We start from the raw sequence: 61,118 nt of genomic DNA on the forward strand, positions 1-61,118 counted from the left end.
TTGAAAGCAGTAAGATGCTTAGTTATTAATTCTTAGTCATATTTTATTATTTAACTTTATTCTTTCTATGACTGTTTAGCAAAGTAATAATAGTAGGTGATTCTCTAGTGACTGGGACCTGTCTAATTATAAGTTCTTATTCTGAAGATGGTTCGAGGGTAGGTTTTACTCTATGCAATACTATGTATATTCAGACAGTGAGTGAATGGTTACTCCCTTGATGTTCATTCCACTATTGAACTAGTGGGCACATCTTTCCAGAGGAGTAATTTTTATAGTTCACAATTTCGATATCTGGATACAATTATTATTCATTTTTCTCCCATACATAGCATGTTCTAGCACTACGAAAGTTAGTCAGTAAGGATGAAGCGATCACGTCACTACAAGCTTCATATCCCTATATTCTATGATTCAAATATATGTTGTCTTCAGCAAGAGCATCTTTCTGACAACCTTTGAAGAAAACCAACAGCACTGCCAATAGTTGCATTATTAAGGATCTATCAGAAATCACTGGTCAACAATTCCAAAGGACATAACCCACTCCTGACAAGGAGATTTTAATTAATTAGCCAGGATGGGCATCATTGTCCTGTTACATGCTAACTCTATTTATCTCTTATTTTAAATGTACGTGTGTGCAGAAGTTCTATATATATGTGAAACCTCAGATGATAATATTTCTCTTTTTAAAAGCTCTTTGTAAGTAAAAATAATTACAATTAATTCATAAAGTTTTATTAACATAATTTATAATATTTTTAATATTATAAAACAAAACATTTTAAACATATATATAAGAATTAGGAAATATTTTAGCATTATCATAGATTATGAGTTTGATTAGGAGCCCGTGCCTTAGTGAATATGGTTGATGACCCATCATGAAAGATTCCGAATATCAACATTGGCCCTCCACATGAAAACACAAATACCACTCACACACACACAGAGAGAGAGAGAGGGAGAGAGAGAGAGAGAGAGAGAGAGAGAGAGAGAGAGAGAGAGAGAGAGAGAGAGAGAGAGAGAGAGAATATGGAAGTCACAGCACTGAACTTACAGACAATGCATACTTATAAATCAAGACAATCTACTTGAAAAAGTATTTTCTTCACACCATGTACTTCAAGGAATCACCAATTTATTTTTGACCTCTACATAATTGCATTTTCAGGGAATTTTTTTATGTGGAATTATAAAAACGTGCTTTTTTGAGATGACTTCTTTAACCTTGTTTCTGCATACACAGAACCAGAATTTTGTTTTAAGCCTGATAGTGGACAATTTTCATTTGTGTTTCCTAGACATGTGTTAACACTGTAATTTTATTTCCATGTTCCTAGAAGATGCTTGGGACAAACCTGAAACAATTTGCTGATTTCAAAGTCATTATCAACATCTAGAATGAAATGAGATATTTGGCTTGTTGTATTATGTATAAAATATTTATATGATTGTAAAAAAAAATCTGTGTCATTAATTTTCCAGTTCCAGCTAATTATCCAAATTTCTTCCCTCTGGGTCATTATAAAAAGTATTGTCAGCCCAACACCAATACAATTTATAATCACATCTTTTACAGTTGCTCTTATTATAAATTATATTTTTTAATTCTCACCTAAGTAATTCAAAGAATTAATTCAGACCTAGTAATTACTACCCATCACACATGTGTGTGATGGCACAAACACATACACAAAGGGGGGGATAGAGAGAGAGAGAGAGAGAGAGAGAGAGAGAGAGGATGCAAACAGCAATTAGTGTGTTTATCTGTTTTGTCTTTATATCTTCCTAGAGTTGGAGCTCTTAGCAAAAACCCTGAACCATTAAATAATATGACACAAAAGCTGAAAAAAATGTATCATTTGTTACAGTTTTTGTTTCTCAGTATTAAATCCTTCATGCATTAAACAAATTTCCTATGTAAATGTTTTATTTGTCAGCCAGCCAGAATGAAGTTTGGTTATGGCACACTGTTTAGGAAGACCTATGTGTAATTCATGCACATGCACATAATTTATTCTATATATGCATCAAATGTCGAATCTATTCCTAGGAAACTTCTTTGACCATATAAAGTTAAGGCAAGCTGAAATGAAATATTGTATTCAAATGTTTGCTTTCTGACCCACTTTTCTCCACCATCTTAGTAGACTTTCCATGAGGCAGCAAGGACACAGCCTGCCTTGGTCTGCACCACATCCTATGCATACATATTCAGCTTTCAAGATACTGTTTTTAATGGGACTCCTGAGTGTAAATGAATGGGTATCTGATTCCTGCGCCTTCTCTGAGGCTCTTTTGCTTCTGTTGGTTTGCCTTTTCCAATTTCCTTGTGATGGTTTTGTTTTATCTCAGCATACCTTTTGTTTGTTTTGTTGTTATGTCCTAGAAAACCATTTTTTAATAGGAAATGGGAAGCGAGTGGGACCCCAGTGGAAGGGGAAGTAGGAATAACTGTAGAGGGATGGTAAATACACTTGTACACAGGATAGAAATGTCCCTATTAACATACATGTCTCCCCAGAAAAATAATGGTGTACTCTAAGTACAGGAACAGCTTAATTTTTATAGTTAACATTGTTTTCAAAAATAACTTATAAGCAATTAAATTTATCTACGTTGTTTAGTTCTGTACCCCATTTTTAATAGGATTATTTGACTCTCTTGGAATCTAACTTCTTGAGTTCTTTATTAGCCCACTGTCAGATATAAAATTGGTAAAGATCCTTTCCCAACCTGTTGGCTTCTGATTTGTATTTTCAACAGTGTCCTTTTTTCTACACTATCTTTGCAATTTCATGATGTCCCATTTCTGGATTTGAGCATAAGCAATTGTTTTCTTCAGGAAAATTTCCCCTGCGCCTATGTGTTCTAAGCTCTTCCCCACTTTCTCTTCTCATAGTTACAGTGTACCTGGTTTTTTATGGGGTCTTTGATCCACTTGAACTTGAGGTTTGTACAAGGGGATAGGAAAGGATCGATTTGCATTTTTCTGCATGCTGACTGCCAGTTGAACCAACACCACTTTTTGAAGAGGCTATATTTTTCCATTGAATGTTTTTAGCTCCTTTGTCAAAAATCAAGTGACCATAGGTGTGTAGATCTATTTTTGAGTTTTCAATTATGTTCCACTGATCGACCTGCCTATCTCTGTACCACTACTATGCAGGTTTTATCACAATTGATCTGTAATACATTCTAAGGATAGAGATGGTGATTCCCCCAGAAGTTCTTGTATTGTTGAGAATAGTTTTCGCTATCCTAGGTTTTGGCTATTCCAAATGAATTTGCAAATTGCTTTTTCTAACTCTAAGAAGAAAATGGAACATAATACTACCTGCAGACCCAGCTATTCCACTCCTAGGCATATACCCAAAAGGCGCACCAACATGTAACAAGGGCATGTGTTCCACCATGTTCACAGCAGCCTTATTTATAATACCCAGAAGTTAGAAAGAACCCAGATGTCCTTCAATAGAGGAATGGATACAGAAATTGTGGTACTTTTACACAATGGAGTACTACTCAGCTATTAGAAGCAATGACTTTATGAAATTTTTAGGTAAATGGATGGAACTAGAAACTATCATCCTGAGTGAGGTAACCCAGTCACAAAAGAACACACATGGTATGCTCTCACTGATAAGTGAATACTAGCCCCCAGAAGCTCTGAATAACAAAGAAACAATTTACAGAATGTATGAATCTCAAAGAGAAGGAAGGCCAGAATGTAGATGCCTCAGTCCTTCTTAGAAAGGAGAACAAAACACACACAGGAGGAAATACAAGGTCAAAGAGAGGAGCAGGGATTGAAGGAAAGATAATTTAAAGACTACCTCACCTGGGAATCCACCCCATATGCAGCCACCAATCTCAAGCAATATTGCTGTTGCCAAGAAGGGTTTACTGCAGGAACCAGATATGGATGATTCCTCAGAGGCTCTACCAGAGTTATACAGATACAATTGAGGATGCTTGCAGCTAACAATTGGATGAAACATAGGAAACCCAATAAAAGAGCTAGAGAAAAGACTGAAGGAGCTGAAAGGGTTTGCAACTCCAAGGGAAGAACAATATTATCAATCAACCAAACCCTCCAGAACTCCCAGGGACTAAAATACCAACCAATCAGCACATATGGAGAGACTAATGGCTACATTTGCATACGTAGCAGACCATAGCATTGTCTGGCATCAATGGGAGAAGATACCTTTGGTTCATTGAAGACTCATTTTCCCAGTGTAGGGGAATATCAAGGTACTGAGGTGGAGAGGGTGATTGGGAGAGGGAGCACCTTCATGGAAGCAAGTGGAAAGAGAGGAGAAAGTGAGTGGGGTAAAGGGGATAACATTTGAAATGTAAATACAGAGAATATCCAATAAAATAATTTTTAAGTTAGTAGCAATGATAATGATGACTCTTTTGAAGTGTGAGAAAGAAATGTGAACAAGTTACCAAATTATGAAATTATTTTATATTAGGACTAATTAATTAAGATGACATGCATATTAACATTTGAGCCTAAAGTAAGGCAAATATAATATGGCATGAAAAAAATTCACCTAGTTAAAATGTCTTAACAGTCAATTCTGACTTCTCTCTTCCCAAACAGCACAGGCCTCTGAACACCAACACAAATTTGTCTCTTTAGACATCTCAGTGAACTAATGTAATACCACTTCAGCATAGCCTTTGAAATTAGCATAGCATTGTCAAGATTCATCTATGATATAAGTAAAACATTGAAATAAGTTATCTTCAATTGCTATATAATATTATGTTTTAAGACAATACCAAGTTTCTTGTATCCTGAGATCATGGTAAAACAATTGTGTGTGCTAGAGAGGTGTCAGCACATGCCAGGGACACCACCATAGAAATGTCATAGAAGAAATGTAAGGATGCTCCCATATACAAAGCCACCCATCCAAGTGTCCACTATTAATCAGGTACATATCCTGTGCCTCATGAGGACCATCTGTCTCACAGGTAACAATTAACCCTAATGTGGTCCTAGGCCATCACTGTGTATAGGAAGCACTCAGTGACCAATTCCCTCTCAAGTTTGGGGTGACTCCTTGCTGGATGAGACCATACCAGCCACCAGAACTTCATGTAGGCTGCCCTCCCTCCTGCCTCCTCCACCTTCTTGTGCCTCCCAAAACTATCCCCAATCTGTCCTCCCCTCATTACCCCCCTCTACCAGCCTCCAACTCAGAAATTTTCTACTGCATCAGAGGTCATGCAGTCTACTAAAACTCAAGCTTCCATCATAGGAAGAGACCCCATGCTCTGCACTACAGAGGACCATGCTGGTCACCAGAAGTCCAGCCTCCAGTATGGGTAGAGTTCTCCCTTCTCAACAACAAGACACAAGGGCCAGAAGACCAGGAAGGAAATAGAAACTATGAAACAAAACACCCTTCTAAAAAGAGAAACCCAGAAATAAGCACCTACACAGACAATCACCCAAACCAGGATGGCTAAAGACCAGTATCAGAACATAGTCAACAAGAGCCAGGGTGATATACCATGTTGCCAAAAGAACTCAGCTATCCTACTGAAGCAATCCTTGAATATTCCATCGCAGCTGAAACATAAAAGAAGACCGTAAAGATAATAGAGGTCTATTTAAAGGAAGTGAATGGATCCCTTTAAGAAATCCAGGAAGAGACAAACAAAATATTGGAGGAAATGAATAAATCTCTTAACTAAAGCCAGAAAAATACAAACAGTTGAAGGAAATGAGCATTGTAAAAAGAAGAGGTGCAGCTCTGTAAGAGATAATACATCTCTGCCTCATTAGGAGGAGCATTAACTTGAAGGAAAACTGGTCAAATACCTCCAAGTTCCCCAGGAAGAAATACATGGGAGTGTGGAGGTTGGGGGAAGCCAGGATGGTGAGGAAGATGAGCAGGTTCCCCAGCAAGGCAAAGACATAGAAGACCAGGAACAGGACAAAGAGCATGCTCTCCAGTCCTTCACTGTTAGAAATTCCCAGAAGAATGAACTCGGTCACAGAGGTGTAGTTCTTCATGCTCACGGCACAGCCAGACCTGAAAAAGTGAAACAAAGGCATCTGTGAGTAACCGCTTCCCCATCAAGAGATTCCTATCAAACCAAACAATAGATGCAACAAAATAAAGCCAATGAGGAAAAAGGGACCAGGGATGAAACCATTCTTGACTTCAGATACTGCTTCGCATTCAACCTCAGTTTCCTCAAAGAATAAGCTAAATGAAAGAGTAGTTTGTAGTTAGTAAATATGTTACATTAACCACCCCTCTTAACAGATCTAACTCCTTTAAATCTGGAATATTGGTAATTATGATCACTACTTTATTTACATGATTGTTTTTAGTCAGGTGACAACTAAAGTTTAATATCAGATAAATAAGTTTGTTCATAGTTAAGCAACTACACAGAAGTAGGATTTGAACCTAATTAGAAATTATGTGCGTGTTAAATACCATTTTATTTATAGAAACATATTTAATTACTTTTCACAATATTCTCTTTATTCCTCAACATTTATATTTAATAAAAAAGTATTCAACTCATCAAGTTTTATTTATAATCCTCTCAAACAAGTATCAAAAGAGAGGTTCAGGAAGATGGCTGTTCACGGGGATAGCAGTGACTTAGAAACCACCAGACATTCTACCTCAGCCTTATTTAGAAGCTATAGAACTCTTTGATTGGGAATTGCAGTAACATTAATGTTACTCACCTGTGATAAGCAATATAAGTACTAAATAATCCTAAAGTCTAATCTGAATTATGATTACTTTTTGTTAAATTGTATTACTTTCATTTTTTTCATTCCAAATGTTTCTCCACTTCCTAGTTCCCATTCCAAGAATTTTTCACCCCTTCCCCTCTCCCCTTTGGCTCTGAGAGTGTGCTCTCCCAACCCCCATGATCACACTTCCCACACAAATCACCCTCCACTTGTCATCCACCCTACCCAACAACCCCTGCCTCACCGCCCCCCAAACATTCCCCTTTCTTGAGGCATCAAGTCTCTATGGAATTAGGCACAACCTCTCTCACTGAGACTAGACAAGGCAATCTTCTGCTACATATATGCCAAGGACCATGGACCAGCCCATGTATGCTCTTTGGTTGATGGCTTAGTCTCAGGGATCTCCCAGGGTTTCAGGTTAGTGGATACTGTTGGTCTTCCTAATGGGGTTGCCATCCCCTTCAGTTCCTTTACTCCTGATCCCCAGTTCCTTCTCAAGTTTTTGTCACATTTTTCCTGATCCTTGATGTGGTGCCACAATATGTAACTGACTTTTATTTTCTGTAATATAGTTAACTCCATGGAAAAAAAGATAAATCTATTCATGCTGAGTCACAAACCAGCCTCAACAGAGAATAAGATTGAAATACTTCCTTGCATCCTATCAGATCACCATGGACTAAGGCTGCTCTTAAAAAAAAAAAAAAAAAAAAAAAAAACAAGAAAGACAACAAAAAGCCCACATACATATGGAAGCTGAACAATGTGCTACTCAATAATAATATGGTCAAGGAAGAAATAAAAGAAATAAATTAAGGATTTTTTTAGAATTTAATGAAAAAGAAAGCACAACATATTCAAAATTATGGGATGCAATGAAAGCAGTACTAAGAGAAAAACTCATAGCTCCGAGTGCCTCCAAAATGAAACTGAAGAGAGCATCCACTAACAGCTTGACAGCACAGCTGAAAGCTCCAGAACAAAAAGAAGCAGATACATCCAAGAGGCATCGACAACAAGATATAATCAAACTAAGACCAGAAATCAACCAAGTAGAAACAAAAAGAACCATACAAACAATCAACAAAACCAGGAGCTGGTTCTTTGAGAAAATCAACCAGATCATTAAACCCTTAACCAGACTAACTAGAGAGAGTATCCAAATTATCAAAATTAAAAAAGAAAGAAAAGATATAACAACAGAAACTGAGGAATTAAAAAAAAAAATTATCAGATCTTACTACAAAAGCCTATACTCAGCAAAACTGGAAAATCTAGAAAAAAAAAATGACAAATTTCTAGACAGATACCAAAGATAAATGAGGATCAGAAAAACCATCTAAACAGTACCATAACACCTAAAGAAATAGAAGCAGTCATCAAAAGCCTCCCAAACAAAGGAAAAGTCCAGGACAAAATGGGTTAACTGCAGAATTTTATCAAACATTCACAGAAGAACTAATACCATCTGTCACCAGGAACAGCTGAGATCCGAGGACACAGGCCTGGTGAGACTGCACTGCAAGAAGCCAGGGCACAGAGAGGTCTGGGCCAAGCGCCCAGAAAGTATGCCCCTCCCCCGATTGGATCTGGGGAGCAGAAACTCTGCCTTAGGGACTTTGTTTCCAACCAGAGGGCCCATGCATGCAGAACAAATGTTCAGGCCATCTGCCACCAGGAACAGTGGAGATCCAGGGACACAGGCCAAAAATACGGGAGAGACAGGAAAAAAAATCACGGACAACAAGACCACTTATAATCACAGACAACAAGATGGCAAGAGGAAAGCTAAAGTACTTACCCCAGGGAAATCAAGACAACCTACCCATACCAGAATCCAGCACTTCCATCACAGCAAAAAGCAGAATGCCAAACATTCCAGAAAAAGGAGACTCAGACCCGAAATCATACCTGAAGATGATGATAGAGATCCTTGAACAAGAATGGGGGGAAAAGCATAAAGAAGTAGAAGCTTTTAAAGAGGAAACAGGAAAAAAAACTCAAAATCAAAGAACTAGAAGAAAACAGTAACAAAAAGATGAGGGAATTTAAAATGAAAATGGAAACAATAAAAAAAAATTAAAAGAGTCAACCCTAGATGTAGAAAACCAGAAAATGAAATCAGGAGTCAAAGATGCAAGTATCTCCAACAGACTACAAGAGATGAAAGAAACACCTAGGGGGACGAAGACAACATTGAAAACATAGACAAAACAGTCAGAGAAGATGCAAAAATCAAAGAGCTCCTAACCCAAAATGTCCAGGAGATCCAGGACACAATGAGAAGACCAAACCTAAGAATAATAGGAATAGAAGAGGGAGAAGAATATCAACTAAGAGGCACAGTAAATATCTTCAAAAAATGATAGAAGAAATGTTCCCTACCCTTAAAAATGAGATGACCATGAGCATAAAAGAAGCCTACAGAACTACAAATAAAGTGGACCAGAAACGAAATTTCTCCCAACACATAATAGTCAAAATGCCAAGTGACAAAAGCAAAGAAAGAATACTAAAAGCAGTAAGGGAAAAGGGTCATGTAACAAATAAAGGCAGACTAAGCAGAATCACACCCGATTTCTCAACAGAGACTATGAAAGCTAGAAGACCCTGGACAGACATCATGCAGACCCTAAGAGAACACAAGTGTCAGCTCAAACTGCTATACCCAGCAAAACTCTCAATCACTATAGATGGAGAGAGCAAAATATTCCAAGACAAAGCTAAATTTACACAATATCTGACCACAAACCCAGAACTACAACAAATTATAGGTGGAAAACCCAATAAAATAAGGGGAACCACATCATAGTAAAAACAAGAAAACTTCTAAGCAAAAAAAAAGCAAAAGAAGAAAGACACATAGGCACAATTTTACATCTAAAAGCAAAAATAGCAGGAAACAGCAACCACTATTCCTTAATATATGTTAACATAAATGGACTCAATTCCTTAATAAAAAGACATAGGCTATCAGACTGGATACATAAGCAGAATCCAGCATTTTGCTGCATACAGGAAACTTAAATCAGAGACAAAGACAGACACTATCTCAGTGTAAAAGGTTAGGAAAAAAAACCTTCCAAGAAAACGGCACCAAGAAGCAAGCTGGAGTGGCCATTCTAATATCAAATAAAGTAGATTTTCAACCAAAAGTTATCAAAAACGATAAAAAAGGAAACTTTTTATTCATTACAGGGAAAATTTGTCAGGAGCAACTCTCAATCCTTAACATATATGCTTCAAATACAAGAGCACCCATATTCATAAAAGAAACCCTACTAAAGCTCAAAAAATTGAATGCATCCAACACAATAATAGTGGGAGACCTCAACACCCCACTCTCATCAAAGGACAGATCATGGAAACAGAAATTGAAAAAGGACACAGTAAAACTAGCTGAGGTTAAGAACCAATTGGAATTAATAGACATCTACAGAACAAATCATCCTAAAACAAAAAAATATACCTTCTTCTCACCACCTTTCAGCACCTTCTCCAAAATTAACCATATAATCGGTCACAAAACAAGCCTCAATAGATATAAGAAGATTGAAATACTCCCATGCATCCTTTCAGATCACCATGGTCTAAGGCTAGTCTTTAATAACAACAAAGACAACCAAAAGCCCATATGTACATGGAAACTAAACAATGCTCTATTAAATGATAGCATGGTCAAAAAAATAACAAAAGAAATTAAGGATTTTCTAGAATTTAATGAAAATGAAAACACAATATATGCAAACCTGTGGGATGCAATGAAGGCAGTACTGAGAGGAAAACTCATACCACTTAGTGCTTCCAAAAAAAAAAAAAAAAAAAGAAAAAAGAAAAAAGAAAAAAAAGAAAGAAAGAAAAGAAAGAAACTGGAGAAAGCACACACTAGCAACTTGACAGCACAGTTGAAAGCTCTAGAACAAACAGAAGCAGATACACCCAAGAGGAGCAGACAGCAAGAAACAATCAAACTCAAAGCAGAAATTTACCAAATAGAAACAGAAATAACCATTGAAAGAATCAACAAAACTAAGAGCTGGTTCTTTGAGAAAATTAACAAGAAATAAACCCTTAGCCAGACTAACTAGAGGGCAAAGAGAGAGTATCCAAATTAAGAAAATCAGAAAGGATAATGGAGACATAACAACTGAAACAGAGGAAATTTAAGAAATCATCCGATCCTACTACAAAAGTCTATACTCAACAAAGCTGGAAAATCTGGAGGAAATGGATGAATTCCTAGACAGATACCAGATACTAAAGTTAAACCAGGTCCAAATAAACCATCTAAATAATCCAATAACAGCTAAAGAAATAAAGGCAGTCATCAAAATCCTCCCAACTAAAAACAGCCCTGGTCCAGATGGGTTCAGTGCAGAATTCTACCAGACATTTGTTGATTACCTAATACCAATACTTTCCAAACTATTCCACAAAATAGAGTCAGATGGAACACTACTTAACTCATTTTTCAAGGCCACATTAACACACTTTCCTAAACCACATAAAAACCCTACTAAAAAAAAAAAGAGAACTTGAGACCAATCTAACTTATGAACATTGATGTAAAAATACTCAACAAAATCCTTGCAAACCAAATCCAAGAACACATCAAAACAATCATTCACCATGACCAAGTAGGCTTCACCTGGGATGCAGAGATGGTTTAATATACTGAAATCCATCAACATAATCTGTCGCGCGCCCACACTTCCCGCCGGTAGGAACAGGCGTGCAACAAACAAACAGATTCTTCTTCGGACAATCTTTATTGTACAGCACTCTGAGCAGGGGACTTCTTGAGCAGGAAACTTCTCTCTGAGCCGGGGACTTCCTACCGGGGTCTACTGTATAGGCGACCTCTCACGTGCAGTCTCCCACGTGAGATCTCTCTGCCCAGTCTCTCTCCACATGGGATCTCCCGCAATCTCTCCTATCGGGTCTCTCTCCATGTGGTATCTCTCTGCCATCTCTCCACGTGGGGTCTCCCGCAATCTCACCACTATCTCTCTCAATCTCCTCACGTGGGGGAGAAATGCACTGCTTATAAATGCCTAAGAGACTTGTGTTGCTACCTGATTGGTGCATCCTCCAGTAGCTCAATAGCATGCCCCGAGAGCGGGCTGTGACATATATGGCGCATGCGCTCTAAGTCTCTTGGCTGGGCAACAGCTCTGTTTGCTGAGTTCTCGGCGGGAAGCCAGCGCCATGTTTGGGTGTGGCACAAACGGCTCCCTACATCTCCCCCTACTTTCTTAAATAAAAACATGGCCGATCAACCATCAGGCTCTTGTTGGACCTTTAAGCCAAACAGAGGGAGAGGTGCCCATTTCGAGTGCAGCAAGACTTGTGCTATGACCACTTTGTCACGTTATTGTTGAGTACGGAGTTTGCACACCATCCAGAGCAGAAACAGTCTCTCTGCACAAAAGGATGTCAAAAATTACTTGATAAAGCAAGAGTTCTATAATCCCCAAACCCTGCTATCTCCATGTTTAAGGGCAAGTACGATACATCAAAGGTTTTAATGGTGTCAAACAAACAAGAAAATAGTTTTTCATTAAGGTAAAAGGGCATCGGTTTTGGAAACACCGACAGAATCGCCCATCTCGCCTCTCCTCTGACTCTCTGGTTCCAAAGCATCAGGAGCAGGGCTGTCATCACCCCAAACTATAGCCCATCCCCTTATATAGGAATCTGTCCTCGCCTTGGACGTGGAGCCCCCTGATTGGTTGAAACTCATTAAGCCCTATGATGCCACGGGAGAGGCAGAGCTCAAGGAGTGGAAAGTTACCCAGCACGTGCGCACATGACTTGTTTACTGCTAACTCCAGCCAGATGTCAGCGCCATCTTGTAATGGAGAATGTGCAGGCAGCGCCCCACATCTCCCCCTATCTTTTATTCTTTAAGCAAAGTAGGACACCCATATTAGAAGGGCGGAGATAGAAGTCAAATCCTCATTAAGGTGTATAAAGACCATGTATAGGAGTAACCGCTAGATTTTTTGTAGCCCGTAGTACTCTTGACCTATCACTCTGCCGTTTTTCTGAGGGAGGGACACTGGGGCAGGCAACCCTCATGCAAAATGACATACCGCCCAGAGATACCCCACGACAAGGGGCTCTCAGTGCGATGCTTTGCTCGGCATCCCTCATGGGCTGCTCAAACCAGACACTCTAATCCTGTGCAATGAACCGAAGTTCTAGGAGTGCAAGAGCTGTCCGGCCGTCGACCTACTATAATCCACCATACAGACAAACTCAAAGGAAAATCCACATGGTCATCTCACTAGATGCTGAGAAAGCATTTGACAAAATTCAACACCCCTTCATGATAAAATTCTTGGAAAGAACAGGAAACCAAGGCCCATACCTAAACATAATAAAAGCAATATACATCAAACCAACAGCCAACATCAAACTTAACAGTGGAAAATTTGAAGCAATCCCACTAAAATCAGGGACTAGACAAGGCTGCCCACTCTCCCCCTACTTATTCAACATAGTAATGGAAGTCCAAGCTAAAGAAATTAGAGAGCAAATGGAAATCAAAGGGATATAAATTGGAAAGGAAGAAGTAAAAACAACACTGTTTTCAGATGACAGGATAGTTTACATAAGTCACCCCAAAAATTGCACCAGAGAACTTCTATAGCTGACAAACAAGTTCAGCAAAGTGCCTGGATATAAAATTAACTCAAACAAATCAGTAGCCTTCCTCTAATCAGGGGACAAACATGCAGAGAAAGAAATAGGGGAAAGTTACCCTTCACAATAGTCACAAACAATGTGAAATACCTTGGTGTAACTCTAACTAAGCAAGTGGAGGACCTGTATGACAAGAACTTCAGATCTCCAAAGGAGGAAATCGAGGAATATCTCAGAAAATGGAAAGATCTCCCGTGATCATGGATTAGAAGGGTCAACATTGTAAAAATGGCCATCTTACCAAAAGCAATCCACAGATTCAATGCAATCCCCATTAAAATTCCAGAACAATTCTTCATAGAGTTGGAAAGAGCAATGTGCAATTTCATCTGGAGTAACAAAAGTCTTAGAATAGCGAAATCCATCCTGAAAATCAAGAAAACATCTGCGGGAATCACTATCCCTAACCTTAAGGTATATTACAGAGCAATTGTGCTAAAAACTGCATGGTATTGTTACAGAAAAAGGCATGAGGATCAATGGAATAGAATAGAAGATCCAGAAATGAGCCCTCACATATATGGTCACTTGATTTTTGACAAAGGACCTGTATATATTCAATGGAAAAAGGACAGCCTCTTCAAAAAAAATGGTGTTGGTCCAACTGGCACTCAGCATGCAGAAGAATCAAAACAGACCCTTTCTTATCTCCTTGTACAAAGCTCACATGCAAGTTGATCAAATATCTCCACATTAAACCAGGTACACTGAAATTATTAGGAGAGAAAGTAGGGAAAACCTTAGAACACATAGGCACAGGAGAAAATTTCCTGACCTGAACACCAATGGCTCGTGCTTTAAGGTCAAATATCGACAAATGGGATTTAATAAGATTGCAAAGTTGCTGTAAGGCTAAGGACACTGCAAAGAAAACAAAAAGGCAGCCAACAGATTGGGAAAAGACTTTACCAACCCCATATCAGATACAGGCCTAATATCCAAGGTATACAAAGAACTCAAGAAGTTAGACACCATAGAATCAAACAACCCTACTAAAATGGGGTACAGAGCTAAGCAAAAAGTTCTCAATTGAGGAATATTGAATGGCTGAGAAGCATCTAAGGAAGTGCTTAACATCATTACCATCAGGGAAATGCAAATCAAAACAACCCTGAGATTTCCCCCTCACACCAGTCAGTATGGCTAAGATCAAAAATTCAGATGACAGCAGATGCTGGCAAGGATGCAGAGAAAGAGGAACACTCCTCCACTGTTGTTAGGGTTGTAAACTGGTAATCAGTCTGGCAATTCCTCAGTAAATTGGACATAATATTACCTGAAGACCCAGTTATTCCACTTCTGGGCATATACTCTAGAGAAGCTCCAACATACAACAAGGACACATGCACCACAATGTTCATCGCAGCCCTATTCATAATAGCCAGAAGCTGGAAGGAACCCAGATGTCCTTCAGTAGATGAATGGATACATAAATTGTGGTATATTTACACAATGGAGTACTACTCAGCTAGCGGAAACAATGAGTTTATGAAATTCATAAGAAAATGGATGCATCTAGAGAATATCATCCTGATTGAGGTAACCCAGTAACAAAAGAACCGACATAATATGAAGCCACTGCTAATTGGATACTAACCCCAGAAAGCACTGAACACCTCAGAAACAACTCACAGACTATATGAAGTTCAAAAAAAACATTATTCTTAATCTGGACACACCAAGATAACTTTTGATTGAAAATCTACTTTATTCAATATTAGAATGGCCACTCCAGCTTGCTTCTTGGCGCCGTTTGCTTGGAAGGTTTTTTTCCCAACCTTTTACTCTGAGATAGTGTCTGTCTTTGTCTCTAAGATGAGTTTCCTGTATGCAGCAAAATGCTGCTTTCTGCTTATGTAACCAGTCTGATAGCCTATGTCTTTTTTTTAGTAAATTGAGTCCATTTATGTTAACAGGTATTAAGGAATAGTGGTTGCTGTTTCCTGCTATTTTTGCTTTTAGAAGTAGAATTGTGCCTGTGTGTCTTTCTTCTTTTGGTTTTCTTGCTTAGGTATTTTTCTGTTGTTACTAGGATGTAGTTTCCCTCCTTGTATTGGGTTTTCCACCTATAATTTGTTGTAGTTCTGGGTTTGTGGTCAGGTATTGTGTAAATTTAGCTTTGTCTTGGAATATTTTGCTCTCTCCATTTATAGTGATTGAGAGTTTTGCTGGGTATAGCAGTTTGAGCTGACACTTGTGTTCTCTTAGGGTCTGCATGATGTCTGTCCAGGGTCTTCTAGCTTTCATAGTCTCTGTTGAGAAATCGGGTGTGATTCTGCTTAGTCTGCCTTTATTTGTTACATGACCCTTTTCCCTTACTGCTTTTAGTATTCTTTCTTTGCTTTTGTCACTTGGCATTTTGACTATTATGTGTTGGGAGAAATTTCGTTTCTGGTCCACTTTATTTGTAGTTCTGTAGGCTTCTTTTATGCTCATGGTCATCTCATTTTTAAGGGTAGGGAACATTTCTTCTATCATTTTTTGAAGATATTTACTGTGCCTCTTAGTTGATATTCTTCTCCCTCTTCTATTCCTATTATTCTTAGGTTTGGTCTTCTCATTGTGTCCTGGATCTCCTGGACATTTTGGGTTAGGAGCTCTTTGATTTTTGCATCTTCTCTGACTGTTTTGTCTATGTTTTCAATGTTGTCTTCGTCCCCCGAGATGTCTCTTGTAGTCTGTTGGAGATGCTTCCATCTGTTACTCCTGATTTCTTTTTTAGATTTTCTACCTCTAGGGTTGTCTCTTTTAGTGTTTTCTTTATTGTTTCCATTTCCATTTTAAATTCCTTCTTGCATTGTTCCATCTTTTTGTTTCTGTTTTCCTCTAGTTCTTTGAGTTCTTTGAGTGTTTTTCCTGTTTCCTCTTTAAAAGCTTCTATTTCTTTATGCTTTTCCTTTAGTTCTTGTTTAAGGATCTCTATCATCATCTTGAGATATGATTTTGGGTCTGAGTCTTCTTTTTCTGGAGTGTTTTGTATTTCACTGTTTGCTGTGATGGGAGAGCTAGGTTCTAGTATTTCCAGGATGTCTTGGTTTCCCTGGGGTGTCTTTTTTCACTTTCCTCTTGCCTTCTTGTTTTCTGGGATTATATGTGGTCTTGTTGTCAGTGATTGGTTCTTGTCGCTCCCTTAAACTGACCTGTGTCCCTGGATCTTCACTGTTCCTGGTGGCAGATGGCCTGAGCACCTGTTCTGCATGCATGGGACACTGTCTGGAATCAGACACCCTAAGGCAGGGTTCCTGCTCCCCTGAACCAATCCTGGTGGGCCCACTTTCTTTGTACTCGGCACAGACCTCTCTGCTCCCCAGCTACTCGGAGTACCATCTCATCAGGCCTGTGTCCCTGGATCTTTGCTGTTCCTGGTGGCAGATGTCCTGAGCTCCTGTTCTGCATGCAGGGGCCACCAGTTGGAAACAGACACCCTAAGACAGAGTTTTGCTCCCCTGAATCAATTGGGGGGCGCACTTTCTGCACGCTCAGCACAGACCTCTCTGCTCCCTGGCTACTCGGAGCACTGTCTCACCAGAAAACTGCACATTTTAATGACATAAAATAGTAATGCCTTTAAAAGGTAATCTTGCATTCCAGTCTCCATCTGTGCCCTGGAGTAAACCCTGTAGCACAGCTAAACATAGTAAAAGCAATATACTTTAAACCAGTAGCCAACATCAAACTTCAAGAGAAACGTAAAGTAACCCCACTACAATCAGGGTCTAGACAAGGCTTCCCGCTCTCCCTACAGTACTTGAAGTCTATCCAGAGCAATTAGACAACAAAAGGAGGTCAAAGGGATACAAAGGAAGAAGTCATAGTACTACCTGAAGACCCAGCTACTCCACTCCTGGACATATACCCCAAAAATGTTTTAATATATAATAAGGATACGTGCTCCACCATGTTCATAGCAGCCTTATTTATGATAGCCAGAAGATAGAAAGAACCCAGATGTCCTTCATTAGAGGAATGGATACAGAAATTGTGGTATATATACACAGTGAAGTACTACTCAGCTATTAGAAACAATGACTTTACAAAATTCCAAGGCAAATGGATGAAACTAGAGAATAATATCCTGAGTGAGGTAACCAAGTCACAAAAGAACACACATGATACACAATCACTTGTAATTGGATACTAGCCCTAGAAATCTCTGAATACCCAAGAAACACCTCTCAGATCATATAAAGCTCAAAAAGAAAGAAGGCCAAAATATGGAAGCCTCAGTTCTTAAAAAAGAAAGAAAAAGAAAAAGGAAAAATGTGTATTCATCATATATTACTATGTAACAAACTTTGTGATCTGCAATATTTTTATTAAAAAATTAATTAATAAAAAATTAATTAAATAAATACAAAACAAGGTAATTATTGAGGCATTTAATCTGATACATGCCTAGAGTTTAGATATTCATGAGTTTGAAAGTTCTGAATTAAGTCAAACATATCAGATATTAAAAAAGTTGTGTATCACCATATAAAAATATCACTATTTGCAGATGATATGATAGTATACTTATATGGTCCCAAAAATTCCAACAGAGAACTAAAACTAATAAACAACTTCAGCAAAGTGGTTAGATATAAAATTAGCTCAAATAAATCAGTAGCTTTGCTCTACTCATAGGACAAATAGGTTGCAAAAGAAATTATGGAAATAACACACTTTCCAATATTCACAAACAATATAAATTGCCTTACTGTGACTTTAAACAAAAAAGTGAAAAATCTGTATGACAAGAGCTTCAAGTCTCTGAGGAAAGAAATCAAATTGATCTCAGAAGATGGAATTCTTTTTCATGCTCATTGGTTGGCAGGATTAATATAGTAAAAATTGGTCATCTTTCTGAAAGCACTGTACAGGTACAATCCAATCCCTATAAAAATTCCAACTCAATTCTTCATAGAGTTAGAAAAAGCCATTTGAAAATTCATTTAGAACAACAAAAAAAAACCCCACAATAGTGAAAATGGTTCTCAACAGTAAAACAACTTCTAAGGTAATTACCATCTCTAGCCTCAGTGTATTACTGTGCAATAGTGACTGAAAACTGTATGATATTTCTATAAAGACAGGCATGCAGACCCAGAAAAGAAGCCACATACCTATGATCACTTAATCTTTGACAAAGGAGCTAAAGACATCCAGTGGAAAAAAGGACAGAATTTTCAACAAATGGTTCTGTTCAACTGGCAGACATCATGTAGAAGAATGCAAATTGACCCATTCCTATCTCCTTGTCCAAAGCTCAAGTCCAAGTAGATCAAGGTCCTCCACATAAAACCAAATACACTGAAACTAATAAATAAGAAAATACAGAAGAACCTCAAACACATGGGCATAGGAGAGAATTTCCTGAACATAACACCAATGAATTATGCTCTAAGATCAGCAATCAACAAATTGAACGTCATGAAATTGCAAAGCTTCTTTGAGGCAAAGGACACTGTCAAGAGGACAAAACAGCAAACAACAAATTGGGAAAAGATCTTTACCAATTCTACATCTGATAGAGTGCTAATATCCAATATATACAAAGAATTCAAGAAGTTTGACTGCAGAGAAACAAATAACCCTATTAAAAATGAGGTTCAGAGCTAAACAAAGAATTTTCAACTGAAGAATATCAAATAGTTGGGAAGCACCTAAAGAAATATTCAACATTCTTACTCATCAGAGAAATGCAAATCAAACGACCTTTAGATTCCACTTCATACCAGTCAGAATTTCTAATATAAACTCAGGTGACAGAAAATGCAGGTAAGTTTAGAGGAACTCTTTTTCACTGTTAGTATTATTGTAAACTGGTACAAGCACCTTGGAAGTCAGTCTGGCAGTTCTTCAGAAAATTGGACATATTAATACCTGAGGGACCAGCTATACAACTCCTGGGCATATACCCAAAAGATATTCCAACATATAACAAAGACTCATTGTATGTTGGTGTGTATGACATTGTGCACATGTCATTGTGCACTTGTGGAGGTCAGAAGACAATTTTTTGGTTAGTTATTTCCATCTTATGTAGGTCCAAATAGAATCCAAATTGGGCCATCATGGGTGTGCAGTAAGCACATTAACCTACTGGACATTTTGCCTCCCTGAGTGCAGATTTATTGATTCTCACCATATTAGAAAGAAGAGCCTAAAAACTGGATAATTCTTTTCTTATTATAAAAATATCAAAGTCATCCAATGTAATCTTTGAGGTCTCCTTGAGAGAAAACCTATACTTACCAGAATATACATTTATTATGAGTCCTGGATCCCAAAATTGTGCATTTCATAAACGACAATGAAATAAGTTAAGTAAAACCAAATTTACACTAATTATTAAAATAAACATTCTACAAAAGTGTAAAGTTTCACATGGATCAAATATGTCTTAAGTTGTACACCCAGTGTTAGAAAATTGAGTGTTTCAATGTGTTAATTGTCATAAATGTTAGTTTAAGGGACTTTCAGTTCTCAAATCAATTCCACAGAGAGGAATATTACCCATTTAACAATACTGACATTACTTTTAACAAAGTGTTGGCTTTGGCTTGTTTTATATTTTCATGAGGACTCTTTCCATAGTAGCTAAGAAGTGTATTAATTCCAGAAGAAAACGTCTTCTGAATGATTCCAAAAAAAACATTTTTGTTTCATTAATTCATGTAAAAATAAAAAGCAAAAGCACCTTCACCAAAAATGTAAACTTATTTTACATTTAAAGAAGGAATAAAGGCAAAAGTCTTAGAGAAATCTCAGTGCCAGAAAATGTGAGGTATCATTCATTCCTGGACAAAAGCTTACAAACCTGCAATGCCCTGGAGAGGAGGAGCTTAATTAAAAAGATGAGTCTCTAGGAGGGACTACAGTCAAATGTCCTTGGAGCACAGAAGGGTTAAAGAGTCATCAGAGGGACTGGGAGCCTCTATAGAGACTTTCCCCCAAGGGAATAAAAGCTCCCTTTTGAAACCAAAGAAGAAATCAAGGAGGGGTGTTGAACATTCAATGCAAAACTCTGGAAGCTAGATTTCGGTGGTTAATCATTACATTTTGGCAAAATAAAAAAGGTTAAACAAATGATAGTACATCAAAGCAGAACCAGCTTGCACACATGGATTTGTCTAGAATTCTTAATATTTGTGATGATGTTGAAATAGTCCTACTGATGAAGAATCTAAAGCCAAATTCTTATCTCCTGAGCTATCAACCCGAATCCTATGCTCTGGTTCAAAAGGTTCTTGTTTTATACTTTTTTCCTCTGTGTTTTAACCATGAGGGGGAAGAACTGTTACAGGTCAAGGATACAAAGGTTCTTTAAACATTAATGTCTTCCTTGAGATCCAAAGAAGACCTCCATAATTGGTAAGTAGGCAAAATTGTCTAAGCTCAGTACTTCATTCCTGGCTGGTAACATTGGAAATTCTACAATATATTCTGGTGGAACTCTTACATGCTTCAGTTTCTTTTTTTAAAGATGGTTTCCATTGTTTTAATTTTGACTTAGCTAACATTGTGTGTTTTAATAAAAGTCCATTATATAATGCATAAGTTAATTAAGTTCTTTCTCTGTACATCATAGCATTTCACTGCTGAGCATTCAACCTAACTCCAGCTGACTTACACACAGGAAAAGGCTGCTTCTGATAAAGAGGCAAGGAAAAAAAAGTGCAGAGGTGTCTTAAGCACTGGGTAAGTGATACTCCTTTTAATTGGCTTGGTTTAGATCTCTAGCCAGATTTTCGTTTAGCTTCTGATACTTTTTTATACTATTTATATTTAAGTATATTATTAATAGGAACCCAGTCTGCTCTTTGAAAAACACATTAATTCGTGTCTCATAAACATCTTTCCATCAACAAAAATAATTTCAGACTATATATAGAGAGAGTTTGAGGGTCTGGATTACAAAGCATTTTGTATTTTTCTATTTCACTCCAACCTGATACTCAAAAATGACTCAATGTTTTGTTTCTTCACAACTGAAACAATTTTTAAGAGCATATTAAAATGCAGGGAACATTTGGTGATGCTTCCATAAACACTAACTCAAAGTCCTAGATTAATAAAATAAATAAAATAAATGTGCTCACATCATCACTGTGCTGGTTTCCAATGCTTCATATGAGCAGATACTCAGAACACAAGGAAAAAGGGCAGGCACTTAACAACGCAATAACAGTGCAAACCCATGCTTTCCTCATATCCACTGCTGACCAGATAGCATCTACAATCCAGGAGAAAAGATGCTATAAAATCTTCATCTAGATGTGTTTATTTAATGATCAAAGAGAAAAAGAATAGATGATTGTGTGTGTGTGTGTGTGTGTGTGCGCGCGTGTGTGTGTGTGTGTGTGTGTGTGTGTGTGTGTGTGTTTGCAGGCAAATGATGAAAAAGAAAAGGCTATTTGAATGGAGGTTAGTGCTGGAAGAAGGTTATTAGCACTAGGTATTATTTGAACACATTTTCTCAAATTTTACAAAACAAAGAATACTTAAGTTACTCTTCTTGTTGAAAGTCAACCACTTCATATACATTTAGCATTCTTCTGTTATGGCTAACAGGGGTATGACTGGAATAAGGAAGCAACCATTCCTTTGGACTGGGGTTTCTATATAATATATAGAGAATAATTTCTATTTTGTGTGCTCCATCAGTGAAAATTCAATGGCCATAATCCATATGAAGAAATGTTAAATGGGAGCACAGTGACCACATTCTTCCTCTCAGGTCTGCCCCACCCACCAGCTCTGGACACCATGCTTTTTGGAATCTTCCTTGTGATTTATGTTCTCACTGTGTTGGGAAACCTTCTCATCCTCATGGTGATCAGGGTGGATTCCCGCCTCCACACACCCATGTACTACTTCCTCACCAACCTCTCCTTTATTGACATGTGGTTCTCCACAGACACGGTGCCCAAGATGCTGATGACTTTGTTGTCTCCAGGGGGCGGGGCTATCTCCTTCCACAGCTGTGTGGTACAGCTCTACTCCTTCCACTTCCTGGGCAGCACCGAGTGTTTCCTCTACACAGTCATGTCCTATGATCGCTACCTGGCCATCAGTTACCCGCTCAGGTACAGCAGCATGATGAGCGGGAGAGTCTGTGCCCTCTTGGCGGCAGGAACTTGGCTCACTGGTTCCCTGCACTCTGCTGTTCAGACCACACTGACCTTCCGTTTGCCCTACTGTGGACCCAACCGGATCCAGCATTATTTCTGTGATGCACCACCTATCCTCAAGCTGGCCTGTGCAGACACCTCAACCAATGAGATGGTCATCTTTGTGAACATTGGGGTGGTGGCTGCGGGCTGCTTTTTTCTAATTTCTCTGTCCTATGTGTCCATCGTCTGCTCCATCCTGAGGATCCGCACTTCAGAGGGCCGACACAGAGCTTTCCAGACATGTGCGTCACACTGCATCGTGGTCCTCTGTTTCTTTGGCCCTGGTCTCTTCATCTACCTGAGGCCAGGCTCCCGGGATGCTGTGGATGGAATTGTGGCTGTTTTCTACACTGTGCTGACACCCCTACTCAACCCTGTTGTGTACACCCTGAGGAACAAGGAGGTAAAGAAAGCACTGATGAAAATAAGATATGGCTCTGTGTCTACTCGGGATAAGTAATCAAGTAAGGATGAGTACACTTAACATCTGCAACATCTGTTTAAACTGTGCTTCTGATGTGACCATGAGACTTTCAAAGAGCCAATCAAATGCAGAGTCCTAATTTTTAATGAAGTGACTGATAAATTTTTTCCTCAGTAAATACTTATAAGAACCTGTCTCAGCAGAAAGACCACACTCCTGCCTTGCTTTTCTGTTCTGAGGAATATGTCAGAGAAACAACTGATTGTTACTACTTTTCAAACGTTTTCCAAAGTTTGCAATCCAATGTGATTTTCTTGCAATATTTTTTTCTCAATTGAAATAGGACCTTCAGGAATCTTCTTTTTTGTATGTTTAAACATTTATATATATATATATATAACCGTCACTAAATGACATAGTATATTTAGAAGAAACGAACATTTTAGAAAACTCAACAAAACAGTTTATTTTCCCAATCAGTCTTTGCTTCCTTTCATGAGCTAAAATTATATATGTCTTTACTTTTCTAATATTTTGAAAACCAAGGCTTTGAGAGTAAACATATGTCTGTAAATGGGACATATACATCGCATGCTTTCTCTTGGTTACTGATAATAGCGATCAGCTGTCTTTCTGTAAAAATTTCTTGACATTGTGTTCAAAGTGTCTATTTCAGAAATTTTTAATTTTACTCTGTATAAAAATAAAACAGGCATTACATGTAAAAATAAAACAAATATCCTTAGGCAAAAAAATCAAAGGTATTCATTGATTTTATTCTTCAACTTATAGAAATTTATAGATTCTCAATATAATTATGTTATTTTCACAATCCACATTTGTTTAGACTTAAAGTATACAGTGTACTTTGGATACTTTCTAGGAGGTAAAATTTGCACAATAAACCCCACAATTAGTTATAGATAGATAGATAGATAGATAGATAGATAGATAGATAGATAGATAGATAGATAGATAGGTAGGTAGATAGATAGGTAGGTAGATAGGTAGGTAGGTAGATAGATAGAGATGGTAGGTGAATTGTTTTTTTTTTTTCATGTTTCATCACATCCTCTTAATGCAATACATGCCCGTATGCCTAGCAGATGAAGAAGGTGGAACTGGAAAACTAATTTGGCATGTGCCTAGACTTCTAAATATTTGTTTCTACTACATCTCAGAGGTACTTGACAAAGAGCATCCTACTGTGCTAGCTTGTCATGGCTTCCTCAAGTAAGCTGTGACACTGTGCTGAGAAAAAATATTCTCCTAACTGTGGTAACATGGCACACATCAATCATAATAAAGTAATGTCCTATGCGCAAGGGTTGGCAGTAACAAGGGCCAGTTTGCAAAGTCTAAAGCAAATGTGCAGAAATACTTAAATCTTGACTGACATTGATTCTAATTCAAATGTCTACTATCACACTGGTATTTTATTTGTGATTGTTGTGTGTTCATTTCTTGTGAGATAACAGCTCATGACTCAGTTCTCCAGCCACAGTTTGTAAGTTACAGCTGTGAACAACAAGCGTGTGCCCAATAACTATGACTTAGTAGATAGCACTCTCTTTGAAAATGTCTCCCTGATTTACTAGGAAGAGGATAAGATATGTTTTTGTTTTATCAGTGTTTCCCACAGTGTGAAAAATGTTAAGTCACACTGTAAATTTCCTAGTTAACCTCTTATGGCAGCCCAGCTAGAACCTCCTTCTGGTCGACTTACAGACACAAGCAACAGTGGCTTTCTGACCAGTTGACACAGTTCCCCGTAGACTTACGTATCTCATCTAGACATTGAGATTATTAAGGAATAAAAAGAAATGTAGAATTTTCTCCCAGAAAGCACTGATTGTAGCCCTGGTCCATATTGGCATGTCAATTGTTGTTACCATTGCTAAAGCAACCATACTTCTGAGATTTATGGTGGCAGCTTCTCTGCCACATCTGACTCTAGCAACTGACTCTGTTCAGATCCACAGCCACATTAATTTTAATGGGAAAATTTGGGATTTTTTTTATTCTCTGAATATTAATCATCTATCAAATACAGCTGGCAATGATCCTCTCCAATCTTTGGCTTCATCTTCATTCAGTTGATTGCTTCCTTAACTATACTGGTGATGTTTAAATTTATAATGAACCACTTGTTGATTCTTATAAATGGAGCTCTATTCCAAAAGTCTTGTTGAGGGGTGGTTCTGATGTTTTGATCAGGAATCTGTGTGTGAACACTAAAGGTCCTATTCTTCAATTGGTTCTTAATCAATAAAGATGTTAGCAGCCAATGGAAGAGGAGAAACTCCAAGGTTCCCAGAGGAAGGCTAGTAGATGCAGGAGGAGAAAAGAGATTTGGCATTCTTCAGAGAGATAGAGAGCTACCATCCATGTGAGATCTATGGTAGGTGGCCATTGGCCACTTCCCAAACTGGACCCGATACAGTAGCAGGCCTGAGATCAGAAATGCAATTAAGGTAAGGGCAGATTTGGGGTGCTAAGCAAGAGGAAGGTGACCAGGCAACTAAGCTGAGGGAAGACTTAGAGATGTTGAGCTCGGAGTGAAGGTAAGGGCAAAGGGCATATCAGCTGTAGGAGGCTTAGAATTACATGGTCATTTAGCTAAAAATCATACTAAAAATAAGCTACTGTGTGTTTCTTTCATCCACAGATCCAAGGAAACCAGAAAAGGGTTTGTGATAGCACAGTCTGCCTAGTGATTAAAGCAGGGTAGTAGAAACTACATGCTACAGTCCTGTTTTTACACCTAAGCTTTATAAGGTACTGAATTTTGGCTTATACACACACACACACACACACACGTTAATTTTTAAGATTATAATATAATTGCATCAGCTAACCCTTCCCTTTCATCCATCCAACTTCTCCCCTCTATAACTAATTCTTCCTTTAAAAATCTATGACCTCTTTTGTTAACTGTTCTTCTATATAATATATATTATAAACAATATATGCTACACACACACACACACACACACACACACACACACACACACACACACACACATATATATATATATATATATATATATATATATATGCACAAATGTCTCACTCCATATGTTGTGTGATTCTGTTTTTATTTCTAGCTATTTTGTATTGGATGACCACTTGGTGTCCTCTTTCCTAAGAAGGAGAATTTTTCTTGCTCTCAGTATTACTTAGCTAACCATAATTCTTTGTATAGGGTTGAGGCCTTATGTGCATTTCCCCTTCCATATTAGTATATCTATTGCTGTCCATTATCAATCATATGTTATTGATGTTGGTATGGATTTACCATTAATGTCCTTTTATATGTTGAGCTACATTCTGTCTTTCTTTAAGAATTTTGTTGTAACATCCTGTGGACTTTGTCAAAAGATTTTTCTGCATTTATTGAAATGATTAAATAATTGTGTATTTTTTTATTTTAGTTCCATATATATGAAAAGTGTATATATATATATATGAAAGGTATATATATGAAAAGTATGTATATATATATATATAAGTATATATATATATATATGTATATATATATATATATATATATATATATGAAAGTATTTTACTGAGGATTTTTGAAATCTATGTTTATAAAGAATATTGGCCTATAAGTCTTTTCTTTTATTTTTAATGTGTTTTATCTGGTTTGGGTATTAGAGCAAAACTGGTTTTGCAGAAAGAGTTTTTTTGATTTTCTTTTCAATAATTTAAGAAGTGTTGGTTACAGATCTCTTTGAAGCCTGGTAGAAAACTACAGAGAGTCCATCCAAGTCTGGGCAGTTTTTAGTGCAGTATGTTTTATTACTGTTTTGAGCTCCTTGTTTGTTATGGGTCCTTTCAGGTTACTGATTACTTCTTCTTTTCATGTTAGAATGTTTCTAAAAGCAACAAAAATCCTTTTGTTGTTTCTTGTTTAACTTAATAAAGTACAGGTTAACAAAGTACTCATAATATTTTGAATTTCTTTGTTGTCTGTCAGAATGTTTCCCTGTTCATTTCCGATTCTGTTCACTTGAATCCAATCTTTCTCTCTTTTGATAAGCTGGGCCAAGGGTTTGTTATCTTTTTATTAAGGCAGCTTTTAGATTTGTTGATTCTGTGTGTTGTTTTCTGTGTTAATTAAGCTCTGCTCTTCTGTTATGTCTTCCTGCCTGCTAGATTTATGTCTGGTTTGTTTTTGTTTATCCAAATTCTTGAGTTGTATGATTTTCTTCATGCTCTCAGGTTTTTTTTCTCTTTTTAAAATTACTTCCATTTTTTTTCTGATTTCTCTCTGACGATACATATTATTTTCTCTCCTTCAAATCCTCCTAGATCTTTTCAGATTTTTCTTTAATGTAAGCATTTGGAGTTATGAATTTTTCTCACGGGCTCTTATAAGTTGCCCCCGTGTTGTTGTTGTGGTGGTGTGCTTTCGTTTTCATTTATTTTCGTGTTATTTATATAGTGTTGATACCTTATTATCCATTTATCATTTAGTAATGTGGTATTCACTCTCCAGAGGTTCGTGCAATTATTCGAGGGTTTTTTATTATTGATTATTGTGGACAGGTAGGATATATGGAGTAATTTTATTTACCAGCATGTGTTGATATTTCTTTTGTGATCCAGTATTATGAGCACTTTAAGAAACTCAGGAGTCTATGCCAGTGCATGATCTGCGTGACCTAAGCTAGGCCTGGGAATGTACAGATCTAGTTTCCTAATTTTTTAAAAGATATATGTTGATATCTCATAATTATATTTTTACATGTTTACTTTCTAAATAAAAGTACCACTGGCCCATCTTTGTAACTAGGGACATCTCTATACCAGGGTGGCTGTAGCTTTCTGTATTTCCAAAATTTGGAGTTAGTAACAGCTGAGGGTATATGAAAAGCATTCCAGCCTCCACTCTGTTGAGAGAGAAAACATAGATGTAGAGTGTGCAAGGCAAAGCTCTCGTTTTCTGCAATAGAGTGAACTAAATATTACCTGTGTCCTATAAACATGTCCTATGAGCATTCCTTGCTCATCATTACCTGCTCAGGTATAGCAAGCAGTTTGACAAGTGGGAGCACTTGGCTCAGAGGGTTCCTTAAGTTTTCTGTCCAGACAGCACTGATCGTATGCTGCTCAAAATATGAACCCAGACAGTTGTCCTTGTGACTTGCTGCCCATCCTCATGTTGACCTATATAGACACACAGACTCCTTGGCTTCCCTTATTAAGGTAATAAAAGTTCAATGTCTTTATAGTCTGGGATACAGAACTATAAAGGAGAACTGCATTAGCATTATCACCTACCGTTTCTACACCGAGGAAGTGGGGGACTTCACAAGAATGATGATAGCACAGTAAGAAACTGAATTGATGTTAGTATTTAAAATTAAGCATCTTGCGGAGAAAGAGGAACACTTCTCCACTGTTGGTGAGTTGTAAACTGATACAACCACTCTGGAAATCAGCCTGGAGGTTCCTCAGAAAATTGGACATAGTACTACCTGAAGATCCAGTTATTCTACTCCTGGGCATACACCCCAGAGAAGCTCCAACATATGACAAAGACACATGTACCACAATGTTCATTGAAGCCCTATTTATAATAGCCAGAAGCTGGAAAGAACCCAGATGTCCTTCAGTAGATGAATGGATACAAAAATTATGGTATATTTACACAATGGAGTACTACTCAGCAATCAGAAAAAATGACTTAACTAAATTCTTAAGAAAATTGATGCATCTAGAGAATATCAACCTGAGTGAGATAACCCAGTCACAAAAGAATAGACATAATATGCAGCCACTGATAATTGGATACTAGCCCCAGAAACCCCTGGACACCCCAGAAACAACTCACAGACTATATGAAGCCAAATTAAAAAAAAAAAAAAAAAAAAAAAAAACAAAAAAACAACAAAGGCCAAAAAAAAGAAAATGAAAAACCATTATGTTTAATCTTTACACACCAAAAAAACTTTGACTAATTCCAGGTTACATCTTGTTTTACATGTCCTTTGTGCTCATTGTAACTAGTAAGATTTTAATGCAAACTATAAAAACTTTAATAAAATCAAGTAATGACAAAAATGTATTCATATACTTTTATGCAAAAATGCTTAAAATCTATACATTTATCTTTGTTTTTTAAAATAAAGTTGTTCAATTAAAAACAAGTAAATAAATAAATAAAGCATCTTAGATATAATATCTGATACATCCTTTTAGACATTCATATAAATGTAAAGAGGTTTTGGATCATGTTCACACGTTTTCGCCCCATCTAACACTTGGGTATTTGTCATATGCATCCCTTTCTTATGTTTGTAATGTCTTATTTTCAGTTTTATTAATGAACCACTGAGTCTAATCAGCACTGTTCTACAGCTATCGACTGAAGCATAGTCAACTTATGAGACACAAAGTTGTTGAGGAGAACTGACTTCCCTTTCCCAAGGAGGCATCAATTCTCAACAGCATATTAGCTTTCGGAATTTTATTCTGTTCCTTCTTGCTTGCATGAACGTTTAGTAGGTGGATTTTGTGAACCTCTTGTGTGACTAGCCACACAGCTTTTATGAGTTCATGAGAGCAACCATCTTGTGATCTCCAAAGCAGACTGATTTATCCCAATCTCCCCCAACCTCTTGCTCTATCCTAAGTGTGTGCAACCTAGTCTCAGAATTAACATCCTTAAAAGATTAACTCTCCCAGTCCATTTTAATTCTTTCTGTGTTATCACATTCCACTAAATGTATACTGAGCTATAAACATCACTGGAGATCATTTACATCACTGATGGTCTTGTACTGAGACATACTATGTCTAACCAATGAGAAAGTGTTTCTCCTGAGAATGGAAAAGTATCTGCTATGTTATAAGGAGGGTAGGTGACTAGAATTTTATTTTTGATGATATTCATTATGATTCAATATATTTGTGTATTTAAAATATTTTGATGTTTAGGTGCTGAATCATAACAAATATAGAAAAATTATAACTCTAAAGTACATGTTATAAAGGGTTAGAGATCAATATGATCATTGCTCCATAATACTGCATTATATGAGCATATAAGAGTATAATTTTAATAGATGACATTTTACCTACTAGAAATGCAGCATTTCTAGAAGTTAAACTTTTATTAAAAGATTACATACATATATTCATACACAAGTGCATTTGAAGGTAGAATTAGACACAGGAAACTATATATTATATATTATAAACTTTGTTTTCGATGTTTTCATATATCTATATATATGAAAGAGTAGAGAACATATTTGAAGAACTGAACCAGAGAATACTATGACTTCTGCTAATTGCAATGAGACCATGACTACATACTCTTAAGTAGTATCAATATAAAAATAAAGCCAAAAGGAACATTCTAGCAGGTCAGCTGAAAGAAAATTTCAACCTCACAAAACAACAGAGACAACACCACCATGTTTTGTTGATAGTATTTTTAATATAAAACCAAATTATTTGCATAGATAAAACATCAAACAATAAACATATTAGTCACATTTCAGAGTTCTAACTCAAATTATGAAAATTTTCAGAAAATATTACAACTGAATATTCCTGAGAAGCTGGATTGAATGATTAAATTAAGCATATTGCTGATGTTGCAAAGCTGAAGCATCTATTTACCAGTGGTTACTGGCTCTGAGAAAGTGTTACTTTGTCTTTGAGTTTGACAAGTGCTTTCTTCACCTCCTTGTTCCTCAGGGTGTACACAACAGGGTTGAGTAGGGGTGTCAGCACAGTGTAGAAAACAGCCACAACTCCATCCACAGCATCCCGGGAGCCTGGCCTCAGGTAGATAAAAACACAGGGTACAAAGAAACAGAGGACCACGATGCAGTGTGAGGCACATGTCTGAAAAGCTCTGTGTCGGCCCTCTGAAGTGCGGATCCTCAGGATGGAGCAGACGATGGACACATAGGACAGAGAAATTAGAAAAAAGCAGCCCGCAGCCACCACCCCAATGTTCACAAAGATGACCATCTCATTGGCTGAGGTGTCTGCACAGGCCAGCTTGAGGATGGGAGGTGCATCACAGAAATAATGCTGGATCTGGTTGGGTCCACAGTAGGGCAAACGGAAGGTCAGTGTGGTCTGAACAGCAGAGTGCAGGGAACCAGTGAGCCAAGTTCCTGCTGCCAGGAGGGCACAGGCTCTCCCGCTCATCATGCTGCTGTACCTGAGCGGGTAACTGATGGCCAGGTAGCGATCATAGGACATGACTGTGTAGAGGAAACACTCGGTGCTGCCCAGGAAGTGGAAGGAGTAGAGCTGTGCCACACAGCTGTGGAAGGAGATAGCCCCGCCCCCTGGAGACAACAAAGTCATCAGCATCTTGGGTACTGTGACTGTGGAGAACCACATGTCAATAAAGGAGAGGTTGGTGAGGAAGTAGTACATAGGTGTGTGGAGGCGGGAATCCACCCTGATCACCATTAGAATAAGGGTGTTACCCAGCACAGTGAGAATATATATTACTAAGAAGGTTACAAAGAGCATGGTGTCCAGGGATGGTGCATGGGGAATACCTGAGAGAAAGAACGTGGTCACTAGAGACACATTTGACATTTCTTCTACCCTTGATCATTCTCCCTATAGAAAAATAAGGATCACTCAGATATTAACAAATAATTACCCATGTTCCATATTACTAGACTTGATGTTATACCCTCTGTCTTTGACTATGATAGTGAAATTATTAGATACATCTCTCTTACACACAGACCTAGAAATCCAAGCAGTGGCATATACAAATTCATATCAGAAGAAAAAGTTAAAAGAAAACGTCTTTGTTTTAGTTTGATTTAGAAGCACCATGAATTCTCACAGCTACATAAAACATACAAACATGTTATTCTCATTTTGTGGCTCAGACCTGCTATGAAAACATCTTTTCTTTTTTATCTTTTTTAGAAAACAAGGTGAAAACGAGATTGAATAATCTCACCTGAGGGTCAGAATATATTCTGTGCTATTACAGCATTGATGAGACTTAATTTATACAATTTTAGATCTGAGCTTCTCATGTGTTTAATGGTTCTTAGCAGACTCCATTGCCCTAGGCCTCTAGTAGACACCCTAGAACCTATCCAATCCTAGGCAGCTGGCCACCTTACTGCAAGGCAAGTGCTTTTCTGTCACCTGGAGATTCATTTTCCAATTGCTAAGAGAAAATGTGGTGCCAGACAGTCAGTGAAGTAATAGCTGAGTACATATTTGTATAAACGTGATTATTCAGGGAGTGTGTAGTCATTTGTAGCAATATTGGAGTCTGTTTAGAGTTCTGCCTACCAGAGTCATTTTATACTTTGGATCTCCAAAGAAACTTTGAGAATCAAAAACTTATTGCATTAATGAAGTCCAAGCCATATTTTAATCGCCTGCTATTATGTACGTTATTGGACAATGCTAATACTATCTCTACGACTGAAAAGATGTAAGCTAAGATTCACATGCAATCAGTGAATGACAATGGAGTATACAGCACTGGTCTTGCTGAAGAACTGCAGAACTGCTTCTGAATCTTAGAAAGGTAATATGCCCAGTCTCTTTAAGTTCCCTGGAACCTCCCAGCTGCCAAGGGCTTTGTTCCTCTCATTTAGTGGTGCCCCATGACTGCCTGCTTCTCAAACAGTCTGTCTAGAGGCTCCAAATCACATAAAAATATCAGCTACAAAGTAGGGTTGCCTACAATATCTCCTCCGTCCAGAAAACAGAAAGCTTCATACATATTAAACCCTGACTCCTCTATATCTCTCTCTCTCTAAAATATATATAAATGTATATATATATATATATATATATATATTAAATAAATATGTTTATTTAATCATATATACATTATTAAAAACATCAAAATTCATATGTGCTTTCTTAACCACAAAATGCTAAGGAATAGTTTTTCACTATGCATATTTTTATACTAGGATTAGGATTACTTTCTGACACTGGCTTTGTTAGGGTTATATATTATCAATACCCCCTTTTCTCATAACCCTCAAACAAAGACACTGCTCTCATAAAAGGTTATGATTCAGGCAAGTTTGTGTTGTTTATTCAGCATCTATGACTTAAAATTGGAACCAATGGAAAGAGTTGCCCCATGTCACCCAATCATAGGAAAAGTGTGTATTACTGAGACCAAAATGGTTATTTTTACTTGTTACAAAATATGTCTACATTAGCAATTGTTTTTATTTTTATTTGGTTTAACCTTACTGTAGTAAAAGTCATAGAAGATTCCAAATAAAATATAACTTCTCTGTAAGGAAGATAGCTTCAGCTACAGCAAAAAAAATGGTCTTTTTACAAATATGAAAAAAATAGAAAAAAACTACATTATCTAAGTTACCAGTATGACCTCAATCAGGGAAATAGAGCCATGAAACATTTACTGCAGCAACAGGACCCAGTCACACAAAAAAATATAGAGTTGATGACAATGAAAGTATCCATGATGAAAAGTCCAAGGTAGCCTGAGACTCCAGCAGGAATCTCAACCAAGAAATTCAATGCTTAACTTACATGGCTACTATAGCAACATTAATATTACTTGAAATCATTCAGGCACTTGTCTATCATTATGTTTTTATCCTACATACCTCTCCATCTAGTCAGGGAGACTGGGCAGCTAAAGTAGGATGAGCTCGAATGATTTCCACATATCATCATTGAATGTTAATATATACACTAAAATAAGGAACTGAATGGAAAATAAGTTATGTCCACTGAAGAATATCTATGGGTATAATTCATTTTACTAGCAAAACATACCTGAGGTTTTCCAAAATTGCTGTGGACAGTCACTAGTCTGTAGCTGATCATATAAAGAGACACTCTGAGATGAGAAAAGGATGCCCTTTTCTAATTAAAATTCAAGTTAATTAGTTCAGAGACTAGAAACCACCATGACTAAATATGTAGAAGTCTAACTTAGATTCATGTCTCAAGGGATAGAATTGCTCTTGGGTTTTCAGGTTCCCTTGACAAGGACAAAAACAACAAGACAGGAAGGAAAGTCTTATCATAAACATGCATGTCTCTTCTAGGGTTGTCCTATATCTCAGATCTATCCAGTGCCCATTCTCCACTTAAAATTTCTAAAAGTCCATATGGGCATCGATTGACTACTTTCTGCAGCTATATGCCACTGTATCTTAAACCATCTTTTATCATCAATGCAAACATCCATATTCATAACATCTGTGTAGTATTTTTCAATTTAATTTGATATTCTCTGCATTTACATTTCAAATGTTATATCCTCGACCCCTCATCCCCTCCCTCTTTCCCCTCAACTTGCTTTCATGAAGGTGCTCCCTCTCCCAATCACCCTCTCCACTTCAGTGCCTTGGCTGTTGATGGTGTTGTTCTTCCCATGAGGGTGCAAACCCTTTAACTTTTCAGGCCTTTCTCTAGCTCTTTCATTGGGAGTCCCTGTGTTCAGTCTGATGTTTAGCTGCAATAATCCTCAGCTGTATCTATATGACTCTGGTAGAACCTCTGAGAAGACATCCATGTCGGGTTCCTGCCAGCAAACACTTCTTGATGTTAACAATAGTGCTTGGTTTTTGGTGGCTGTATATGGGGTGGTTCTCCAGGTGAGGCAGTCTCTGTAGATCTTTTCATCAATCTCTGCTCCTCTATTTGACCTTGTATTTCATTTCCTGTTTTGCTCTCCCTTATAAGAAGGACTGAGGCATCCACATTCTGGTTTTCCTTCTTTTTGAGCTTCATAAGTTCTGTGCATGGTTTCTTGGGCTTTCTGAGCTTTTTTAGGGAGGGGATGCTAATATCTGCTTATAAGTGAATACATATCATGTGTGTTCTTTTGTGACTAGGTTACCTCACTCAGGATAGCTTCAAGTTCCATCCAGTTGCCTAGAAATTTCATGAACTTATTGTTTTTAATAGATGAGTAGTACTTCAGTATGTATATATACCATAATTTCTGCATCCATTCCTTTTCTGAGGGACATCTGGGTTCTTTCCAGCTTCTGCCTATTATAAATAAGGCTGCTAATTATTGAGTATGTTTCCTTGTTATATTTTGGAGCATATTTGGGGTATATGCTGAGAAGTGGTATAACTGGGTCATCAGGTAGCACTCTGTTCAATTTTCTGAGGAACCTCCAGACTAACTTCAAGAATGGTGGTAACAGTTTACAATCCCACCAACAGTAAGGAAATGTTCCTCTTTCTCCACACCCTTGCCAGCATCTGCTGTCACCTGAGTTTTTGATCTTAGCCATTCTGATTGGTGTGAGGTAGAATCTTACAGTGGTTTTCATCTGCATTTCTCTGATGACTACGGATGTTTAGCATTTCTTTAGGTGCTTCTCAGCCATTGATATTGTTCATTTGAGAAATCTCTGTGTAGCTCTGTATTCCATCTTTAATAGGATTATTTGATTCTCTAGAGTTTAACTTCTTGATTTCTTTGTGTATATTAGATACTAGCCCTCTATCAGATATAAGATTGATAAAGATCTTTTCCCAATCTGTTGATTGCCATTTTGTTTTTTTGACAGTGTTTTTTTGCCTTGCAGATGCTTTTCAATTTCATGAGATCAATTCTTGATCGTAGAGCATAAACCATTGGTGTTTTGTTCAGGAAAATTTCTCCTGTTCCTATGTGTTCTAAGATCTTCTCCACTTTATTTAATATTAGTTTCAGTGTTTTTATGTGGAGATCTTTGATCCGCTTGAACTTGAACTTGGTACAAAGAGATAAGAATGGATCAGTTACCATTCTTCTGCATACTGACTGCCTGTTGAACCAGCACCATTTATTGAAGAGGCTGTCGTTTTTCCATTGAATATTTTTAGCTTCTTTTTCAAAGATAAAGGGACCATAGGTGTGTGTGTTCATTTCTTGGTCATCAATTCTATTCCATTGGTCTACCTGCCTGTCTCTGTACCAATACCAGACAGTTTTTATCACAATTGATCTGTAATACAGCTTGAAGGTCAGGGATGGTGATTCACCCAGAAGTTTTTATTGTTGAGAATGGTTGTTTTGCTATCCTGAGTTTTTTATTATTCCAAATGAATTTGCAAATTGCTCTTTATAACTCTGTGAAGAATTGAGTTAGAATTTTGATGGGGATTGCATTGAATTTGTAGGTTGCCTTAGATAAGCTGGCCATTTTTACATTTTGATCCTTCCAATCCATGAGTGTGAAAGATCTTTCCATCTTCTGAGGTCTTCAATTTCTTTCTTTAGAGATTTGAAGTTCTTGTCATACAGATCGTTCACTTGCTTGGTTAGGATTATAACAGGGTATTTTATATTCTTTGTGGTTATTGCGAAGGATGTTGACTCTCTAATTTCTTTCTCAACCTGTTTGTTCTTTGAGTAGAGGAAGGCTACTGATTTTCTTGAATTAATTTTATAGTCAGTCACTTTATTGAAGCTGTTTATCAGCTGTAAAAGTTCCCTGGTAAAATTTTTGGGGTGACTTAAGTATACTATCATGTCATCTGCAAATAGTGATGTTTTGACTTCTTCCTTTCCAATTTGTAACCCTTTGGCCTCTTTTGGTTTTCTTATTTCTCTGGTTAGTACTTCAAGTACTATATTGAATAGGTACGGAGAGAGTAGACAGCGTTGTATAGTCCTGATTTTAGTGGGATGCTTCAAGTTTTTCTCCATTTAGTTTGATGTTGACTACTGGTTTACTGTATATTGCTTTTACTGTGTTTAAGTATGTGCCCTGAATACCTGACTTTTCCATGACTTTTAACATGAAGTGGTGTTAAATTTTTTCAAATGCTTTTTTAGCATCTAGAGAGATAATCATGTGGGCTTTTTTAGTTTGTCTATATAGTGGATTACATTGATTTCCATATACTGCACCATCCTTGCATCCCTGGGATGAAGCCTACTTGATCTGTGTAGTTTTAATGGCTTCAGGAAATTTTATCAACAAGAAAGACTTTCAGGAAAGGGAAAGTGAACACAAAGTCTCGCTCCTAACGTAGAAAATATTTGCAGTTGATAGCTACTGTGAAAAAGAATATTAGTTGTCTCTAGTGAAATGTCATTGTATATATCAGCCCCATACTACATCAGGCCCCATACACAGAAACAGACTGTCAGAACAAGTTGGACTACATAGGTTTTTTGTGTATGTTTTGTTGTGTACATTCCCTTTCAATACATTCTTTTCTGTCTTGTTGAAGGGTTTGTTTGTTTGTTTGTTTGTCTTATGTACACATTTTGTTTTTTTAAGAGAGATAACTATAGCTAGAGAGATTTGGTGGAAGAAAAACAGTATGATCAAAATATATTACATGCTTAAATTTTTTAAATGTTTAAATTAAATAAAATCTAATGAAGTTTAATGTTGTAAGTTATTCTCCCTTTTAGACCTTTGTTGCACCAAGAATGAGTAATTTCTCTACATAATTTAAAATTGCACCTATAATTGTTTCACTAATTAGAAATTTTAATCATATATACATATATTTGTCTATTAGATTTGTTGCATTCTGACTAGTAAAAATGAATCCAAAATTTTCAATATATACCATAATAAATTTAGTCTAATACACAGTTTTTCTGGTTAGACTCTTTTGATTGTTTCAAAATAACACTATCTAAACAAATGTCTTATAGATTACCAATATAAGCAATCAAACTAAACTATATGTTTTATGTCTACATTATGAGATGTAGTCAACTGCATCCTAATTTACACAATGAACTTCACAACTAATTTCAAAATAATTGGCAGAAGATGCTCATCTTTCTCTGTTGCAAAGCAGGTTTTCATTTCCATGTGAAAATTTACCTGTACCTTTACTTTTCAAACTTCCATAGCTTTTGTTAGACTTAATACAAATACACCTCCGAATTGTTAATAATTTTGGATGAGTGGGGATTCTTTTTTCAGTTTATGAGACGCTGTGAGTTGTCTTATTTCTTTTTTCTGCAAGGTTAATATGACAATATGGAGTCACTTAAATGCACAGTTGAGGACCACTGGTTGACGTCAATAGAAAATATATGGGACAAAATAGGAATTTGTTGAAAGGGTGAGTAAAAGCTAAATCTTTATTACTTTACAGGTCTCCTAAGTTTAAAATTGTTTCAAAATGCAATATTCTATTAAAAATACATATTTCTGCATTAGAATCATTTCTTCATGGGTTTAATGTTAAAGACAAGATATAGTGTTTAAACTACTCTAAATTATTCCACTAAAGAAAATGTAAACAGAGAGAGAGAGAATAGATATACTTTTCTAGTGCCTTTATAGTAAAATTTTAATCAAGTATAAAGACTAAATAAAGTAAAAAAAAAGAGAAAATATATTGTAGTTTTATAGTGAATCCCCATAATACATGAGCACAATAAAATCCTCGATTTTCATGTATATAACTGCTTTTCTTCAAATATGTATGTTTACTATATGCATACTTGATACTTGTGGAGACCAGAATAGGGTGTCAGAGCTCTGGAAATTGACATTTTAGACTGTTGTAATCTACCATGTGTGCTGGAAACATACACAGGCTTTCTACAAAAACATCAAGTACTCTTAACCAACAACCACCTCTAATACAAACTACTTGGGGATTTATTACATTGATTCTTAATAAACATAATCAAAATAATAATTCCCTGATGCATTTTGTAAATATTTCTAGACCATTATTGAATCATTGCTTTAAAGTATACATTATATGTATAGACAAATATATTATTTCAGCCAATTGTTATGTAGCTAAATAGTTTCTAATATTTGTCTACATTAGCATTTCAAGAAACATAACTTTGTTAAAAGATATAATAATTATGCATACAAACCATATATTATATATCATAAGCTTTTTTAATACATTACCATTACATGAGAAATATATTACTGTAAATACAAACAGAACCATAATAAAAAAATGTACATTTGAAAAGCAAAAGCAACAGGATAACATGACCTCAAATAACTGTGCCAGCTTCTGAACAGTAGCACAATGATTGCATATTCATAACCTAATTAGCATGACAAGTAAACCTTTTAGAAAACAATGTATGAGCTCAGCCAAAAGAAAAACAATCCAGCCTTCACATTGGCTCTTGACCACATCACAATGCTGTTTTTCTTAATTTTATTATTGAATATTTTATGAATTTACAATACAAATGTTATCCCTTTATCACCTCCCAACCTTTTTCCCCCTTCCCCTTGTTTCCATGAAGATGCTCTACTCCCAGTTACCCACTCCCACCTCACCACCCTGGCATTCCCCTACTCTGGGAAAATGAGCCTTCACATGACCAAAGGATTCTCCTCCTATTGATGCCACACAATGCCATCCTCTGCTACATATGCAGCTGGAGCCAAAATCATTTTAAAATGAATAAAATTTTAGGAGGGAGATTAAAAGGAAGAATATGAGCATATTGGCCATATAGGATAGATATAATTGTAACTTTTAAGATGATTAAAAAACTACAAATTATTTAATCCTGAGAAGTTGGTTTTAAGCAATGATTTATAACTAAGATATATATTGATGTTTTTAAAAAACTAATTGCCTCCTTTACAGTGTTCTTATTTTTGAGAAAATATTACTTGGTCTTTGACTTTAACCAGTGCTTTCTTCACCTCTTTGTTCCTCAGGGTGTACACGACAGGGTTGAGTAGGGGTGTCAACACAGTGTAGAAAACTGTCACCACTCCATCCACAGCATCCCTGGAGCCTGGCCTCAGGTAGATAAAAACACAGGGTACAAAGAAACAGAGGACCACGATGCAGTGTGAGGCACATGTCTGGAAAGCTCTGTGTCGGCCCTCTGAAGTGCGGATCCTCAGGATGGAGCAGACGATGGACACATAGGACAGAGAAATTAGAAAAAAGCAGCCCGAAGCCACCACCCCAATGTTCACAAAAATAACCATCTCAATGGCTGAGGTGTCTGCACAGGCCAGCTTGAGGATGGGTGGTCCATCACAGAAATAATGCTGGATCCGGTTGGGTCCACAGTAGGGCAAATGAAAAATCAATGTGGTCTGGACAGCAGAGTGCAGGGAACCAGTGAGCCAAGTTCCTGCCGCCAGGAGGGCACAGACTCTCCCACTCATCATGCTACTGTACCTGAGCGGATACCTGATGGCCAGGTAGCGATCATAGGACATGACTGTGTAGAGGAAACACTCAGTGCTGCCCAGGAAGTGGAAGGAGTAAAACTGTGCCACACAGCTGTGGAAGGAGATAGCCCCGCCCCCTGGAGACAACAAAGTCATCAGCAATTTGGGCACTGTGACTGTGGAGAACCACATGTCAATAAAGGAGAGGTTGGTGAGGAAGTAGTACATAGGTGTGTGGAGGCGGGAATCCACCCTGATCACCATTAGAATAAGGGCGTTACCCAGCACAGTGAGAATATATATTACCAAGAAGGTTACAAAGAGCATGGTGTCCAGAGCTGGTGGGTGGGGCAGACCTGAGAGGAAGAATGTGGTCACTGTGCTCCCATTTAACATTTCTTCTCATATTTTTTTTATTTCAATTAGCATGTAACTGAGAATAGAGAACTTCTCTATGTGGCTACTGTATCGACTGTGATATATAATTCTAGTTTTTGCTCAATTTTGCATATTTACAGCTTCTTTGGTAAAGATGATGAAATTAGTATCTATTCTTTCTCAAGCAAGGACATTTAGAAGGAGTCACAGAAATATGCGCATGCACAACCAAACAAATGACAGAGAAGAGAATGGCATTTTGTTACCTTTCTGCTGGTGCATATATTAGCTTTCCATTACTGTTATAAGTACCTGAAACAGTTTTTTTAAAAAAAAAAAAAAAAGGTTATTATATTTGGTATGCTGGCCCCATGTCTTTTATGTTTCATCAAGGTACTATAGCATAGTTGTAACATAGCAAAAGTATTCATCTTATGACTCATACATAAAATAAAGAAGATGAGGGCAGAAATTCAAATGTCCTCTTCTAAGTGTGTTTCTTTGTGATGAATCGGCCTTTTAGAACCCATGCCTTAAGAGTTTTCATTACCTTGTCAAGTCTTTACCATCTGAGACTTTGGGTGGCCACCTACCTAACATGGTCACAGCCATTGCTATAAGTTTCAAAAAGTAGTGAATAAAATGTAAATGTAGTATCCATAACCTTTCTTAGGAGTCAGGTCAGTTGGGTATCTACTCAAGGTATCAATCAAATTTAATCAAGGAATCATCTGGTGAATTAATCTCATCTCCGACCCTGGAGCTGCTTCCATCCTTACTAAGAATGATCATGTAACATTATTTTTTTTTTGCACCTTCCGGATTGAAGTTCTATGTTCTTGGTGGTTAGTGGTAGATGCCTTTACTCTAGGATACTTTCAGGAAGACCTGTGTGCCATAAAGCTAAAGCCATCTGAATTCCTACAGTGTGGCATTAGACTTTGAAAACTAGAAAAACAACCACTTACTCATGTGTGACAAAGTATCAGACAATGCATTATAGTCACTGTAAAGTGGTACCTCTGTCAAATAGGAGACATTCAGCCACACTTGAGAAATATGATTGTGTAAAAACTGTAGGCTACTTGGCAGCTTTCTGGGAATTCTACTTTTCACTCTGTATTTTCTCTCCAAAGTTGATGTAAAAACTTACTGATGCAAGAATTTTGTTGCCTTAATGTGTATTTCTTACATCCACAGCAACCTTAAGTCATGCACTGTTCCCCCCCCTGTTATCTGCCATTAGTAATATCATCTTCTTGAGAAGTCGTGAGCAGTAAATAAGATAGACAGTAGAACTTATTACAACAGTTTTTCATGTCATCACAGCTTAACAACCGACAGTCTGTCACACGTTTTACCTTATAACAATTTTTCATGTCATCACAGCTTAATAACCGATGGTCTGTCACATGTTTTACCCTGCAGAAGTATTCCAGACTTGCCCTTTTTGAACTTACAGAAAAAATAAGTATACTGTTATTGTGTTAGTAGACAATTCTGTTTCAAAAGAAGCTTTCCAGAAAGCCTTCATCTTTGCTAATGCTACTGATGTCCACAGTCCCGCCCCCCTTACTCTCACAGGGCTTCTCAACTTCATGCCTCACTTAAATCCTGTTCTTCCTCCATTGGTAATCTTCTGTGAGGATCTCAGAACATCAACATCTTATATTTGGTGTCAAAAAGGATCTGCTAAGAAGCGAACAGTTCAAGTAATTCACCCTTCTAACCTAGATTTCTGAATACTTTGTAAATTCAAATTTATTAATACCATGTTGAACCCTAATTCACCTTTATTTTGGTCAAGGCTTCAACAACCTGTGATCTGCCACAGTTTGTTGGCAAAAAAAAAAAAAAAAAAAAAAAAAAAAAAAAAAAAAAAAAAAAAAACCAAAGTCAAGGCAATTGAGGGAAATTGATGTCAAGAAAAATTGAGATCTCATACAGTTGAAATGAGGTATAATTGTTTTTACTTAATAGAAATGTGGTTATGGGTGTTGATATCTCTTCATTGATATTAAAATATTAATAGTTAATTGTTGTATGGATGGAGATATTAAGAGATGCCCACAATTCAAGAGAAATTAGGATCTGCTACTAAGAGACTTAACATATAGTAAAATTTATTTTAACCTCAGGCAATAAGTTTTTGAGAGACACATTTTTAAACTATGAGATAGTAGAGATAGGATTGTTACAATTATCAACTTCATTTCACAACTCATTAAATGGAAGAAATAAAAACCTAAAACTTCTACCACATTATCAGAATGAAATCACAAAAAATACTTCATATTTAAGTTTGATGAAAAGATATTTTATCAGGTTATATCCATGGTTTGAACTCCCATCAGAGAGGACAACATTGCTTTAATACTTTAACAATATGGTCACTATTTGTAACCACCCTGTATGTAAATACAGACCTTACATACCTGTTTATATATCTCACAGATATGGCTAGGTGTAATTCATCTAATATGTAAACTAGCTGACTAAAATTAAATGATGCCTAAATAACAGCTTTATATAAAATTAAAGTTAGGGAAAATGAGAGCAGGAGAAAATTTTATTAGTTTTTATAAAATTATTAATTTAACTCACCTTACATGATATGATTTATTGCAGGAGAAAAATTATCTGAGCTTTTCATCCAAAAGTTTCAACTCCTACATACTGTAGGTAGGTACTATCATTCCCAGAACCAATGCACCAACTTAACAAAAACTGGTCCATTTCTTATCAACAGCCAACTATGTGAAGTGTGAAGACTCAAAATCAACATGGCTAAATGAAATTGTATTTAACTTGCTTGACGTAGTTCCCTGTCTCAGAGGAATAAATTGGGTTTCCATATTCCCTCAGTGAGTACATAAACAAGAAGTCACCAAGGAAAATTATTAATAAGTAGGCACTTCTCCCTATGCATTTCTTTCTTGAATTCTCCAAGGACAGCCCATATTTCCAGGAATGAATATTTACACCTAAGAAGGGAAAAGCTGGACTGTTATCTTTTTCTTTCTTCCCATGATGAAATATTGCTCACCCTTGAACACCGTTCAGAGTCTTGATGGTCATGCCATACCCTTCTGTACTCCAGCTCAGCATTATTGTCTCTTTACCATATTTATACACAGAAAAAGCACCAAAATTTTCCATATTTTCTTGTTATTACTTAGCACTTTGGGCTCACTACTTCTAAAAGAATGCCTACCGATAATGATTTCCAATTATATGTCATAATCACATGTTATTTATTCTGTATCTTTTTCATTACAAACCTAAAATATACTTATGCGAGCTTCTTTGTAAATCCACTTATCAGGGACTTGCTTTATTTCTTTCTTTGGGGTACTAGTGTTTTTCTTATTGGTTTATGTGAACATGTTTTTTACAGATAGAAAACACCAATATTGTCATCATCTAGGTATCATTTACTTTTCTGTATTTTTAAAAAATATTCTAAGAAAATTTATTCAAAGATTTAAGTATAATTTCACAATTGCTATGTTATTTTACAAAAATTTACTCATCCAAAATGTTTATCAGTTTTCTGTTGTGTAGTGGTGTTTGAAATGATTATTCTGATTTTTGTATTTGTTTTAGAATGCATATGGTTTTATTTCCTGCATAATCTGGGATTAACACTGGGTTTAGCTAATTAGCTGATGTGCTCATTTAGAACTTTGACTTTCCAATTAAATGCTTTCCTCTATGCAAATCTCTTAATGTGCTTCATCTGCTACATTATGATTAAACTGCAGAAGCCTTTTCCCAGTTAAGTAGCTATAGTATGCTGTATAGTTTTGTGTTTAGCCTTTTTGTCAATTTCCTTGCATATGTTTACACAGAGACTGGTGTGTTTAAAGCTACCATTTATGTATAACTTATTTTCTCATACATACTTTGAGAACCAGGGTCAAAACTCGTCACACTTAAAGTTCCAGATAACCCTAAATAATCATTTGAAGAAGGCTGTCTTTCTCTACCCCATTTAGCATCAATCACAATGATGATGGAGGTCCTCGAGAAGCACACGAATAACTCCGTTTTTAAATCTATACACACCAAGAAAACTCTGACTGTTTCCATGTTACATTTTGTTTTGTATGTACTTTATGCTCATTGTAACCAATAAGATTTCAATGCATTCTATCAAACCTTTAAAAAAAATCAGGTACTGACAAAAATATATTCATATAGTTTTATGCCAAAATGCTTTTAAAAATCTGTACATGTATCTCTTTTTTTAAATAAGGTTGTAAGAAAAAAAAAGAATTACAGGAGAACACACATAAACAAGTAGAAGCCCATTAAAAGGAAACAAAAAATTCACTTAAAGAGCTGCAGGAAAACACAACCAAACAGGTTAAGGAATTGAAAATGGAAATAGAAACAATAAAGAAATAAAAAAAGACAACCCTGGAGAGAGAAAACCTAGGGAAAAAATTAGGATTCATGCATGCAAGCATCACCAACAGAACACAAGAGATGAAAAAGAGAATGTCATGGGCAGAAGGTAACAAAAAAAAATTGACACATCAGTCATAGAAAATGCAAAAATCAAAATGCTCCTAACCCAAAACATCCAGGATATCCAGAACACAATGAGAAAACCAAACCTAAGGATAATAGGTGTAGAAGAGTATTAAGACTCCCAACTAAAAGGCCCAAAAAAAATATCTTTTTCGTAAAAAAATCATAGACAAAAAATTCCCTAGCCTTAAGAAAGAGATGACCAAGCAGTTTCCAAAGGTTTAAAGACTGGTGAGAAAGGGATCTGACAGGCCAGGGAGCAGAGAGATCTCTGCGGAGTGTGCACGGAAAGCTTGCCCCTGCCCTGCCTGATCCAGGGACCAGGAACCAAGCATTAGGACCTCTGTTCCCACCTGGCGGCTTTGGGGCACAGAACAGGGCTCGAACAACTGCCACCTGGAACAGTGGAGATCCAGGGACACAGACCAGGTACAAGGGAAAGGCAAGAACATATCACTGACAACAAGATGGCAAGAGGAAAGCGAAAGAGCTTATCCCAAGGAAACCAAGACAACCTGGCAACACCAGTACCCAGATGTCCTATCACAGCAAACATTGGAATGCCAAACACTCCAGAAAAAGAAGATGCAGACCTAAAATCATACCTCAAGACTCTGACAGAGACCCTTAAAATAGAATGGGAGGAAAAGGAAAAAGAATCAGAAGCTTTTAAAGAGGAAACAAGAAAAACACTCAAAGAACTCAAAGAACTAGAGGAAAACAGAACCAAAGAGATGAAGGAATGGAAGAAGGAATTTAAAACAGAAATAGACACAATAAAAAAACTCTAAAAGAGATAACCCTAGAGGTAGAACACCTAAAAAAGAAATCAGGAGTTACAGAAGCAAGCATTTCCAATAGATTACAAGAGATGGAAGAGAGAATCTCTGGGGCCGAAGACAACATTGTAAACATAGACAAAACAGCCAGAGAAGATGCAAAAAACAAAAAGCTCCTAACCCAAAATGTCCAGGAGATCCAGGACACAATGAGAAGACCAAACCTAAGGATAATAGGAATAGAAGAGGGAGAAGAATATCAACTAAGAGGCACAGTAAATATCTTCAACAAAATTGTAGAAGAAAACTTCCCTACCCTTAAGAATGAGATGACCACGAGCATAAAAGAAGCCTTCAGAACTCCAAATAGGTTGGACCAGAAAAGAAATTCCTCCTGACACATAATAGTCAAAACACCAAGTGCCCAAAGTAAAGAAAGAATACTAAAAGCAGTAAGGGAAAAAGGTCAGGTGAAATATAAAGGCAGACCAATCAGAATCACACTCGATTTCTCAACAGACACTATGAAAGCTAGAAGAGCCTGAACAGACATCATGCAGACCCTAAGAGAGCACAAGTGCCAGCCCAACCTGCTATACTCCGCAAAACTATCAATGACCATGTTAAATAAATTCTCATAACTACAGACACCTAATGTTTGATAAAAACAACATAAATATATCTTGGAAATAAAAAGATTCATTAACCAATGTTGTTGGAAAAACTTGGTAAATACTAGTTTTCTAGGAGAAAAATTCTAAGCTGATGTCATAATCTTTGTATAAAAATTAATTCAAAGTGGTCTGAGACCCTAATATAAAACTGGAAATACTAAAACATCTAGAGAGAAGCATTTTAAGATAGAAGCAAAGGGAAGAACTTTCTGATATTCTCAATAAACAATCCTAAGAATTGATGAGATTCTAAAAAATATTGAATGAATAAAAAAAAAAGGTTTCATAGCAACAAAAAACATCACCAGCATAGAATTACTGCCCACAAAATGGTAAAACCAAAGCTTTTCTAACTAAATATTAGGCAAGAAATTTGTAACATATAATGAAATGCAAAAACCAAAATTCCATATTTTCAATCAACAAGTATTACAGTACACTGAGAATTCCAGATGATGATTAGTTTATTGGCACTTTTCATGAAAATATACAAAGGGCAAATAAATGTTTGAAAAAGTGATCATCAGTCACCAAGAAAACACAGGTTAAAACTGATTTTAGAGACTATTCCCCATCTTGTCTGAAGGGCTATTACTAAAAATGCAAATAGCAAATGCTGGCAAGGCTTTGGGGAGAGAGCAGCAGTTATGCACTTCTTGGGGGAGTGTGGACTGGTGTGGTTACTGTTCATATCATGGTGGTGCTTCCTAAGAGATCAAAAACTGTCATACAATGACTCAGCTGTATAACTCCTAGAGTATTTCATACAGTACAAAGAGCATGAACATCACTTTTTATTGCAGCCCTTCTTATAATAGCTAATAACCAGAACCAGCCTACATGCCCATCAAGAATTACAAAGCTTCAGTAAGGCAAAGAACACTGTCAAAAGGACAAAATGGCAACCAACAGATTGGGAAAATATCGTAACCAATCCTACATCTGCTAGAGGGCTAGTACCTAATATATACAAAGAACTCAAGAAATTAGACTCCAGAGAATCAAACAATACTATTTAAAAAGGGAGTATAGAACTAAACAAAGAATTCTCAACTGAGGAATACTGAATGGCTGAGAAGCACCTCAAGAAATGCTCAACATTTCTAGTATCCAGGGAAATGCAAATCAAAACAACCCTAAGATTTTACCTCACAGTCAGATGGCTAAAATTAAAAACTCAGGTGACAGCAGATGCTGGTGAAGATGTGGAGAAAGAGGATCACTCCTCCACTGTTGGTGTGATTGTAAACTGGTACAACCACTCTGGAAATCAGTCTGGCAGTTCTTCAAAAAATTGGACATAGTACTACCTGAGGACCCAGCAATACTACTCCTGGGCATATTCTAAAAAGAAGCTCCAACATCTAACAAAGACACATGCTCAACCATGTTCACAGCAGCCTTGTTTATAATAGCTAGAAGCTGGAAAGAACCCAGATGTCCTTTAACAGAGGAATGGGTACAGAAATTGTGGTACATATGCACATTGGAGAACTACTCAGCTATTAAAAAGAATGACATCATGAAATTCCTAGGTAAATGGATGGAAATTGAAGCTATCATTCTGAGTGAGGTATCGAAGTCACAAAAGAACACTCATGGTATGTAATCACTTATAAGCAGATACTAGCCCCAAAACTCAGAATACTCAAGAATCCATCCACAGAACTTATGAAGTTCAAAGAGAAGAATGGGCAGAAAGTGGATACCTTTGTCTTTCTTAGATAAAAGAACAAAATTTTCATGGGAGGATATAAAGAGACAAATAGAGGAGCAGGAATTGGAGAAAAGATCATCCAGAGACTGCCTCAATTGGGAATACACCCCATATGCCTCCATTAAACCCAAACTGTATTGCTGATGCTAAGTAGTGCTTACTGGCAAGAACCTGATATGGATGGCATCTCAGAGGCTCTGGCAGACCCATACTGGTACAGAGGTGACAGCAGATGAAGGAGGATGTTTGCAGCTTTCCACCAGACTGAACACGAGGACCCCAATCAAGGAGCTACATAAAGGACTGAGAAAGCTGGGAAGAACAAAATGATCAACTAACCAAACCCACCACAGTTCCCAGGCAGTAGAACACTAACCAATGAGTTCACATGGAAAGTCCCTTTGCCCAATTTGCATATGCAGCATAGGATAGCATTTTCTGATGTCAATGGGAGGAAATGTCTTTGGTCCAGTGAAGTCTTGTTTTCCCAGTGTAGGGGAACATCAAGGTGCTGAGGGACAGGGTTCTGAGGGACAGGGTGTTTGGGAGGAGCACCTTCATAAAGGCAATTGGAGAGGAAGCGAGGATAAGACTATGTATGGGAAAGGGATAACATCTGAAATGTAAATGCAGAGAATATTCAAAAAAAGTTGAAAAGGGAGACAGAGAGACAGAGAGACAGAAGAGAGAGAGAGAGAGAGAGAGAGAGAGAGAGAGAGAGAGAGAGAGAGAGAGAAATACTTGGGGGAAGAAAATATGGTACATGGGTTTGTCTCAGCTGTAAAAACAAACAAAAAAGAGTAGTTTTAGGAAAATTGATTGAGTGGGAGATTATTGTTAAGCAAAATGAGCCAGACTCATAAATAAAAACTGCATGTTTTCTTTCTTATGTAGAGTCTAGATTTGTGTGTGTGTGTGTGTGTGTTTTGGAAGAAGTTCTACATGTACGATATTTTAATAGGTAGATAGTTAAAGATATATGGATGAACCCAAAGGCATGTTTTTTAAGAATATAGCTTTATTTCAGGGTATAGTTTAGCACCAAAATAACAAGAAGAGCCAAAATATATGTATGTATGTATGTATGTATGTATGTATGTATGTATGTATGTATTTCCAGGCCCTAGAGATTCTGCTTTTAATTTAGTAGACACTTCATAACATATTATAAGTCATAAATATTTACAAAGCATGACTTACTTATTTTTCCCTGAAATTTATGAAGTTTCAAATACACGTTCCGTTTAGGGTCACCAAAAAAACTCTCATCCAGAGCCTGCTCCCTAAAAGAAGCTATATCCTGAGGCATACCAGTTGCACTCAGAGCATTTGGTAACACCCACCCCCCATTCCAACAGTTGCCATTAGGATCTTAGTTGACTTGGAACCCACCAACTCCCCAATCCCCTCCCACGCAATCTGTTAAATACCACTCCCCCTCCCCATGTGTTTTTCCTCTGGGACAGACTGCTTGCTAGTCTGCTCCCTGGAAGAGGCTGTATTCTGAGGCATACAAGAGGATCTGCTGCATTCAAAGCATTTGACTGCTAGCTTGTCTGCTTTCCAGAAGACACGAGTCATATCAGAAGATCGGCTGCTCTTAGAGCATTTGTTACCATATCCGGAGGCATCCCAGGAAATCGGATGCACTCAGGGTATTTGATAACAAAGCTGGAGACATACCAGGAGATCCACTGTACCCAGGACAATACAGCTGGAAAGGATCGCAGAAGCACCTCGGTACAAAGGCCAACTGGGCAACCAGCATCACCGTCTGAAGACCTTTCATGGACTCTGTGGCATACAGGGCAACTGACCCAAAAGACTGAAAGCCTCTCTGGAGTTCTATAGCCAAAAAGGAAACAGAACTCACAGTCCATAGGCCCCTCTGGAGGACAGCTTCACAAAGGATAAAAGTTTCACCATTCCTTCGAAGACCTATTAGGCTGAAGCCCTCCCAGGAAATCTACTGTAGCCAGGGCAATAAATCAGCAACTTCTCTGCCCCTCTGAAGACCCTCCAGTTAAGAGACCCATGGGATATCTGCTACAGCCACTGCAGCAGGCCTACCAGGAGACCTGTAGCAACCCAGGGAAAAAGATGCAGACTCCAGACAGTCATGCAGACCAGTAAACACCAGTTGTCTTAGTCAGGGTTTCTATTCCTGCACAAAATATCTTGACCAAGAAGCAAGTTGGGGAGGAAAGGGTTTATTCAGCTTACACTTCCATATTGCTGTTCATCAGCAGAGGAAGTCAGGACTGGAAGTCAAGCAGGTCAGGAAGCAAGAGCTGATGCAGAGGCTGTGGAGGGATGTCACTTACTGGCTTGCTTCCCCTGGCTTGCTCAGCCTGCTTTCTTATAGAACCCAGGACCACCAGCCCAGGGATAGCACCACCCACAATGGGCTGGACCCTCCCCCTTGATCACTTGTTGAGAAAATGCCTTACAGCTGGATCTCATGGCGGCATTTCCTCAACTGAGGCTCCTTTTTCTGTGATAACTCCAGCTTGTGTCAAGTTGACACAAAACCAGCCAGTATACCAGGGATAAGCAGATGGTGAGAGGCATGCACAAGACCATAAGCAACAGAATCCAATATACATGGCCATCATCAGAACGCACTCAGTTCTCCAACCACAGCAAGTCCTGAGTACACCAACACACTTGAAAATTAGGAAGCTGAACTAAAATTTTGTCTCATGAAGATAATAGTGTCCTTTAAGGAGGTTATAAATAACTCACTGAAAGAAATACAGGGAAATACAGGTAAACAGGTAGAAGCCCTTAAACAGGAAACAAAAAATAAATCCTTTAAAGAAATACAGGAAAGCACAATTACATTGGTAAATGAATTGCATAGGGCAGTCCAAGACCTAAAAGTGAAAGAAGAAACAATAAAGAAAACACAAATGGAGGTAAACATGGAAATTGAAAACAGAGGAAAGAGGTTGGGAATTACAGATGTAAGTATCACCAACAGAATACAAGAGATAGAAGAGAGAATCTCGGGTGTAGAAGATAACTTAGAAGAGATTGACACAGCTGTCAAAGAAAATTCAAAACATAAAAAACTTCTAACCCAAAACCCAGGAAATTCAGGAGACAACGAAAAGACCAAATCTACGAATAATTGGACTAGAAAAGAAAAAATATTCCCAGCTCAAAGGGCCTGAAAATGTCTTCAACAAAATCATAGACAAAACTTCCCCAACCTAAAGAAAGAGATGATAATAAAGGTACAAGAAGCCTATAGAACACCAAACAAACAGGACCAGAAAAGAAAATCCTCTTGTCACGTAATAGTCAAACACTAAACCCACAGGACAAAGAAAGAACATTAAATCTGCAAGGGAATAGGGTCAAATAACCTACAAGGTAGAATTACACCAGACTTCTCAACAGAAACTATGAGGGCCAGAAGAGCCCTGTCAGAGGTTATGCAGACTGTAAGAGAACACAAATGCCAGCCCAGGCTACTACTATACCCAGTAAAACTCTCAATCAACATAGATGGAGAAACAAAAGTATTCCAGGAGAAAACCACATTCAAACAGTATATATCTACCATCTACCAATACAGCCCTACAGAGGATCCTAGACGGAAAACTTCAACACAAGCAAGGTACCTTCAACAAAGAAAAGACAAGATGTTAAGCATCTCACAACAAAGCTAAAAGGAGAAAACCCCAAGCACATAAAGCCACCCACAAAACCAAATATAACAGAAACCAACATTCATCTGTCTTTAATATCTCTCAATATTAATGATTCAACTCACCTATAAAAAGACATAGGCAAACAGCCTAGATATGCAAACATGATCCAGCATTTTGCTGCAGAAAAGGATAACAAAGGCAGATTATCTCAGAGTAAAAGGATGAAAAAAGCTCTTCCAAGCAAATGGTTCTAAGAAACAAGCTATGATTGCCATCTTAATATCCAATAAGATAGACTTTCAACCAAAAGTTATCAAGCATGATGAGGAAGGACACTTCATATTCATCAAAGAGAAAATCCACCAAGAGAAAGTCTCAACTCTGAACATCTATGCCCAAATTCAAGGGCACCCACACTCATAAAATAAACTTCTCTAAGTCTCAAAACATCCAATGAACCCCACAATAATAATGGGAGAAACTGGAGAGATCTTACACTAGCAACCTAACATCACACCTTAGAGATCTAGAACAAAAAGAAGGAAATACACCGGAGAGGTTTGAAAAGCAGAAAATGGTAAAACTCAGTGTTGAGATCAACCAAATAGAAACAAAAAGAACAGTACTAAGCATCAACAAAACCAAAAGCTTTGAGAGAATCAGCAAGATAGACAAACCCCTATCCAAACTAACAACAGGGCCCAGAGGCTGTATCCAAATTCACAAAATCAGAAATAAAATGGGAGATATTGGAAAATGTAGATGAAATGGATGGTTTTCTAGACAGATATCACATACCAAAGTTAAATCAAAAGCAAGTAAACTATTTTAAAAGGCTCACATTCCATAAGGAAATAGAAGAAATCATCAGAAACCTTCAAACCCCCCCCCCAAAAAAAAAAAAAATACCCAGGCCCAGATGGATTTAGTTCAAAATTCTACCAGACCTTCTAAAAAAACATGATACTAATATTTCTCAACATATTCGATAAAATATAAACAGAAGGACCACTACCTAATTTATTCTATGTAGCTACAATTACTCTGATAGCTAACCCACATAAAGATCCAACCAAAAAAAAAAAAAAAAAAAAAAAAAAAAAAAAAAAAAAACATTAGACCAATCTTGCTTATGACTACTAATGCAAAAATACTCAATAAAATTCTTGCTAATCAAACCCAAGAACCCATCAAAACCATCATTCACAACAACCAAGTAGACCTCATTCCAGGGATGCAATGTTGATTCAATATATTAAATTCCATTATTATTATCCATTACATAAACTCAAATGTATCACACAATCATCTCCTTAGATGCAAAAATCCATTTGACAAAATACAACCCTCTTCATGTTAAAAGTATTGGAGAGATCAGGATTCCAAGACCCATATTTAAACATAATAAAAGCAATTTACTGCTAATTAACAGCCAATATAAAATTAAATGGAGAGATACTTGAAGCAGTCCCATTAAAATTAGGGACAAGACAAGGATTCCCACCATATCTATTCAATATAGTACTGGAAGTGCTAGCTAGAACACTAAGACAACTAAAAGAGATCAAGGCGATACTAATTGGCAATGAAGAAATAGAAGTATCATCATTTGCAGATTAAATGATAGTATACATAAGTGACCCCAAAAATTCTGCCAGAGAACTTTTCCAGCTGATAAAAAACTTCAGCAAAGTGTCCAGATATAAAATTAACTCAAAAAAATCAGTAGCCGTCCTTTATATAAATAATAAACAGGCTGAGAAAGAAATTAGGAAAACAACTCTTTTCACAATAGCTACAAGTAATATAAAATATCTTGGATTAACATTAATCAAATGAGTGAAAAATATGTATGACAATAATTTCAAGTCTCTATAGAAAGAAATCAAAGAAGATCTCAGAAAATGGAGAGACCGCTCATGCTTATGGATTAGCAGAATTAACATAGTGAAAATGGCCATCCTACCAAAGCCAATCTACAGATTCAATGAAATCTCCATCAAAATCCCAAAACAATTCTTCAAAGGCATGGGGAAAGCAATTCTCAAATTTATCTGGAAAGGCTAAAAACTCAAAATAGTGAAAACAATACTCAATCACAAAGGAACTGCTGGGAGAATTACCGTCCGTGACTTCAAGCTCTTCTACAAAGCAATAGTGATAAAAACTGCATGGTATTGGCATAGAGACAGAAAGGTTGATCAATGGAATAGAATTAAAGACCCAGAAATAAACCTATACACTTACACAAATTTTATCTTTGACAAAGAAACCAAAAATATACAATGGAAAAAAGGAAGTATCTTCAACAAATGGTGCTGGTCTAACTGGCTGCCTGTATGTAGAAAAATGAAAATAGATCCATATTTGTCACTTTTCAGAAAGCTCAAGTCCAAGTGGATGAAGAACCTGAATATAAAACCAGATACACTGAATCTAATAGATGAGAATGTGGGAAAGAATCTTGAACTTATTGGCATGGGGAAATTTCCTGAACAGAAAGCCAATGTTTCATGTTTTAAGATAAAGAATAGATAAATGCACTGCCAGCCGGAAAGGCGGCTCGTACAGGCTGAGAAACTGCGACCTGGAACAGATCTTAGGAACTTCTGTTCCCACCCAGAGACAACTTCAGGACGCAGAGCGGAGCCTGGCCCAATGCCAGCCAGAAAGGCGGCTCGTACAGGCTGAGCAACTGGTGAGTGGGAGACCTAGGCTGCGGGGGAGCAGAGGGATCTCTGCGGAGTGCACACGGAAAGGGCACCCCCTGCCCTGACCTGCCCTGTCCTCCCCGATCCAGTGACTGGGAACAGATCTTAGGAACTTCTGTTCCCACCCTGAGACGACTTCAGGACACAGAGCAGAGCCTGGCCCAACAGCCAGCCAGAAAGGTGGCTCGAACAGGCTGAGCAACTGGTGAGTGAGAGACCTAGGCTGCCGGGGAGCAAAGGGATCTCTGCGGAGTGCACACGGAAAGGGCACCCCCTGCCCTGACCTGCCCTGTCCTCCCCGATCCAGTGACCAGGAACAGATCTTAGGAACTGCTGTTCCCACCCTGAGATGACTTTAGGACACAGAGCAGAGCCTGGCCCAACAGCCAGCCAGAAAGGTGGCTCGAACAGGCTGAACAACTGGTGAGTGGGAGACCTAGGCTGCAGGGGAGCAGAGGGATCTCTGCGGAGTGCACACTAAAAGGGCACCCCCTGCCCTGACCTGCCCTGTCCTCCCCATCCAGTGACCGGGAACAGATCTTAGGAACTTCTGTTCCCACCCTGAGACGACTTCAGGACACAGAGCAGAGCCTGGCCAACCTGCCAGCCGGAAAGGTGGCTCGGAGAGGCTGAGCATCTGTGACCAGGAACAGATCTTAGGAACGTCTGTTCCCACCCGGACGCAACTTCAGTACGCAGAGCGGAGCCTGGCCCAGCTGCCACCCGGAACCTGGGCTGCCGGGGAGTAGAGAGATCTCTGTGGAGTGCACACAGAAAGTGTACCAGGGACACAGACCAGATACAAGGGAAAGGCAAGAACATATCACTGACAACAAAATGGCAAGAGGAAAGAGAAAGAGTATATCCCAAGGAAACCAAGACAATCTAGCAACACCAGAACCCAGCTCTCCGATAGTAGCAAACATCGGAATTCCAAACACTCCAGAGAAAGAAGACACAGACCTGAAATCATGCCTCAAGACGCTGATAGAGTTACTTAAACAAGAAAGGGAGGAAAAGCAAAAAGATTCAGAAGCTTTTAAAGAAGAAACAAGAAAAACACTCAAAGAACTCAAAGAACGAGATGAAAACAGAACCAAAGAAATAAAGGAATGGAAGAGGGAAATTAAAACAGAAATTGACACAATAAAGAAAGCGCTAAAAGAGATAACACTAGAGTCAGAACACCAAAAAAAGAAATCACGAGTCACAGAAGCAAGCATTTCCAACAGATTACAAGAGATCTAGGAGAGAATCTCGGGGGCAGAAGACAACATTGCAAACATAGACAAAACAGCCAGAGAAGATGCAAAAAACAAAAAGCTCCTAACCCAAAATGTCCAGGAAATACAAGACACAATGAGAAGACCGAACCTAAGGATAATAGGAATAGAAGAGGGAGAAGAGTATCAACTAAGAGGCACAGTAAATATCTTCAACAAAATCATAGAAGAAAATTTCCCTACCCTCAAGAATGAGATGACCATGAGCATAAAAGAAGCCTTCAGAACTCCAAATAGGTTGGACCAGAAAAGAAATATTTCCCGACACATAATAGTAAAAACATCAAGTGCCCAAAGTAAAGAAAGAATACTAAAAGCAGTAAGGGGAAAAGGTCAGGTAACATATAAAGGGAGACCAATCAGACTCACACCCGATTTCTCAACAGAGACTATGAAAGCTAGAAGAGCCTGGACAGACATCATGCACTCCTTAAGAGAGCACAAGTGCCAGCCCAAGCTGCTATACCCAGTAAAACTATCAATCACCATCGTTGGAGAGACAAAGATATTTCAAGACAAATCAAAATTCACACAATATCTGACCACAAACCCAGCACTACAACAAATTATAGGTGGAAAACCCAATACAAGGAGGGAATATACAGCCTAGTAAAAACAAGAAAACTCCTAAACAAGAAAACTAAAAGAAGAAAAAAACACAGACACAACTCAACCTAAAAAAGCAAAAATGGCAGGAAACAGAAACAATTATTCCTTGATATCTATTAACATAAATGGTCTCAACTCCCCAATAAAGAGACATAGACTATCAGACTGGATACATAAACAAAATCCAGCCTTTTGCTGCATACAGGAAACTCATCTCAGAGACAGAGACAGACACTATCTCAGAGTAAAAGGGTGGGAAAAAAACTTCCAAGCAAACAGCTCCAAGAAGCAAGTTGGAGTGGCTATTCTAATATCGAATAAAGTAAACTTCCAACCAAAAGTTATCAAAAAAGATAAAGAAGGACACTTTTTACTCATTACCGGGGAAATCTGTCAGGAGGAACTCTCAATCCTTAACATATATGCTCCAAATAAAAAATCACCCACATTCATAAAAGAAACTCTACTAAAGCTCAAAAAATACTTTTCACCCCACACAATAATAGTGGGAGACTTTAACACCCCACTCTCACCAATGGACAGATCAGGGAAACAAAAACTGAACAAGGACACTGCAAAACTAGCGGAGACTTTGAACCAACTAGAATTAATAGATATATACAAAACATACTATCCTAAAGTAAAAGAATACACCTTCTTCTCACCACCCCATGGCACCTTCTCGAAAATTGACCACATAATTGGACACAGAACGAGCCTTCATCGATATAAGAAGATTGAAATACTCCCATGCATCCTCTCAGATCACCATGGTCTACGGCTGGTCTTTAACAACAACAAAGACAACAAAATGCCCACATACACATGGAAACTAAACAACGCTCTGTTAAACGATAGCAGGGTCAAAGAAGAAATAAAGAAAGAAATTAAGGACTTTCTAGAATTCAACGAAAATGATAACACAACATACCCAAACCTATGGGATGCAATGAAAGCAGTATTGAGAGGAAAACTCATTGCCCTAAGTGCTTCCAAGAAGAAACTGGAGAGAGCTCACATCAGCAACCTGACAGCACAGCTAAAAGCCCTAGAAGAAAAGGAAGCAGATATATCCAAAAAGAGTAGACGGCAAGAAATAATCAAAATTAGGGCAGAAATAGACCAAATAGAAACAAAAAAAACCATTGAAAAAATCAACAAAACAAAGAGTTGGTTCTTTGAGAAAATCAACAAGATTGATAAACCCCTAGCCAGACTAACTAGAGGGCAAAGAGAGAGTATCCAAATTAACAAAATCAGAAAGGAAAGTGGTGACATAACAACTGAAACTAAGGAAATTCAAGAAATCATCAGATCCTACTACAAAAACTTATACTCCACAAAATTGGAAAATCTGGAGGAAATGGACGAATTCCTAGACAGATACAAGGTCCCAAAGTTTAACCAGGACCAAGTAAACCATCTAAATAACCCTATAACACCTAAAGAAATAGAAGAAGTCATCAAAAGCCTCCCAACCAAAAAAAGCCCAGGTCCAGACGGGTTCAGTGCAGAATTTTATCACACATTTATTGGGTATATAACAACAATATTCGCCAAACTATTCCAAAAGATAGAATCAGATGGAATATTACCCAACTCATTTTTTGAGGCTACAATAACCCTCGTACCTAATCCACTCAAAGACCCTACAAGGAAAGAGAACTTCAGACCAATCTCACTTATGAACATTGATGCAAAAATACTCAACAAAATCCTTGCAAACCGAATCCAAGAACACATCAAAACCATCATTCATCATGACCAAGTAGGCTTCATCCCTGAGATGCAGGGATGGTTTAACATAAGGAAATCCATCAATGTAATCCACCATATAAACAAACTTAAAGACCAAAATCACATGGTCATCTCACTAGACGCTGAGAAAGCATTTGACAAAATCCAACACCCCTTCATGTTAAAAGTCCTGGAAAGAACAGGAATCCAAGGCCCATATTTAAACATTAAAAAAGCAATATACAGCAAACCAACAGCCAACATCAAACTTAATGGCGAGAAACTTGAAGCAATCCCACTAAAATCAGGGACTCGACAAGGCTGCCCACTCTCTCCCTACCTATTCAACATAGTACTGGAAGTCCTGGCTGGAGCAATTAGACAGCAAAAGGAGATCAAGGGGATACAAATCGGAAAGGAAGAGATAAAAACATCACTCTTTGCCGATGACATGATAGTGTACTTGAGTGACCCCAAAAATTCCACCAGAGAACTCCTACAGCTGATAAACAAGTTCAGCATAGTGGCCGGATACAAAATTAACTCAAACAAATCAGTAGCCTTCCTATACTCAAAGGACAAACATGTGGAGAAAGAAATTAGGGAAAAGGTACCCTTCACAATAGTTACAAAAACTATGAAATACCTTGGTGTGACTCTAACTAAGGAAGTGAAGGACCTGTATGACAAGAACTTCAAACCTCTAAAGAAAGAAATTGAGGAGGATCTCAGAAAATGGAAAGATCTCCCATGCTCATGGATTGGAAAGATCAACATCTTGAAAATGGCCATCCTACCAAAAGCAATCTACAGATTCAATGCAATCCCCATCAAAATTCCAACCCAGTTCTTCATGGAATTGGAAAGATCAATGTGCAATTTCATATGGAATAACAAAAGACCTAGAATAGCGAAATCCATCCTCAACAACAAAAAAACATCTGCGGGAATCACTATCCCTGACCTCAAGCTATATTACAAGGCAATTGTGCTGAAAACTGCATGGTACTGGTACAGAAATAGGCAAGTGGATCAATGGAATAGAATAGAAGATCCAGAAATGAGCCCTCATGTATATGGTCACCTGATATTTGACAAAGGAGCAGTAAACATTCAATGGAAAAAGGACAGCCTATTCAACAAATGGTGCTGGTCCAACTGGCACTCAACATGCAAAAGAATGAAAATAGACCCGTTCTTATCTCCTTGTACAAAGCTCAAGTGTAAGTGGATTAAAGATCTCCACATTAAACCAGATACACTGGAACTATTAGATGAGAAAGTAGGGAAAACCTTAGAACACATAGGCACAGGAGAAAATTTCCTGAACAAAACACCAATGGCTCAAGCTCTAAGGTCAAAGATTAACAAATGGGACTTAATGAGATTGCAAAGTTTCTGTAAGGCTAAGGACATCGTCAAGAAAACAAAACGGCAACCAACAGAATGGGAAAAGATCTTTACCAACACCACATCAGATAGAGGCCTAATATCCAAGGTGTACAAGGAACTCAAAAAGCTAGACACCAGAGAATCAAATAACCCTATTTAAAAATGGGGTACAGAGCTAAACAAATCATTTTCAGTTGAGGAACACCGAATGGCCGAAAAACATCTGAGGAAGTGCTCGACATCCTTAGCCATCAGGGAAATGCAAATCAAAACAACCCTAAGATTCCACCTCACACCAATCAGATTGGCCAAGTTCCAAAACTCAGATGCTGGCGAGGCTGCGGAGAAATAGGAACACTTCTCCACTGTTGGTGGGGTTGCAAGCTAATACAACCACTCTGGAAATCTGTCTGGCGATACCTCAGAAAATTGGATATAGTACTACCTGAAGACCCAGCTATTCCACTTCTGGGCATATACCCCAGAGACACTTTAATACACAACAAAGATATATGCACCACAATGTTCATAGCAGCTCTATTTATAATAGCCAGAAGCTGGAAGGAACCCAGATGTCCTTCAGAAGACCAATGGATACAAAAATTGTGGTACATATACACAATGGAATACTACTCAGCCACCAGAAACAATGACTTAACCAAATTCTTAAGAAAATGGCTGCATCTAGAGAAGATCATCCTGAGTGAGATAACCCAGTCACAAAAGAACAGACATAATATGCAGTCACTGATAGTGGGATGCTAACCCCAGAGGCTTGCACTCCCCCAGAAACAACTCACAGACTGTATGAAGTCCAAGAAATAAAGAAAACAAAAAATATACATATATTCACAAAACAAGAAGACTTTGACTATTCCCATGTTGTGTTTTGTTTTGCATGTACTTTACGCTTATTGCAACTAGTACGTTTTCAAAGCATACTGTCAAGCCCTTGAAAAAAATCAAGTACTGACTAAAAAACATATTCACATGGTTTTATGTAAAATTTATTTTAATGTCTGAAAAAACAGTACTGACAAAAATGTATAATTTTAAGCAAAAATGTTTAAAATCTTTACATTTATCTTTGTTTTGCAAAATTATAAATAAATAAATAAAGTTGTTCAAAAAAAAGTAGAAACTTCATTTTCATCAGAGAATTTGTATAGAAAAGAAACCTTACAAATGCAATAAATGTGACAAATGCTTTGTCCAAAAAAAAGCTATCTTAGTATTCATTAGAGAATTCATACAGGAGAGAAACCTTACATATACAGTGAATGTGACAAATGCTTTGTCAAAAATAAATCTTAGCATACATCAGAGAATTCATACAGGAGAGAAACCTTACAAATGCAGTGAATGTGACAAATGCTTTGTCCAAAAATCCATCTTAGTATTCATCAGAGAATTCATACAGGAGAGAAACCTTCCAAATGCAATGAATGTGACAAATGCTTTGTCCAAAGAAACCATCTTAGTATTCATCAG

The 61,118-nt window shown here is 37.5% G+C and overlaps 3 protein-coding genes across 3 annotated transcripts; 1 reads left to right on the forward strand and 2 right to left on the reverse strand.

Moving 5' to 3' along the window:
* Positions 1-22,141: 22,141 nt before the first annotated feature.
* LOC308431114 (olfactory receptor 10G7-like) lies at positions 22,142-23,077 on the forward strand (the record flags this gene model as incomplete). The annotated part of the gene is made up of 1 exon (XM_080930478.1): positions 22,142-23,077. The coding sequence occupies one exon, from the start codon at positions 22,142-22,144 to the stop codon at positions 23,075-23,077; it is 936 nt and encodes a 311-aa protein (XP_080786604.1).
* A 7,611-nt stretch (positions 23,078-30,688) lies between these two features.
* On the reverse strand, positions 30,689-31,624 carry LOC308431108 (olfactory receptor 10G9; the record flags this gene model as incomplete). Its single annotated transcript, XM_080930472.1, has 1 exon — positions 30,689-31,624. The coding sequence occupies one exon, from the start codon at positions 31,622-31,624 to the stop codon at positions 30,689-30,691; it is 936 nt and encodes a 311-aa protein (XP_080786598.1).
* Positions 31,625-39,615: 7,991 nt separating this feature from the next.
* On the reverse strand, positions 39,616-40,548 carry LOC308431214 (olfactory receptor 10G4-like; the record flags this gene model as incomplete). The annotated part of the gene is made up of 1 exon (XM_080930577.1): positions 39,616-40,548. The coding sequence occupies one exon, from the start codon at positions 40,546-40,548 to the stop codon at positions 39,616-39,618; it is 933 nt and encodes a 310-aa protein (XP_080786703.1).
* Positions 40,549-61,118: the final 20,570 nt, after the last annotated feature.

This window comes from Micromys minutus (assembly GCF_963924665.1).
Source record: "Micromys minutus genome assembly, chromosome: 16".
Classification (NCBI taxonomy): Eukaryota; Metazoa; Chordata; class Mammalia; order Rodentia; family Muridae; genus Micromys; species Micromys minutus.